The following is a 72,089-nucleotide window of genomic DNA, read 5'->3' as shown; positions in this document are numbered from 1 at the left end:
GGCCCGCTCCATGGGAGGGAATACATCCCTGATACTGAAAACTTGTAACAGGGGTAGTCATGAGCCCTAGGGGTGTAACATCTGCTGATGTCAGGATAAATGTATATACTATGCTTATCAAATTGCGCAGTAAGCACTTCTCTTAATATTCATACCCTTATATTAATGGTACTCTCACTTTTGGTAGAGAATCTTCTCTTTTCAGATGGCAGTGACCTTGGGACGACTCAGAAGGTATTATGGTGCTGGAAAGAAGTGACTAGAGTACCAAGCAACATCTAGATTACACCTTCCAAGGCTCAGGGTCTAATGCAGAAGAGGTGGCAGAAAGAATGTAAGAGCCAAAGGAAGGGTAGGACTCCTTACAATGTGCTCCCTCCAGGCATAAAATGGCCTCGATATCCATGACCTCATAGTGCCTGACACTACCTACACAAGACCATCATAAGAGGAGGGAAAGATCATGACATCAAAATAAAAGAGACTTATTGAGATGGGGAGGGGATATGATGGAGAATGGGATTTCAAAGGGGAAAAGGGGAGAGGGAGGGTATTACCATGGGATATTTTTTATAATCATGGAAAATGTTTTTAAAAATTGAGAAAAAATAAAATTAAATTAAAATTTAAAAAATGCCATAAGGAAAAGCAAAAATAAATAACTAAATAAAGGGCTAGAGAGATGACTCAGTAATTAAGGCACTTGCCTGCAAAGTCAAAGGACCCAGGTTTGATCTCCTAGTACCCACATAAAGCCAGATGCACAAAGTAGCACGTGCATCTGGAGTTCATTTGCAGCAGCTGAAGACACTGGTATGTATGGTATTCCATTCTTTCTCTATCTCAAATGAATAATATACAATAAATAAATAAAGCCTGTTGTGGTGGTGCATACCTTTAATCCCAGCACTTGAGAGGCAGAGGTAAAAGGATTGCCATGAATTCAAGGCCACCCTGAGACTACATAGTGAATTCCAGGTCAGCCTGAGCTAGAGTGAGATACTACCTCAAAACAAACAAACAAACAAAATAATAATTAATTAATTAATTAATAATAATAAAATAAATAGATAAATAGAAATCATTAGGCATGGTAGGATACACCTTTAATCCCAGCACTTAGGAGACAAAGGTAGGGGGATCACTGTGAGTTTGTGGTCACTATGAGACTACATAGTGAATCCCAGGTCAACTTGGACCACAGTAAACCCTACTTTAACAAGAAAAAACAAAACAAAACAAAACAAAAACAAAGCCAGGCATGGTGGCATATGCCTTTAATCCCTGTACTCGAGAGGCAGAGGTAGGAGGATCACGGTAAATTTGAGGCCGCCCTGAGACTACATAGTGAATTCCAAGTCAGCCTGGGCTAGAGCAAGACCCTACCTCCAAAAAAAAAAAACCCTATGTTGAAAAACCAAAAAAAATAATCTAATCAAATCAATGGGTGTGGTGGAGGATGCCTTTAATCCCAGCACTTGGGAGACTGGTAGGAGGATCCCCTTGAGTTCAAGGCCACCCTGAGATTACATAGTGAATCCCAGGTCAGGCTGGGCTAGAGTGAAACCCTATCTCAAAAAACCAAAAATATAATCAAATAAAATTAAAAAAAAAAGAAAAGAAAGGGCTGGAGCTGGAGCTGGGCATGGTGGTACACACCTTTAATCCCAGCCCTTGGGAGGCAGAGGTAGGTGGATCACAAGAGTTCAAAGCTACCCTGATACTACTTGGTGAATTCCAGGTCGGCCTATACTAGAATGAAACCCTACCTTGACAAACTAAAAAAAGATTTATTAAAAAAATGTGCTGGAGAGATGGCTCAGTGCTAAGGCATTTACCTGAACAGCCTAACAACCATAGTTCAATTTCCAGTACCCATATAAAGCCAGATGAACAGTGGCACATGTATCTAGAGTTTGTTTGCATTAGCTGGAGGTTGTGGCATCCCCATTTTCTCAATCTCTTTGTCTTGATTGCTCTCTCCTTGAAAATAAATAAATTAAGTTTAGAATTTGTTTAGTTGTTTATTAATTTTCAAGGTAGGGTCTCACTCTAGCCCAGGCTGACCTGGAATTCACTATGTAGTCTCAGGGTGGCCTCCAACTCACAATGATCCTCCTACCTCTGCCTTCCAAGCACTGGGATTAAAGGCATGCGCCACCACACCTGACAGAATTTCTATTTTAAAGACTATTGACCCTAGGATTGATTTCTCACCACCCACATAAAACCATCAGATGCAAAGTGGTGCTTGTATGGCAGACATATACCTATATGTACCCAAACATACACTACACAGAAATAACATAGCCAGTTGTGGTATCTTACTCCTTTAATCCCAATACTCAAGAGGCTGAGGTAGGAGGATTGCAGAATTCGAGGCCAGCCTGAGCTATAAAGTGAGTTCTAGGTCAGCTTGAGTTATAGTGAATCTGCCACAAAAATAAATAAGTAGATAAATTTATTTTGTTCGTTTTTATTTATTTATTTATTTATTTATTTGATCATGACAGAGAGAGAGAGAGAAAGACACACACACACACAGAGAATGGGCACACCAGGCCAGCCACTGCAAATGAACTTCAGACACGTGCACCCCCTTGTGCTTCTAGTTAACGTGGGTCCTGGGGAATTGAGCCTTGAACCAAGGACCTTAGGCTTCACAGGCAAGTGCTTAACCACTAAGCCATCTCTCCAGCACTAAATAAATATTTTAAAAGAAAAATGCATCGGTTATTGGTGAGGCAGAGACAAGAGAAGAGAGGCTGAATATAGTGGCAATAATCCTCAGGAGACATGCACAAAATGGAGGCCAGTGGAGGATCTGAACAAATTGGAGGCCAATCTGGTTCCTATATTGAGTTCCAAGCTGCAAAGGGTGACATAAAGAGACCCCCATCTCAAAAAGTAAAACCCCAAACAAACAAAAAATAAAAAAGCTGGAGGAGTGCTGGAGAGATGGCTTAGCAGTTAAGGCACCTGCCTGCAAAGCCAAAGGACTCAGGTTCTATTTCCTAGGACCCACATAAGCCAGATGCACAAGGTGCCTCATGCATCTGGAGTTCATTTATAGCCGTAGTATGTCCTGGAGCAACCATTTTGTCTCCCTCTTTCTCTCTCTACCTTCCTCTCTGTTTCTATCTTAAGTAAATAAATTATTTTTTAAAAAAGAAGAAGAAGCTGGAAGAACAGACAACACTGGGAATAGAAGGGCAGTGCTAGAAAGGTATTGGACAACAGAACTTGGACTAGGAAGCCTGCAGGTAGGGCATAGAGAATTGGGATGAATTATGAAGACACCAAGAAGTAGAACCAAAAGATTTAACAATTGATTTGATGTTGGCTAGAGCTAGAAGTGACAGCATTAACGATGACTTAGTGATATTAACCTAGATGCCTCTAAGGCTTGGTCTTACAATACCAAATGAATAATGTAAAAATAGGAGACTCAAACTATCTATTAGATATAAACTCACAGTTCCAGCTGCCTCCAGAAAGCTCTTTCCAACTCTTTCCTCTGAATGTTTTGTTGTCCTCTAGTTAAATCTAATTCAATCCTCTTTTCTGGCTGCTTGTACAAGGAGGAGCTAATCTGGGTTTTTCAGCTGTTAACTCATTGTTAACTCTGTAATGAAGGCTTCAATTTTTCCTCTTTGTATGTTCAGGTAAAACATTCCTCAATATACTAACTTGTCCACTAAAACAATAGCTTTAAGGTATATTTGTTTGACTTAAGATTAATAGAAATGTGTTGACATTAAGAGAATGATCTTTAAATCTATCATTGAAGAGTCAAGTAGCCAGGCATGGGAGCACATGACTTTAATTCTGTAAGGGTCCAAGAATCACTGAAGAAAGTCCCCAGACTCAAATAATGTGTAAAAACAAACAGCGTTTCTTGTGCAGACTCAGCCAGCATACGGGGTCAACCACTCATATGAAATGGCGACCCCGCGAGGAGCACACAGGCTCTTTTTAAGCACAACTAGGGTAATTCCAGGCGGATTAGGTAATCTTTTAAAATGATTGGCTAGGCAAGGAGCAGTTATAGTTGTACATCTCTGATTGGTTGGGCAGAAGGTGTGAGGAGTTGTGAAAGGTGTGAAAGGGACATGTCTGGGTAGGTTTGGATATGTCTCCAGGAACCAATTCAGCTCCCGGAGCCCACCACCTTGGGCATGCCCTTTGTTCATGGTTTTTCCCAGAAGTCTTGTCTGCCTCTCCAGGAAACTGAAACTTAGGCCAAGCTGTAAACTGGAGTAACTTTGATCCTCTCATTCCCCCTTGAGATAGGTTCCATCTCATATCCTTGAGAGGGATCTAGGGGTTAATATTGGGACTTTAATATCATAAGCTGAACAGTAGATATGCATTTTTTGACAAACCTTATGAGAGTATAAGGATATAGGGCCCACAGATGAGGGCGAGTAGCAACAGCATCAGGGGCCCTGTCACCGCTGAAAGGAGGGGAGTGAGCCAAGGGGACCAAGTTTCAATAGGGGCTGAGTGGGATGTGGAATTAACAATCGTCCTTGTAGCAGTGTTCGTAACCACCCATGTGAGGTTATATGGCTCATGAGGGTTAGGTCCAGTAAAGGCCAAACCCATAGCCGAGATCCAGATCAGGATTGATAGTCTTAGCTTTAGTGGGTACAGTGGGTGGGGCTGAGTCTTCCATCCTCTGGAGTTGTCAGGAGGCCTCTCCCATAGGTGTTGCAACTGTTGAGTGGTCTTTCATCCCCATGGGTTTGACGTGGGAGTGGTGTATCCAGGTTCTAACTCGTCAACCTTCATGGCTGTGGGTGTGATCAAGATTACTGTGTGAGGGCCTTTTCAAAGAGTCTTGTGATTGTGTCTCTTAATCTAGACTTCATAACCCACGAGTTCAATTGTCTCTGGAGATATTTGAGGCTGTTGGTCACTGGAAGCACCCAGAGACAGTTCACTCCAAGGCCCACCAGCAGAGGGATGAAGATGTTTTTCAGTAGATGCAGGCAGTTTGTGCAAGTGGAGTTTGTAGATTTTTTTCTTATAGAGATACACCTGTGAAGCAATCAAGACTGGGGAACAATAAGTGGGAGAGGAAATATTTATGCATAGGGTGATTACTCCTTTTGTACCAAAGGAGAGCAGGTGTCTTGACACAACTGTTCCTGCTTATGGAAATATTAAGCAGGCATTCAGCTCTGGTCGGCTTAGAGCTGGATAGGCAGAGAGACATATCTTGACCTGCATCAAAGAAGATGAGGCCTGTCCTTTGCAGAGCCAGGGACTCAGAGCACACATGGAAAAACAGTTCTTTGGAACTGGGAAGAGATAAGAAAATTTTTCTTGTCCTTTTTACCTTCAGGGGTTCAGTCACCCTAATTCTATCCCCCTTTATTTCTCCCTCTCATGAGAAGACACTCTAACTGCTTTTAGGGGACAAGGGATGAAGACATCAGATCACTTACTGTTTACTGCTGAATGGGACACAAAGTGGTGATTTGTTGCACTTAGAGAGTCTCTCCCAGAGAGGGGAACTATTCTAATGGACCCCAGAGTGCAGGAAGATAGTTTTGGAAGAAAACATTTGAGAGAAAGAATAAAAGTAAGGAGTCAATGAGAAGTGAGCACACAGCAAACTTGTCCTTTTTGAGGTTGAAGGAATCCAGGTAGACAGGCTTGGATTGTCTCAGGACCATCTGAGGATGAGCTGGCTGAGATTTTCTTCCAGAAGTATCACAATAGTATTCAACATGGCTTATAAAATAGATGAGATATTAGCAGAGTTATCAGAAACATATACACAACATTTAGCCTTGATAATAGAGAGCCATTAAAGGCTATACAAATAAATATATATTTGGTCTCAGAACTTATTTATAGATTTTGGATTTGAAAATATCTCTTTTGACATCTATAGTTTTTTAATATATTTTTTAATTTTTTGTTTATTTTTATTTATTTATTTGAGAGCAACAGACAGAGAAAGAGACAGAGAGAGGGAGAGAGAGAGAGAGAGAGAGAGAGGAAGAGGGAGAGGGAGAGAGAGAGAGAGAGAATGGGTGCGCCAAGGCTTCAAGCCACTGCAAACGAACTCCAGGTGCGTGTGCCCCCTGTGCATCTGGCTAACATGGGTCCTGGGAAAACGAGCCTTGAACTGGGGTCCTTAGGCTTCACAGGCAAGCGTTTTAACTGCTAAGCCATCTCTCCAGCCCATCTATAGTTTTTTTTTTTTTTAATTATAGAATTAGATTATGGGGAAAAGATGTCTTAATGTTTTTTGTTTCCCCTCTTGGAAAGCTCTTGTTGTATTACTTAATAGACCATTTATATATTTAAGTTTTTTCTTTTTTTTTGAGGTAGGGTCTCACTCTAGTCCAGACTGAACTGGAATTAACTACATAGTCTCAGGGTGGTCTTGAACTCTCAGTGATCCTCCTACCTCTGGCTCCCCAGTGCTGGGATTAAAGGTGTGCACCTCCACACCCGGCTATTTAAGGTATTTTTTATCTTTGCTTATACATTTCCCTCTGAGTGTTTAAGACCATATAGATAGCCAAAATTTAATTAAGGATTAATTTTTGAGGTCACTAATGGCTCTCCAAAGAGTCTTTAGGGACCCAGGAGTAGCCCTGTAGCTTACTGGTGTTTTCTGTCTGTTAGGATGAGTTAGGGCCATGCTGACCAAGTAGTTTTTCCTTCTTTGGGAAGTCAGAACTAATTGCTCCTCAATTGTGACTCTTCAGTGTCCGACTGTACACCAGTTTTGTGATTTTGAAGTTGTGGTGTAATGATAAGGATGCTGAAGTTGAGAACCCTTTTCTCTTCGCAGTTGCAATGTGAATATATTTGTTACTACCTTCTCATCTACACAGCAATTTTAATAACTCAAGACAATAATAAAAAATGGAAACTGCTAAAAAAAAAAAGTTGTGTTGTCCTGTGGCAGCATAAGCAATATATCTGAGTCATAGGAAGTAGGCACATCTCACATTTTATTTATTTTTATTTTTTATTTTTTTGGTTTTTCAAGGTAGGGTCTCACTCTAGCCCAGGCTGACCTGGAATTCACTATGGAGTCTCAGGGTGGCCTTGAACTCATGGCGATCCTCCTACCTCTGCCTCCCGAATGCTGGGATTAAAGGCATGCGCCATCATGACCGGCTCCCATCTCATCTTTTAAATATCTAACATTTATAAATATAGGCAGAACCTGTTATCAGTCTTGAAAACAGTGCCTCTTGATTTACAAACTAATTAATTTAACCTAGAAATTGTCAGAAAAGGACAAGTAAAACAGTATAAAGTCTGAGCACCTGTGTTTGAAAACATCTTTGATTAGTTCAGATACCTGTGTGGGTACCAATTACCCAGAAAAACAGAACCATAGAGCTTGAATATTATTTTTCTCAGATGAAGACCATTGTTTGAGCATGAGGTTGTACCCTAATGTAGGGAATATGTTTTAAGAGTTAATTTTGTTATAAGCCCTGGACTTAAAATGTCATTAATGAGGCAGTTAGTTAACATACAATAGAGCAGAATCTGGTCCTTTTATGAACCAAAACAGTTAGCTAAATTTTAACATAACCCTTGATAAATCTTTTCTGAAAGACACCATTTGACAACCAATGATTTTTGGCTTAATCTTGATAGTTACTGATTTTATGTACATTTTTATTAACATAAAACAATTTTATGTTTGCCCATGACTTAAATTTGATAAAGCTTATGCAAGTTATCCCAACATAGTTTAGCCTGAAAATTAGTTTTTTGTTCCTTAAGAGTTTTTAAACAGTTGAAAAATCTCTAACTTTAGGCATGGTGTTTAGGTTTAGCCTGAAAATTCTTTCCTACACATGCACATATTTATCTACATACTTTAACATTCTGATCTAAGTACCACTCAAGAAGCTTGCTTTTTTTTTTTTTTTTTTTTTTTTTGGTTTTTCGAGGTAGGGTCTCACTCTAGCCCATGCTGACCTGGAATTCACTATGGAGTCTCAGGGTGGTCTCAAGTCAAGGCAGTCCTCCTAACTCTGCCTCCCGAGTGCTGGGATTAAAGGCTTGTGCCACCATGCCTGGCTTCAAAAAGCATTTTTAATGAGCATTCTATATTCCAACATTGAAAAATTCCTTTCCAGTTCCTTCAATTAACTCGTATCACCCCATTATTAAACATATTTCTTAAAAGTCTATTAAGAAAAACTACATGAATTGATTAATCCTATTACTCACTAACAGGCAAGTAGTCTAAAGACAATTTTATGTCATTAATACCAATAACAGACTTGGAAATTATTTTATTAGGACTAACTAAGGCAAATTTTGTTGTTATCTTGAGTCAGGCTGGCCTAGAAGTCAGGTCAGTTGCCTCCTCCTTTTAAGTAACAGGATATTACAATGTTTTTTTATTTTAAAATACCTGACAAATTGTAAGTTGCCACTTCAGAGAGAATTCTGTTGTTTTCAATAATCCTCTATGTAAATTGAAGTTCACCTAGAACATAAATTCAGTAGTTATATTTATGATATCATGTAACAAAGTATGACATTCTTTACGTAAAATTTCAGTTCACCATAGGCTTTAGTTAAACGTGACCTTTTTTTGTTTTTCTTCCTTGCCACTTTTTGGTGTGCCATCGTGGCTGGGCAGGGCTCGCACACACCTTTGACCAGCCCTGCCCAGCTCCCAGGCACTCACTGGGGTCAGGTCTGGCCACATGGAGGTAATGGCTGAGACTGGCCGAGATGACTGCCTGAGTCCAAGCCCGGCTACCTGAAGGGAGGGGTGTCCCCAGGACCACAGGAGCCTCTGGGAAATTAGGGGCCCTGCATGGAGGCAGGCCAAAAGGAGGGGGGTGTCCTAGGACCCCCCGGGCCGCTGGAGAAGGAGGCAGAGACATGGTGCCCGCACAGGCCAAGGTGCCGTGCTCTGGGCACGTGTGAGCCCACTGCCCGACTCTGACTCAGCCACTTTGGAGTGCTCACAAAGCCGGCTTGCAGTTTTGCCACTTAAAGGGGGTGGGGAGAATTTCCTTCCTGAACTCATTTCCTAGCCAGGTAATCTATGCGGGTCCACGTATCTGAGCCACATGGGTGCCCAGAATTCATCCAGAGGATGGCCTCGAGGACTTGTTCCCAAAAAGGAGGTAGCCTCTCTCTGGGAGAGCTCAATTTCCCTAACCTCAGGAGAGCTCTTATTCCATGAATCTGAGATTTCTTTTGGCAGGAAGCAATGTTACCCATGACAGAGAAAGATTAGAAATGCCAAGACCAGAGGGCAACATTGCTGGGGGCTGGTTAGCACATGGGGGATTAAAGATCCTGGGGTGAGCCTGTCCACAAGTTTAAGAGGCAGGTGACCTGCCCTACAGGCTTTTAAGAGGTTGATGTGTTACCTGTTTTTGTGTCAGTGAGAAATAGGTAGAGGGTTTTTACCAACACCCAATGGACTGTCAGGGTCCAGGCAGAGGATGGCTGGCCTTCAGTCAATACCGAAGAGTAGCCTTGGTCAAGAGACTTCAGTTGCTAGTTCATTGTGTCTGGTCCCACGTGATGGCACAAACCAAAAATAAAGGAGGACAAAGAGAAACCTGCCAGCCCTCAAAAACGTGGAGGCAAAGCTCCATGGGCCAATGTCTCCCAGTCCCTTTGGGAGAGCACTCACCCACCCTGTTCATCTCATAGGGTCCCTGTTCAGGCGCCAGCTGTGGGTTCCTGGGTCCTTGCTCTGGGGCTGGCTGCCACCCCCCAAAGATGCCCAGGCAGCCAGGGTGGGTGAGCGCCCAAAAGCAAGACTTTTGGAAGAAGTTTCTGTGTGAACAGCTCTCTCCTTACCTGCAGGGTCGTTAGGGTCCTAGTTGGGGCGAATCAAGGGAAAAGCCGCATTGATGTTGACCTGGGCTTCCATGGGCTGGCCGTTTTGCCCTGGAACTGATTTTTGGGCTGTGCCTAGCACCTGGTTTCTTTCCTCAGTTGTGAAGAACACATGTACAAGCTTTAACTTGGTAAATGGTGGGAAGGTGGAAGGTGCTTCCCTCTGGCCATCCCACACCGAAAGTTGGCCATTTATTCCTGCAAAAGATGGTTAGTTTTCCTGGCCATACTGTTAAACCCAGATTGTCTGCCAGGCATCAGAAGTCCTTGAAGTGTGACTGGTCTAGGTCCATTGGGGTGCAACTCACCGGTTGTCTCATGGTGTCTCACAAGAAAGAAAAAAGAAAGAAAGAAAGAAAAAGGACGAACAAGACACAAACATACAAACACAAAAACAAATTTCCTGGGAAGTGAAAAAGACACTCAAATGCTACAGAAAGTGGCCTACCCCAGAACAGTCTCCGCCAGAAGGGCGTGACCCATCAGTATTTATCAAAACCAGAGTCAGACTGAAGCTCTCAGGCTCCACCAGAAGGGGTAGACTACAGAGTGAAGTTCAGGTCAGCCTCAGCTAGAGTGAGACCCTACCTTGGTGGGGGAAGAGTCAAGAATGATATCTTACACCTGTAATCTTAGCAATTTGAGAGACTGAGGCAGAAAGATTGTCTGGAGTTTGAGGACAACATGGGCTACACAGTGAGTATGATTAGGTCAGGACAAAATGGAGTCACCGAGGACAGCAGGAGGGCAACAGAGACACAAGGAAGTGGGTCATCCACATTCCTCAAGGAACCACCCCAGCAATTTTCCCTTCCTTGCCTAACAATGCCCCAGGTCTAGGTTTCCTGCCTCCTTATCTCCCACCTGGTCACTTCTGGTCTCACACCCTGTGGCTAATGTAAAGAACAAAAGAGTTCCTTCCCTTCCTCACCTTCCCCAACTGAAGAACTCTATATAGCCCACTATCTGTAATCTCAAAGTTGACTGTGCTCTGCTCTTGAGAGTCAGTCCTGGCAGCTTGTTTTTATCCAATGAAAACTTCCATCTTTGCCTCAGAATGGTCACTATGGTCTTGGTCACTCCTGAACCTTATATCTGGTGCTCATGACTTGGAGGAGGCTCCAGGTTGCCCTCTTGGGTGGCCAGACCTCCTTTCCCCTGACCAGACCACCAAGCTGCTATTCGACCCTCAGACCATCTCTATCTAATACAGGCTCTCACACCCACCACTGTTCAGCCTCATTGTTCTTCCCATCTCCATCTCCTCCCTCTTTCTTGGTAAGTGTCTCTCTCAGGTTGGTCTGCGTTTGGGGTTCACCCCTCCTTGTGGAAGCCATGCCAGCACACCAGGCTGGAGAAAGATGCCCTCTTGAAACCTCGGGTCTATTGCTCTCTGGTTTACCATACCCTAAGGGGTGCCTTTTTGTTTGGTTGCACCATCTCGGGACACACACCCCTCTCCCTCTCCTCTCCCTCCTGAGCTCTCATCTTCCACAGCCAACCTCTTTTGCCATCAGGAGCAGAGTCACCCTCCTCACCCACTAACAGACTAAAAAGCCAACAGTTGCAACCTGTATGGCCTCTGCCCACGTGGGAGGTGCAGGCCTCATTCACCCTAACATGCCAGGGGTTCATATTGGTGTTCTGTGTAAACCCAGCTTAAGCCCTGGTTTATTTTTCTCTCACCTTTGTTTTGTTCTTTTCCTGTCTCTTTAAGAACTTAAAGCCTCTAGGACATCATCTTATCTTTCTCTGCAACTCTGCTTAACCACATCTATAAGCTGGACAATTGGTCCAAATGGCCTGAGAATGATGCTTTTGATTTCCAAATTCTCACTTATTTAAAAAACTTTTGCCAATGTGCAGGCAAATGATCCAAAATGCTCTATTTTTCACTCTGCATGCATGGTCTTCTCTCTGCTCTACCTGCTCTTCTCACCAGGTCCTACATACTTTACTCATACATTTATACTTTTACCTTACAATCCATGTAAGCACTCTATAACAATCTTTTTCATCAAACATTTAACATCCAATATATAAAGAGGAGGTTATCTGCTCAGTTCCAGCAGGATTTCTCAGTGGACTTGCAGCCTAAGTATGTGGAGTCTTCAGCAATTAGGTCTTACTAACTATTCCTGGGAAACCAAGGGCCTCGGCAATGGCCTATAATGTTTTGGAGGCATCAGAGACCTCCCGGGCCAACAATTCACTGGAAGGAATCCCATCCCTAGCACTGAAAATTTTCTAGCAACCATCTATGGCTCCTGAGTGTTCCATTGTCCAAAAAAGTAGGATTCCATATGATTTATTTGCATCCTCTTAGATTTTGATTAGCCCTCCCTCCACCTTTCCTTTACTCAATCTCTTCCCCTGACCTCACTTTGGGCCTTTTCACCCCTATTAATCTATTCTTCTACTTATATATACAAAACCATCCTGTTAAGTACCCCCCTCCCTTCCTTTCTCTTCCCTTTATATCTCTTTTCTAGTTTACTGGCCTTTGCTACTGAGTTTTCTTCCTACTCACATGGAAGTCTGATCATCTGTAGCTAGGATCCACATATGAGAGAGAACATGCGTGCTTGGCTTTCTGGGCCTGAGTTACCTCACTTAGTATAATCCTTTCCAGATCCATCCATTTTCCTGCAAATTTCATAACTTCAATTTTCTCTACTGCTGAGTAGAACTCCATTGTATAAATGTGCCATATCTTCATTATCCATTCATCAGTTGAGGGACATTTAGGCTGGTTCCACTTCCCAGCTATTGTGAATTGAGTGGCAATAAACATGGTTGAGCAAGTATTTCTAAGGTAATGAGATGAATCCTTAGGATATATGCCTAGGAGTGCTATAGCTGGGTCATATGGTAGATCAATCTTTAGCTGTTTTAGGAACCTCCACACTGATTTCCACAATGGCTGGACCAGATTGCATTCCCACAAACAGTGTAGAAGGTTTCTTCTTTTTCCACATCCTCACCAGCATTTATGGTCATTTGTTTTCATGATGTTAGCCAATCTGACAGGAGTGAGATGGAATCTCAATGTAGTTTTAATCTGCATTTCCCTGATGACTAGGGATGTAGAACATTTTTTTTATATGCTTGTATTCTATCCCTATTTCTTCTTTTTAGAACTCTCTATTTAGGTACATAGCCCCTTTTTTTTTTTTTTTTTTTTTTTTTTTTTGGTTTTTCGAGGTAGGGTCTCACTGTAGCCCAGGCTGACCTGGAGTTCACTATGGAGTCTCAGGGTGGCCTCGAACTCATGGCAATCCTCCTACCTCTGCCTCCCGAGTGCTGGGATTAAAGGCGTGCGCCACCACGCCCGGCTCATAGCCCATTTTTTAATTGGCTTGTTTGATTTCTTATTATTTAATTTTTTGAGTTCTTTGTATATCCTAGATATGAATCCTCTATCAGTTGTATAGCTGGTAAAGATTTTTCCCATTCTGTAGGTTGCCTCTTTGTTTTATTCACAGTGTCCTTTGCCATACAAAATCTTTGTAATTTCATGAGGTCCTAGGGGTTAATCTGTGGTTTTATTGCCTGAGCAGTTGGGTTTATATTCAGAAACTCTGCCAAGACCAATATGTTGAAAGGTTTACCCTACTTTTTCCTCTAACAGTTTCAGTGTTTCAGGTCTTCTGTTAAGGTCTTTAATCCATTTGGACTTAATTCTTGTGTATGGAGAGAGAGAGAGAGAAAAATCTATTTTCATCCTTCTACAGATACATATCCAGTGTTCTCAGCACCATTTGCTGAAGAGGCTATCTTTTCTCCAATGAGTATTTTTGGCATTTTTATCGAATATCAGGTAGCTATAGCTACCTGGACTTACATCTGGGTCCTCTACTCTGTTCCATTGATCTACATGTCTGCTTTTGTGGCGACTTGACATTTTGCTATCATCATGCTGGGGCCAGGATTCTGAGATTCCCTGTGCTTGCAGCCCCCTGGCTCTGCAAGGTAGGGTAGTTAAGAAAGAGCCTTTTTTTAAAATAGTGGCAGCCTTCATGGTTTTAATCACCCAGTAAGAAAAATATAACTACAATATAAATAATGATTTGGACTAATAGGCTCCCCTGTCTGAAGCTGACTTACAATATTAGGCTCTAATATTAACCCAGGTCTTCTGCCTTTGCCTATCCCTGATTAACTTCACCTACCCTGACCCCAGTTCCTCCCACTTGCCTTAGCTAGAATCAGAGCTATTCCTCTGAACCCCTCCTTCCTTAACACTTTCCCTATCTCATCCAGGGATAAGTACACTGCAACCCCAATGGACACTCTCAAACTTAAACTGTATTGTGTTCCTACTCTTCCCCTGATCTCAAAATGCCCATCTGCCTTCTCTTGCCCCAAACCCTCTATCTCTCACCTCTGAATGCTCATCCTCCCTTTACACCTGGCATTTTGTCAAGAGTAAGAAGCTCCTTTATTCTCCCTTCTGTCTTCTCATGGGATGCACAGAGCCCATCTCCCTCAACTTCTCTATAACAGGTGTCTGCCAGTGACTGCCCTGAAGCAGCTCAATACAAGGATGGTATGAGAGAAGTCTCTGCTTTGCTCAGGACCAAGTGGTAACAATATGCTACACTGGTGCTATTTTTTTTTTTTTCGAGGTAGGGTCTCACTCTGGCTCAGGCTGACCTGGAATTCACTATGTAGTCTCAGGGTGGCCTCGAACACTCGGCGATCCTCCTACCTCTGCCTCCCGAGTGCTGGGATTAAAGGCGTGCGCCACCACGCCCGGCTGTACACTGGTGCTATTGATCTCACCACTCTGCCACCTCCAGCCACCATGAAACTGCCTCCTCATCACCTGCCCTGAAGAGACACCCATCAGCCATATTATCCAGTCCCCCCATATGAAAAAAATAACCTTTGTCTCTTATCATTAACAAAAGGCTAGAATGTTAGGTCAAGACAAAATGTAGTCACTGAGGACAGCAGGAGGGCAACAGAGACACAAGGAAGTGGGTCATCCACATTCCTCAAGGAACCTCCCAGCCATCATCCTTTCCTTGCCTAACAATGCCCCAGGTCTAGGCTTCCTGCCCCTTATCTCTCAGGACACCAGGTTACTGTTCTAGAGTCACATTCTGGCTATTTTAGATCTCCCCTAAAGAAATCCTTTATTACTTCCCCTTTCCTCACCTTGCCCCAAAAGAAGAGCTCTATAAACCTCATTATCTGTAATCCCAAATTGACTGCACCACTCTTGAGAGCCAGTCCTGGAAGCTCATGTCCTCCTGCCCCCCAAATAAAAGCTTCCATCTTTGCCTCAGAGTGGTCTCCATGGTCTTGCTCACTCCTGAACCTTACAAGTCTATGGCCATCTTGGGGTACATATCAAAATACTGTCTCAAAAACAAAAATTTTCCAATGAAGGGCCAAGACAGTGGGAAAGGAGTCTCGAGATCTCTTTGAAGACAACACTATGGAAACCATTGTCCTGGTTAAATCCACACTTATCAGAACCTTCTCAAGTAAAGGATGGATTCATATCATTTAATACTTTTTTTGAGGTAGGGTCTCACTCTAACCGAGGCTAACCTGGAATTCACTATTTAGTCTCAGGGTGGCCACAAAGTCATGGTGACCTTCCTACCTTTGCCTTCTGAGTGCTGGGATTAAAGGTGTGTACCACCATGCCTGGCTCATTTTATGCTTTTTCACTAGGCTTAATGTATTATATGTTTCTCTCCCCTCTCTATCTTTCTCTTTCTCAGATAGGGTCTCGCTGTATAGACCAGGCTGACCTTTTTTTAAGTTTTAAAAAAATGTTTATTGTTATTTTTTATTAACAACTTCCATGATTATAAAAATTACCCTGTGGTAATACCCTCCCTCCCCCCACTTTCCCCTTTGAAATTCCATTTTCTATCATATCCCCTCCCCATCTCAATCAGTCTCTCTTTTATTTTGATGTCATGATCTTTTCCACCTCTTATGATGGTCTTGTGTAGGTAGTATCAGGCACTGTGAGGCCATGGATATCCAGGCCATTTTGTGTCTGGAGGGAGCATGTATGGAGTCCTGCCTTTCCTTTGGCTCTTACATTCTTTCCATCACCTCTTCCACATTAGACCCTGAGCCTCGGAAGGTGTGATACAGATATTGTGGTACTGAGCACTATGGTCATTTCTTTCCATCACCATGATACCTTCTGAGTTGTCCCAAGGTCACTGCCATCTGAAAAAAGATTCTCAACCAAAAGTGAGAGTAGCATTAATATAAGGGTGTGAACATTAAAGAAGTGCTTACTGGGCAGTTTGATAAGCATAGTATATACATTTGGCCAGACAACAGCAGATGTTACACCCCCTAGGGCTCATGACTACCCCTGTTTTAAGTTTTCAGTATCAGGGATGTATTCACTCCCATGGAGTGGGCTTCCAGTCCAATTAGAGGGCAGTTGGTTTCCCCCATAACAGACGTGCCACTGTTGCACCTGTTGGCTCAATTTTTTTTGTAGTTGTTGGTTTTTTGAGGTAGGGTCTCTAGCTCAGGCTGAGTTGGAATTCACTATGTAGTCTCAGGGTGTTCTTGATCTCATGGAAATCCTGCTACCTCTGCCTCCTGAGTGCTGGGCTTAAAGGCATGCACCACCACACTCAGCTGCAACAGTACTTTTGTCTCTGATGCCTGAGTGCTATAATTACTGGTGTATGCAAATACATCCCACTGAGGCTTAATGTATTGTAAATGTACAAGCCAAGCCTTGTTCCATGTTAAAGGAATAGAAGTCATCAAATAGGATTTGGTGATTGAGATCCTGTTGGTACACACCTTTGATCCTAGGACTCCTTGAGAGGCTAGGACAGGTGGTTAGTGAGTTTGAGAACAGCCTGACATACTTATTAGTTCACACTTTTCTTAGATTGAAAATTAATTATTATTTATATTGAAGGAATACCATATATTTAATGTTTCTAGCTTATATTAGTTTAGATGCTGTTGCAGTCAGGTTCGCATTGCTGGTAGAAATCACCCAACCAAGACCAGCTTCTGGGAACAAGAGGTTTATTTTGGCTTACAGGCTTGAGGGGAAGCTCCGCGATGGCAGGGGAAAACAATGGCATAAGCAGAGGGTGGACATCACCCCCTGGCCAACATAAAGTAGACCATAGCAACAGGAGAGTGTGTCAAACACTGGCATGGGGAAACTGGCTATAACACCCATAAGCCTGCCCCCAACAATACACTTCCTCCAGGAGGCATTAATTCCCAAATCTCCATCATCTGGGAACCTAGCATTCAGGACACCTAATTTATGGGGGACACCTGAATCAAACCACCACAAATGAAATGTAATCAATGTATCTATAAGAAATGTAAACTTAAAAAAAAAAAAAGAAAAAAAAAAAGAAAAAGAAATGTAAACTTGCTGGGCATGTGGCACACGCCTTTAATCCTAGCACTCGGGAGGCGGAGGTAGGAGGATCACTGTGAGTTTGAGGCCACCCTGAGGGGAAAAAAAAAAAAGAAATATAAACGTACTTAGGAATTTCAATGAAGTCTGAAACTGCAGCGGGGAAGATTCCTCTGATAGTAGCTAACAAGAATTCTGCAACTCTGAACCTGACCTCTTTGGATAATATATAACTACCTTATGTCAGGAGACAGCTGCCTGTACTTAATCTTATTTGACAGAATCCTCCACTCGTGGTTGTAAATCTCTCCCCTCTCTAAGCATGGGAGGATTCAGATAAAGGACTGTAAAAGATATATAAATCCAGCACAATCTGAGTTCAGGGCTTCTGTCAGGTTTTTAGCATTAACCAAAAGAGGTCCACGCATGAATAAAGGCTCTCTCCCTCTCTCTGAAGTGGATTTTGCCTGATTATTCCCATTGACTCATTAATTCCTATAATAAAACTGCAGATGTTTGATATTTACTTGATGGTTATTGAGTTTGTGTTGGTCCAGTCTCTCCTTGTTATGATTTATAACAGTTGCAAATGTTTACTCTGTGCCTTTATATGTTGAAAGTATATAATTTATTTTGATTTTACAGGGCTCACAGCTAAAAAACAATTTTAAATCTCAGATGAGATTTAGGACTTCAGAACAACCTTAAGTTTGTAAAGACTGGGACCTTAAAGTTGGACTACATACAATTTACAGTGTGAGATGTTCATGAGTTTATTGGGGGCAAGGAGTGGAATGTGGTTTTTTTTTTTTTGTTTGTTTGTTTTTCCAAGGTAGGGTCTCACTCTAGCCCATGCTGACCTGGAATTCACTATGGAGTCTCTCAGGGTGGCCTCAAACTCATGGCAATCCTCCTACCTTTGCCTCCCGAGTGCTGGGATTAAAGGCGTGCACCACCACGCCAGGCTGGAATGTGGTTTTTTAAATGGCTGTTCCCCAACAGATTCAGGAGTTTTATTTAAGCTTGTAACTTGATGTCACTGTGGGTGGGTCCTAGAGTCCAGCCCTAACAGGTGCATCTAAATTCCAATCTAAAAGTGTACAAAGTTCTTACTGGGTTCCTAGAGTGTGCTTGCGTGTGCTGGTGATGGTTGCTTTTCTCTCTGTGTGTGGACCTGTGAAAGGGAGCCATCTTCTTCTGCTATTATAGAATTCCCCCTACATCTATAAACTTCAAATAAATTCCATTCCTCATATAAACTGTGCCCAGCAACCTGAAGCTGTCTATGACAGAAAACAGGACCAGTTCCACAAAGTGGTGCATGCATCTGCAGTTTTTTGGCCATAGCAAGAGGGCCTGGCATGCCATTTTTTTTTTTAAATTTAATTTCTTATTTTAAGGGCTGGAGAAATGGCTTAGTGCTTAAGATACTTGCCAGCAAAGCCAATGGACCCAGGTTCAATTCCCCAGGACCTACATAAGCCAGATAGATGTACAAGGGGGCACACACATCTAGAGTTCGTTTGCAGCAACTGGAGGCCCTGGCATGGTCATTCCCTCTCTCTCTCCCTACTTTTCTCTCAAATAAAGAAAAATGAAATATTAAAAAATTAAATTTCTTATTTTATATAAATTATAACAGGCTATACTTTTTTATCCCCTTGCACCAGTTCCTGTTTCCTTGGGGGCTCTCCTCAGTGGCATTATGGTATTCACTGAGGGGCATGAAGTGGGTGTGTGTGTGGGGGATTGTGCCTCAGGATATTCCTACCCATTCTGTAGCTCTTATTTCCATCCCCTCTTCCACAATTTTCCCTGAGCCTTGGCAGACCTGTCTGATTTACTGTTGTGTTCTCTTTGGATTTCTGCTTTGTTATTTTTTTTTTTCTTTCAGTTTTTTGGTTTTTCGGTTTTTCTACATAGGGCCTCACTCTAGGGACTGACCTGGAATTCTCTATGGAGCCTCAACTTGGAAGGCTGAGGAGGATTGCCATGAATTCAAAGCCATCCTGAGACTACATGCTGAATTCCAGACTAGCCTGGGCTAGAGTGAAACCCTACCCTGAAAAATAACCCCCCCCAAAAAAGAAAAAAAAGATTGGGTTAAAGGGTGGCCTTGAACTCCACTGTGATCCTCCTATCCTATCTCTGCCTGCCCAGAGCAAGGATTAAAGGTGTGCAGCAATACATCCAGCTTGAAATGTTTTATTTATTCATTTGCACACAGAGGGAAAGAGAAAGAGAATGAATACACCAGGGCCTCTAACCACTCCAAATTAACTCCAGTTGCATAAATTACTTAGTGCATCTGGCTTAATGATGGTACCGAGAATTAAATTCAGGTCATTAGGCTTTACAGACAAGTGTTTTAACCAATGAGCCATATCTACAGTCCTATTGGAGAGATTTTTTTTTTTTTTTTGTATACAAGTCCACTCTTTTCCAGAGAACAATGGGAGTTTCTTTGTAAAGTCTGAGTTTCCAGACCATGGGATTCTGGTTTGGTTTCCAGTACCAGATATGAGATCCCTCCCACTGAGCAGACTTCATGTATAATCAGAGAACAGATGGTTACCACAGAGGCTTCCTACCACTATTATACCACATCCATGTTTTTTTTTTTCTTTCTCTCTCATTCTTTCCCTGAACTTATAAATAAATATTATTATTATCTTGTTTTATTTTTTTTCAAGGTAGGACCTCACTCCATCCGGCTGATCTGGAATAATTCACTATATAATTCTAGCCTGGTCTCAAACTCACAGTGATCCTCCTACCTTTGCCTCCCAAGTACTAGGATTAAAGATGTGTGCTATCACGCCTGGCTCTTCAGTGTCTTTTTTTTTTTTTCTTTCCTTTCTTTTTTTGGTTTTTGTTTTGCTTGGCTTTTAATTTCTTTTTTCCCTTTCTAAATTTTTTTCTGCTGCATGTGGTGACTCATACCTTTAATCCTAGCACTTATGATACACACACACACACACACACACACACACACACACACACATATCTTTTGGACGGGTCTTTCAGGGTAGGGTCTCACCCTAGCCCAGGCTGACATGGAATTCAGTATGTAGTATCAGAATAGCCTTGAATTAATAGCAATCTTCTTTTGTCTGCCTCCCTGTAATATATTGTTTGTTTGTTTTTTTTCGGGTCTCACTGTAGTATGGGCTGACCTGGAATTCACTCTGTTTTCTCAAGGTGGCCTTGAACTCATGGCAATCCTCCTACCTCTGCTTCCCAAGTGCTGGGATTAAAGGTGTGTGCCACTATGCCCGGCTTGGTTTTTTTAATATATATAATATATATATATATATAATATATATGTATTTTCTTCATTGTTTCCTTTATCTGCTTTGCTCTTAATCTTTCATCCTAGCAACGACCTAAATCTGTGTTCCTGGAGGCTAAGCCTTATTTATCACATTCACCATCTGTTCTTTTGTCTCTGAAGTAAGATTTCATCCTCTCATAATTCCAACTAATCTTTTTATTTTTATTTGTTTCAATGTAGGGTCTCACTCTAGCTCAAGCTGACCTAGAATTCATTACGTAGTCTTAGGGTGGCCTCAAATTCAAGGCGATCCTCCTTCCTCTGCCTCCCAGTGTGGGATTAAAGGTGTGCGCCACCATTCCCTGCCCCCAACTTTTTTTTTATATATATATCTTTTTGTGAGTGAGAGCAGGAGAGAAAGAATTAACAATGCCACTGCACTCGAACTCCAGAGGCGGTGCCATCTTGTGCACGTGTGCTACCTTGTGTGCTTGTGTTACCTTGCGCATCTGCCTTACATGGAACCCGAAACGTCGAATATGGGTCCTTAGGCTTCTCAGGCAAGTGCCATAACTGCTAAGTCATCTCTCCATCTCCCAACTAATCTTTTAAAAATATCTTATTTACTAATTTTGACAACTTCTACAACTATAAACAATATCCCATGGTAATTCACCCCCCCCACTTTCCCCTTTGAAATTCCACTCTCTATCATATCCCCTCCCCATCTCAATCAGTCTCTCTTTTATTTCGATGTCATGATCTTTTCCTCCTGTTATGATGGTCTTGTGTACGTAGTGTCAGGCACTGTGAGGTCATGGATGTCCAGGCCATTTTGTGTCTGGAGGAGCACGTTGTAAAGAGTACTACCCTCGGGCTGGTGAGGTGGCTTAGTGGTTAAGCATTTGCCTGTGAAGCTTAAGGACCCTGGTTCGTGGCTCAGTTCCCCAGGACCCACGTTAGCCACTTGCACAAGGGGGCGCATGCATCTGGAGTTCATTTGCAGTGGCTGGTGACCCTGGTGTGACCATTCTCTCTCTCTCTCTCTGCCTCTTTCTCTCTGTCTGTTGCTCTCAAATAAATAAATAAAAATAAAAAAAAATTTAAAAAAAGAGTCCTACCCTTCCTTTGGCTCTTACATTCTTTCCACCACCTCTTCTGCAATGGACCCTGAGGCTTGGAAGGTGTGATTGTGATATTTCAGTGCTGAGCACTCCTCTGTCATTTCTTCTCAGCACCATGGTGCCTTCTGAGGCATTCCAAGGTCTCTGAGAAGCTTCTCTAACCAAAAGTGAGAGTAGCATTAATATATGGGTATGAACATTAAGAGAAGTGCTTACTGGGCAGTTTGATGAGCATAGTATATACATTTAGCCAGACAGCAGCAGACATTACACCCCTAGGGCTCATGACTACCCCTGTTGTAGGTTTTCAGTATCAGGGATGTATTCCCTCCTATGGAACGGGCCTCCAGTCAAACTAGAGGGCAGTTGATTCCTCCCATAACTGAAATGCTACTATTGCACCCGTTGGCTCATTTGGCCTGGCTGGCCAAATATAAGGCTTACAATGCCCACTGTGGAGGATCTTTACTGGTGATTTCTCTCTCTCCCCCATTGAGCTGTATGCAGTGTGGCTTTTTCCAGCTTTCTGTCAGCTGGTCTACATGGAGGAGCTTTTCAGTTCAGCTCCAGCAGGATTTCTCAGTGGCCTTGTAGCCCAAATATGTGGAGTCTTCAGCAATAGGGTCTTACCATCTATACCTGGTGGGAAACCAAGTAATGTTTTGAGGGCATCAAAGACTACATAGTGAATTCCAGGTCAGCCTGGGATAGAGTGAGACCCTACCTTGAAAAAAAGAAAAACAAAAACAAAAACAGCCAAGAGTAGTAGTGCACGCCTTTAATCCTAGCACTTGGGAAGCAGAGTAGGAGGATTGCTATGAGTTTGAGGCCACCCTGAGACTGACTACATAGTGAATTCCAGGTCAGCCTGTACTAGAGCAAGACCCTACCTTGAGAAAAAATAAAATAAAACTAGAAAATAGGGTTGGAGAGATGGCTTTACCGTTAAGGCCCTTGCCTGTGAAGCCTAAGGACCCAAGCTCAATTCTCCAGGTCCTTCATAAGGCAGATGCACATCGTGGCACATGCAAATGGAGTTTGTTTGCAGTGGCTAGAGGCCCTGGTGTGCTCATTCTCACTCTCTCTCTCTGTTCTTCTCTCTGTCTCTAATAAATAAAAATAAAGAAATAAATCAAAGCTGGGTGTGGTGGTGCATGCCTTTAAGTTCGAGGCCACCCTGAGAGTACATAGCAAATTCCAGGTAAGTCTGTCTGGACTAGAGTGAAACTCTACCTCGGAAAAAAAAAAAATATATATATATATATATATATATATATATATAAATTTACATATATAAATATATATATAAATAAACAGTGCCAGGGAGTGGGAAGGAAGAATGGGTGCACCAGGACCACCTGTCACTACAATCAACTGCCTCTAACTGCTGAGCTATTTCTCTTGTGATGCTCCCCATCCCTCCTTTTTTTTTGGTCTTTTGAGGTAGGGTCTTGTTGTAGCCCAGGCTGACTTGAAATTCACTATATGGTTTCAGGGTGGCCTGGCCCGGTGACCTTGAACTACTGATCCTCCTGCCTCCACCTCCACCTCCTAGTATTGGGCTTGTGGTACCTGGTACCCCACCTTGCTTAAGCTGAGGATTGAACCCAGGGCTTCATGCATGTGGATACTACCAACTGAGTCACACTTCCCCAAGGCTGACTTTTAAACAAATATTTATTTAATCTTATTTTTTATTTTGAGGTAGGGTCTCACTCTAGCCCAGGCTGACCTGGAATTTACTATACAGTCTCAGGTTGGCCTTGAAGACATGATGATCCTCTTACCTCTGCCTCCCGAGTGCCAAGGTGTACGCCACCATGCCCAGCTCAACAAATACCTAAATGTTATAATAAATACTATTTTTTGGGCTGGGGAGATGGCTCAACAGTTAAAAGCACTTCCTTGCAAACCTGTTGGCACATGTAACACCAGATGTACAAAGTGTCGCATGTGTCTGGATGGCTTGCCAGCAAATAAATAAAACTTTTAGCTGGGCATGTTAGTGCACTCCTTTAATCCCATGGTAGGCAGAGGTAGGTGGATTGCTTTGAGTTTGAGGCTACACTGAGACTACATAGTGAATTCCAGGTCAGCCTGTACTAGAACAAGACCCTACCTCAAATAAGCAAAAAACATAATAAAATCAAGTAAGTAAATAAAACTTTTAAAAATAGTATGTTGAAGCTGGGCATGGTGGTGCACGCCTTCAATCCCAGCACTCGGGAGGCAGAGGTAGGAGGATTATCGTGAGTTCGAGGCCACCCTGAGACTCCATACTTGCCACTGCCAAAGGCGTATGTACTACTTTGTGGATCTGGTCCTGGCTACTGAGGAGTCAAACCCAGGCCAGCAGGGTTTGATTTACCCTGTTGAGCGATTTCCCCAGCCTGAGACTGATTTTTTTTTTTTTTCATTTTGTTATTTGCAAGGAGAGAGAGAAAGAGAGAGAACGAATGAATGAATGAATAGGCTGTGCCAGGGCCTCTTGCTGCTGCAAATGAACTTGGCACATGAGCTGCTTTGTGCATCTGGCTTTACTTGTGTACTAGTGACTTGAACCCAGGCCTTCAACCTTTGCAAGTAAGTGCCTTCACTGCTGAGCCATCTCTCCAATCTGTGAGACTGATTTTTTTTTTTAGGAATGGTTTCATTTTAGTTCAGGCTGACCTGAAATTCACTATGTAGTTTCAGGGTGGCCTAGAAATCATGACAATTCTCCTGCCTATCACACCCAGCACAAGACTGATTTTATTTTATTTTATATTTAAATTTTGTTTATTTCTATAAATTTACTTGAGAGCAACAGACAGAGAGAGAGAAAGATTGGGTGTGCTAGGGTCTCCAGCCACTGAAAACGAACTCCAGATGCATGCCCCCTTGTGCATCTGGCTAACGTGGGTCCTGGAGAATGGAGCCTGGAACTGGGGTCCTTAGCCGCTAAACCATCTCTCCAGGCCCACAAGACTGATTTTTAATATTATATTGCACTGGGCTTTTAATTCCAGCACTTAGGATGCAGAGGTAGGAAGACCACCATGAGTTGGGAGGCCACCCTGAGACTACACAGTGAATTTCAGGTCAGCCTGGGGTAGAGTAAAACTGTAATTTGAAAAACCAAAATAATAATAATGATAATAATGTTGCAGGCCAGGCATGGTGGCTATGGTGTTTCATTCAGGTGTTCCCCCATAAACTTGTGTTCTGAATGCCAGGTCCCCAGCTGATGGCAGTTTCGGAGTTGGATATTCCTGGAGGCAATGTATTGTTGGAGGTGGGCTTCCCCTTGCCAGTATTTGGTACATTCCTGTTGCTGTTGGCTATCTGATGTTGGCCAGGAGGTGATGTCAACCTTCTGCTCATGCCATCGTTTTCTCCTGCCATCATGAAGTTTAGCCTTTCACCTCCTTTGAGGCAGGGTTTGTCTTGGATTTTTTTTCTCTGCTATTGTAGTTCTTTGCTGTGCTCCAAGAAAACTGGGAAATTCTGTGTCTGCCTCTCATCTCACTGTAAAAGAGTACTCAGTTTACAGAAGCTCTTCCGATTTTTCATGTGGGAGTTTGAGGATAGAATCCTGGTTATGCACTTTAGTCACTGATTCATCTTGCCTAACTTTTTTTTTTTTTGACAAACTGTAGAAGGGTGTTCGTATTTTTTTTATTTTTCAAGGTAAGGTCTCACTGTAGCCCAGGCTGACCTGGAATTCATTCTGTAGTCTCATGGTGGCCTTGAACTCATGGCAGTCCTCCCACCTCTGCCTCCTGAGTGCTGGGATTAAAGGCGTGTGCCGCCACACCCGGCTTTTTAAAGGCTGAAAATCATGATAAAAATAAGAACACTGCTAGCCGGGTGTGGCGGCACACGCCTTTAATCCCTTTAATTCACTAGAGTGAATTCTGGAGGCAGAGGTAGGAAGTTCACTGTGAGCTCAGGCCACCCTGGGACTACAGTGAGTTCCAGGTCAGCTCCGGCTAGAGTGAGACCCTACCTCAAAAAACCAAAAACACACAAATGTTTAAACTTGAGACTTGTTTATTGGTCAAAATCCTTAGTAGTTCTACTGACTTAACAGGATCCTGATAAACATTTTAGGTCTCAAGTTTCTGAGGAAGATATTAATGCCTATACTTGTGAATAAGTTATGACTCGGCCCAAATTCCAGCCCCCCCTTTAAAAAAAAAATACTGCAAACAAGCTCCAGACACATGTGCCACCACGTGCTTAAGTGGGACCTGGGAAATCGAACCAGGGTCCTTATGCTTCGTAAGCATGTGCCTTAACTGCTAGGCCATCTCTCCAGCCCCTTTAAAAAAATCTATTTACTTACCAACCCCCTTTTATTTTTTTCACAATTTATTTAATTTTTAAAATTTTTATTAGCATTTTCCATGATTATAAAAAAAAATCCCATGGTAATTCCCTCCCTCCCCACCCCCCACACTTTCCCCTTTGAAATTCCATTCTCCATCATCTTACCTCCCCATCACAATCATTGTGAGAGAACATGTGGCGCTTGGCTTTCTGGGCCTGGGTTACTTTACTTAGTATCATCCTTTCCAGGTCCATCTATTTTTCCGCAAATTTCATAACTTCATTTTTCTATACTGATGAGTAGAACTCCATTGTATAAATGTGCCACATCTTTATTATCCACTCATCAGTTGAGGGACATTTAGGCTGGTTCCATTTCCCAGCTATTATAAATTGAGCAGCAATAAACATCCAACCCCCTTTTAAAAATATTATTCTTTTTTTTGGCGTATTATCAGGCCTTTGGTAGACATTTGTTTTTTCTGAGTATTGCTGCACCGGTTTCACTGCATGCAAGGTTCCTATAATAGTTACACAGAGCCGGATTGGAAGCCTAAGACCTGCCAGGGTTAAATGGTAGCCCATTTCAGGTTAGGAGGCCTAAATCACAAAAGTTGGAGGGATAGGCTAATTTGATTGCATTTTATTAGTGAGATGACTGGGTGAGAGGATGGGCACTGTAGTATTCCTGGCCAGCATTTTATTTTCCCACTGCAGACGAGTAAGAAAATCAGGTGGTTTGGACAGGATTTGTGCTGTGTGAAGGGCCTGATACGGTGAAGACGTCCTCCTGCTTGTTGGGAGTGTGGAAACTAGAAAGGTATGGACAAATTTCAGGGCTTGATAATTTTCTCCACGTTGCACAGTTTAGTAATCCTTGCTCCCCGCTTCTCCTTCCCCCCGCGAAAGGCGACTCGTTATCCACCCGGCGAGGATTCATTTGCCACTTTCTTTTTCCTAGGCCCGAGGCTAAGGGAGGCCCTTTGCACCCGGCACTCGACTCCACCCCAAGGCTTCCCAGTCCCCGCGCCACAGAGATTCCGAGAACTAGTAGGATCCGCTTCATCTACGAGCTGTAAAATTCAATAGGACGAGGCTGCTGCCAATCAAATCTCTCCGGATACCCGGATGTGAAGTGGTGCGTTATACAAAGGCGAATTCCCCCAGTGCTTCGTCTTGTGAGCTGGCCAATGACTATTCCTTAGGTACTAAATGACAGGGAAGCTAACCAATTACGAACTAGTTTCTGTCACGCATGCGGAAAGCCTCCTAATTAACCCAACCCACTTCTGATTGCGATTGGACAGAATTGTGAAGAGCGGTAGAGTTGTCTAGTTAGGAGCCGGAGCGAGAGAAGCCATATCCAATAAAAACGTTCTCGCGAGTAGGCGGGGATTAGGCCTTCGTCTCCGCGGCCGAGGAGATCGGGGGCCATTTTGTGAAGAGACGAAGTCAGGACGGTTGTGTGCGCGTCTCTGGCCTGCCCAGTATCTTCACGTAGGACTCCCGAGTAGGAGATTCAGGGTCCAATCTCATCTCCTTCACTCTGGTAAGTGGAGGGTACGGTTGCGGGGTGGGCTCTGAGTCCCTCGGGCACCTCGAGGCGGGTGGGAGAGAAAACGAGCTGGCCTTGTTGGAATAACCAGGCCCCATTTTTTTCGTGCGTTGAAGAATTGGGTCTGAAGCGGGAGACTTAACAGGCCTCAGCTTTTGTGTGAATTTGTCCTCGTATACCCTAGGCCGCAGCAAGGAGGGAAATGCTTTTTTTCCTCTTTCGTGTTTAACGGCTGCTTTTTCATTTTCTGCGACCGTCTAGATTGCATGAGGGGATCGTGAAAGCGAAGAACGTGGTGCTCGTTAAGGACGCCATGATTACCGCTAACCCGGAATTAGAAATTTGGCGGGGATAGGGGACGTTTACCACAGGCTTACGGGAAGCTTATACATTCTGGAGCCAGTCACATGGCCGAAGTATCTTAACAAAGGACATAAAGTCTTGGTTATTTTGTAATTTTCCCTAGAAGCAAATTGTAGATCCTGGAGTAGTGGTCTATTTTCTTTTCCTTCTTTCTAAAACGTAGCATTCTAATAACCAGCAATAATTACAGCTTACTTTTTGTCTGCAGGTTACAAATCACTTGAAATATTTGTTAGTCAACTTTACTTGAGGTAGGTATTATCTTTATTAGACAGAAGCTTGAGGCATAAAAATGTTGGTTGCCAGAATGACCAACCACTACGTAGTAAATATTTTTACCTTGTTATTGGAGTTCTAGGTACTAAAAGTACTTTTTCGACGTTAGGGTCTCGCTCTAGCCCAGGCTGACCTGGAATTCCCTATGTAGTCTGAGTGGCTTCAACTCAAGGCGATGCTTCTACCCCTGCCTCCTTAGTGATGGCATTTAAAGCGTGCGCCCCATTCCCGGCTTGCTAAAAAGAGAACCAAAGTTACTGTGACTTCAGGTAATTATAAGTTCCCAACATGGGCATAGGGAAAATATGTAATTAGAAGATGAAATTTTGGGGTCTCGCTTTAGTCCACAAGATGAATTTTATTAACGTAACATCATCCTAAGACGCCAGCCCTGGTATCTTCACGATATTCTGGCTTTAATCTCATGCATATAAATTTTGGCAAAAATACAGTTTCAAGCTTGGAGTGATGTTGCATGCTTTTAAGACTAGCACTCCGCGTACTGAGGAAGGATTACCACAAATTATCTAGGTTAACCTTAGTTATTTGTCCCCTGTACTACATCTCATTAAAAAAGACAATCACATCTTATTGGTGAAGTATTGTGTTACTTTCCTTATATGGGTGCTGAGACAGTTTTTTGCTAAACTAAAAATTGGGGCCGGAGATGTAACTTAAGTTATAGGGCTTAGCATGCAAGAAGCCCTGGGTTGAATCATGACTATAAACGGTATAAGAAATTACTTAGACTGGGGCAGGATATGTAGGTTACTTGGCAGAGTCCTTTCTTAGCATATAGTAATTAATCCTTGGGTTCAATCCTTGGATGAAGGTAGGAGGATCACAAGTTTAAGGTCATCTGCTACATACTGAGTTTGTAGCTCAGCCTGAGGTCACTCATGAAAAGTAGTGGCAGTTTACTTTTTTACCCATGCATAATGTTGGTTAATCTCTTTTTGGGGGGGATTTCTGAAGTAAGGGAATCGAACCTGGGTCCTTGGGCTTTGCAGGCTAGCGCCTTAACTACTGAGCCATCTCCCCATACCCAAGGTACTGTATTTTTTTTTTTTTTTTTGAGGTAGGGACTCACTGTAGCTCAGGCTGTCCTGGAATTCACTATGTAGATTAAGGTGGCCTGCAACTCACAGCGATCTTGATCTTCCTACCTCTGTCTGCCGAGTGCTGGGATTAAAGGCGTGGCGCTTCAAGCTGCCCCCCCCCTTTTTTTTTGAGGTAGGGTCTCACTCTAGCTCAGGCTTATCGGAATTCACTATGCAGTTTTAGGGTAGTCTGGAATTTATGGCAGTCCTACCTCTGCCTTCCAATAGCTGGGATTAAAGGTGTATGCCACCACACCCAGCTAGGTTGGTTAATCTTAGCCACAAAAACTAATGCTAGTGAACCCAGGGTAGATCAAGACCACAAAATTTATCCTTGTGGAAATGTGATAGATTGTAAATAATAGAGCCAGGTTTGTTGATATATGCTAGTAGTAGCAGCATTTTGGAAGAGGATCAAGAATTCAAAGCCCAGCCTGAGGTACATTCAGACGCAGTTGTTTTATTTTTATTTTTTCATTTTTCAAAATAGGGTCTCATTCTGGCCCCGGCTGACCTAGAATTCAAATACGTAAATTTGAGGTTGGCCTCCAACTCATGGTGATCCTCCTACCTCTGCCTCTTGAGTGCTTGGAGAGGTAGAAGGATCACAGTGAGTTCAAGGCCACCCTGGGACCACATAGGGAATTCCAGGTCAGCCTGAGCTGGGTGAGACCCTACCTAGAAAACCCCAAAAAGACGCAAAAAACATCCTTTTTTCCCTCCTCTTCGTCTAGGCCACCTTTATAGGCACAAGCTTTGCTCAGTTTGTTTTTTTTTAGGGTAGGGTCCATCTAGTAGTACAAAGTGGATGTTTTCAGGTCTAATGCTTGCAAGGCAACCATTTTGCTGAGCCATCTACTCAGTCCCTAGCTACTATATTTTGTTCAGCTACTTAATTTTAAAAGTGGATGGGTTTATAAAACTTGATAATGGAAGCATGTTGAACCCTCTGAAATAGGAAAAGGTAAGTAATCAGGAAAGTCATACAAAAATAAATAGATGTCAGAAATTAATATGTAATAACACTGGTAAGAGTTAAAGTTAGAAAGACTTGATGACAAAAAGGGTTAGAAATGACTTTCCTGGTACTCACCATGGTCATGTTAAAATTCTCAGTGAATACTGCTAGGTACTGTATTGCTGCACAACATAAGACAGTTTTACATGAGTTCTCAGGTAGATGAGCATTGATAACATTCTGGGATTTTTTTTCCCCTAAATATTTACTTGCAAGTAGAGAGAATGAGAAATTATGCCTGGGTCTCTAGCCACTGGAAGTGAACACCACTATGTACATCTGGCTTTATGTGGGCACTGGGGAATCTACACCTGGGCATTGCAGGCAAATGCCTTAACCATTGAGCCATATTTCCAGTTCCATTTCTGTTTTTTTTTTCAAGGTAGGATGTCACTCCAGTCCAGGTAAAACTGAAACTCACTCCATATTACCTTCCAGCTTGTCCTCCACCTCACAGAGATCCTCTTACCTCTCCTGAGTGCTGGGATTAAAGGCATGTCACCACAGCCAGACAGCTTTTTTCTTTTTTTGAGGTAGGGTCTCCTTCTGACCTAGGCTGACCTGCAATTCACTATGTAGTCTCATGGTGGCCTTGAACTCATGGTGATCCTTCTACCTCTGCCTCCCGAGTGCTGGGATTAGAGGCGTGCACTACCATGCCTGGCTTCAGTCCATTTTTTAAAGATGTTTTTAGATTAAAAGAAGGAAAGGAGAGCTGGAGAAATGGCTTAATGGTTAAGCACTTGCCTGTGAAGCCTAAGGATCCTGGTTCAAGGCTCGACTCCCCAGGACCTATGTTAGCTAGATTCCCAAGGGGGGGGGTGCATGTCTGGAGTTAATGTTTGGTGGCTGGAGGCCCTGATGTGCCCATTTCTCTATCAATACCTGCATCTCCTCTCTCTGTCACTCTCACATAATTTTTAAAAAATTTTTTAAAAAAGGAAAGAGTATGAAGAGATCCCGGCCATGAGAAGCCCCTGGGATTTTTTATTTTAATTTCTGCTGTTTGAAGTAGGTCTTCAGTTCAAGCTGCCCTCATTCCCAAGGAACCTTCTGCCTCAGCCTTCCTAATGCTGGGATTACTACCTTGTCTGGCTTAACCTTTTTTTTTTATTTTTATTTTTTTATCTGTGGTAGGATTTCACTCTGGCTCAGGCTGGCCTTTGAGTCTCAGGGTGGCCTCAAACTCATGGCAAGCCTCCTACCTCTGTCTACCAAGTGTTGAGATTAAAGACGTGCGCTACCACTCCTGGTTTCTAACATTTGTTTTGACTAAAGAGGAAGCCTTGCTAGTTTTGGACCTTTTCATTTCCCCAGGTCAAACCATTTTGAGAAGTGCTTGATAATGATTACTGTTCTGTAGAGAATTTAAACGCAGCTTGTTTGTAATACCTCTTAGAAGGGTTGCCCTGTAATCTTATTTTGATGAGGTGGCTGTTAGCAACAAGCAAGGAAGAAATTCCCTAATAGCTAGTTCTAGTCTTTGGATGTATGCACATATTTACGTATGTGTATGTATATATATGTGTATGAAGATTAATTGTATTAAATGTTAAAGAGTCTGGACCTAATAGTAACATTATAATCCTATCATCATTGGGCAAATTAGCTAAACTTCAAACTTAGTTTTATTGTTACTTAAAAAAACTTGGGAGAGCTGGGCCTGGTGGTACATGCCTTTAATCCCAGCCCTGCAGTGCAGGAGGCTACCTTGAGACTGCATAGTGAATTCCAGGTCAGCCTGGACTAGAGTGAAACCTTACCTCCAAAAAAAGAACAAACTTGGGACTATATTTGTATTTGCTAGAAAGGCAGAGAGAAGTTGGGCATGTTGGCACAAGCCTTTAATCCCAGTAGAAGGCAGAGTGCTGTGAGTTCAAGGACTCCCTGAGACTACATAGGGGATTTCAGGTCAGCCTGGGCTAGAGTGAGCCCCTTCCACGGAAAAAAAAAAGGGCCTGCCAGGCCTTTTCCACTCCTGGCCCTAGACTTGTTTTAATAGAAGAGTACCTAGTGTCAACAATTTCATTCAGCCAATTGTGAAAAGACAAGAGTGTAGAGAAAGTACTGGAATTTTCTAAATTATAATAGTAAAAATATTAGTGAATCCTTAGCATGTCAGTCATATTTTTATTAGTAAATTCATTGATGAGCATTTGTTTATAGTTACTATACAAATTCACTGCCATTAGAAATGGAAGATAATGCCTTTACCTAGAGTTTGGCCAGTGAAAATCAGAATTTGCAGCAAAAATGCTAAAAAAGCTAGAGCAGCAAGATTTCTGGTACAAAATTGTCTACAGTGTTTCTCAGATATTAGTTGATCAGCAAAAAGACTTTTTTTTTTTTGTTTTTAGAGGTAGGGTTTTCCTCTCGCCCAGGGTGACATGGAATTCACTATGTAGTCTAAGGGTGGCCTTGAACTCATGGCCATCCTACAACCTATGCCTCCTGAGTATTGAGTGTATGCCACCATGCCCAGCAGCAAGAAGACTTTTTTTCCCCCTGAGATAGGGTCTTATTGTAGCACAAGCAGACCTAGAATTCACTCTGTATTATTAATGTGGCCTCCAACTCAGGGAAATCCTACCTCTGGTTCCTGAGTGCTGGTGTCACCACAAGAAAACTTCACAACCAGGTTTTTTGTTTTTGTTTTGTTTTTTCAAGACAGTGTCTCAGTCTAGACAGGGCTGAACTGGAACTCACGCTGCAGTCACAGGCTTTCCTTGAACTCACAGTAATCCTGCCTCTGCCTTCCAAATCACAGCCAGTTTCTAATTAAGTCTTGTGGTACAGAATTTGCATTACTAGTAAGTAGCGGGTGATGCTCCACTTGCTACTGGTTGGTATAGCCCTTTTTTTTCTTACAAAAAGGTAGGGTTTCACTATAGCCCATGCTAACCTGCAATTTACTATGTATTCTTTGGGTGGGGGGAAGGCTCGAGCTCACAATGATCCTCCTACCTCTGCCTCTCCAGTGCTGGGATTAAAGGCATGTACCACCATGCCCAGCTCTTTTCAGATTTTCAAGGTAGGGTCTCATTCTAGCCCAGGCTGACCTTGAACACTGTCTCCTAAGTCACAGTGGGGAGGGAGGCCTTTTTGAGGTAGGGTCTCACTAGCCCAAGCTGACCTGGAATTTACTGTGTAGTGTCAGGGTGGCCTCAAACAAACACACACACAAAAACCAGCCACCCCATCTCATCTTAATGGCAAGAAAGATGACAATATCTAATTAGAATGTATATAAAGCATGCAAACATGATAAAGGGAGCTTATTATACATTTAAGTTTGTGGCAATCCTTCTGAGTGCTAGTATTAAAGGTGTGTGCTACCACACCCAACTAGAAAAAGATTTCTCATGGCAAAAATGTAATAACAAAGTAGATCTTCAGAAAATGCATAAAAACTTCTTTCTCACTGAGTTTAATTTAACCTATAATGAATTTTTTTTTCAAAGGGTTGGAATTAAGTGTGTGCCACATCTGGCACATTTTTAAAAAAAGAGGAAGATGAGAATGGGTGTGCTAGGGACTCTAGCCACTGCAAATGAACTCCAGACATGTGTGCCACTTTGTGCATCTGGCTTTTTAAGTGGGTACTGTGAAATCAAACCTGGGATCTTTGGCTTTGTTGGCAAGCACCTTAATCGCTAAGTCATCTCTCCAGACCTCTAGCTCTTTTATTGAGTCAGGCTTTCTTCCAGTTTGGGCTGACCTGTAACTCTTTAGCCCAGGCTGGCTATAGTGCTGAGATTATGGGTGTGAGCTATCACTCCTGCTTGGCATAGCTTAATTTGGAGGATAACCTTTTAGAAGAAGAAGGGATGGCAATCTCATGGAACTTTCACAAAATAATGAGGCATACTCACTGAAATACATTTGAGTTAACTTTAAAAAAAATTTTTTTAAACTTAGCAAGAGGAGGGAGAAATGGGCAGGCCTGAGTAAACACCAGGCAGGTGTACCATTTTGTTTACCTCACATTACTACATGGGTACTACTGGGTAATTCAACCTGGGCCATCTTTCCAGTCCCCCCCCCCCTTTTTTTTTTGAGGTAAGGTCTATTCCAGGCTGACCTGGGATTCACTATGTAGTTTCAGGGTAGCCTCAAATTCATGGCTATGCTCCTACCTATGCCTCCTGAGTGCTGTATTACTTGGTTTTTTTTTTGAGGTAGGGTCTAGCTAATGCTGACATGGAATTCACTATGTAGTCTCAGGGTGGCCTTTAACTCAGCAATCCTCCAACCTCTGCCTCCTGAGGGCTGGGATTAAAGGTGCATGCCACCATGCCTGGCGTATTTATTTTTGAATACATTTATTTATTTGAGAGGGTACATGAACCAGGGCCTCCAGGCAGTGTGGATGAACTCCAGAACTCCCTTGTGCATCACACACCTGAACCTCTAAGCCACCTACCTCTCCAGCCCCCCTACTTAAAAGAAAAACATGTTTAAATCTAGATATAGAGCTGGAGATCTGCCAAAGACCAGTTCATTTGCAGTGGCTGAAGACTTTGGCGTGCCCATTCTCTCAATCTGCCCTCCCTCCAGTAAGTAAAAAAGTCCTAGATACAGAGTTATTCTGATGGTAGTCTTTCATAAACATTTTGCTCAAGGAATATTTTTGAATTATTTCTGTTTGGGACTGGGGATATGGCTTAGCTGTTACAGCATTTGCCTGCGAAGCCAAAGGACCTCAGTTCTATTCCCCAGGCCCACGTAAGCCAGATACAATACACAAGGTGGCACATGTGTCTGGACTTCGTTTGCAGTGGCTGGTGGTCCTAGCGCGCCCATTCTCTCTCTGCCGCCTCTTCTGTCTCTGAAGTACTTAAAAAAAATTTCTACCAAAGTCTTGTTTACTGAAATTGTAAAGTAAAAATTAGACCTCATGGCTGAATACTAAAACATGAATGCAACGAATTCATGCTTGACTGTTCAGTGAGCTAGTCTATTTTCAGTTCTTGTTTTAGCTGATGAAATAATATGAACCTTTATTTAAAAGTAATACATGATTCTTTTTGGCTTTTTGAGGTAGTTTCTTGCTACTAGCTCAGACTGACATGGAATTCACTGTGTAGTCTCAGGGTGGCCTTAAACTCAAAGTGATTCTCCTCCTACCTCTGCCGCCTGAGTGCTGTGATTAAACGCGTGTGCCACCATGCCAGGCTCATGTACGATTCTTAATGTTTTGGGGTTACTTCAAAAACATTAGATGATAAATGAAGGATAGATACACAAATTTCATATTGACATAGTTTTTTCATCACCTGGTTTTTGAAAAGTATGTGAGAGAGAATGGGTGTGCCAGAGCCTCCTTCAACTGAATGTGCCACCTGTACATCTGGCCCTACAGGGCCTAAGGATTTGAACTAAGCCACTTGGTTTTGCAAGCAGGTACCTGTAAATGCTGAGCCATCTCTCCAGCCTGTTTATGACATAAATTAAGTATTCAAGGACCATAGTTTTTTTTTTTTAACCACCATGCTTATGTATTTTTAAATATTTTTGTTTTTTTCAATGTAGGGTCCCTTAAGCCCAGGCTGAACTGCAATTCACTATGTAGTCTCAGGGTGGCTTGGAGCTAACTCTGCCTCCCCAAGTGCTGGATTAAAGGCATGTGCCATCATGCCCCACTTATGGTTTGTTTTGTTTTATTGTGACTGAAAATGAACAAAAGGTCTCCTTATTTAAAAGTATTTTCACCTAACTGAAAAACCATAATTCTGGGATTGTTTACTCAGTAGTTTTTTTTTTAATACTTTATTTTTATTATGTATTTGACAGAGAAAGGGAGACAGAAAGAAGGGGCACACCAGGACCTCCAGCCACTGCAGACTCCAGATGCCTGCACCCCCTTGTGCATCTGGTTAATGTGGGTCCTGGGGAAAGAAACCTGAGTCCTTTGGCTTTGCAGGCAAATGCCTTAACCGCTAAGCCCATCCCTCCAGCCCAGTAGTTTTGAGAATAGATGAGTCATCTTTACTGTAATACAGTCACGTTAGGTCATTTTTTAGTCTATATTACTCAGGAAAACGACATGGCCTTGAGGTTTAAAACCCTTACCCTCATAATCTCAGTGCTGACCTGTCCATTTGTTGGCTTCATTTATCTTTATTTCCCATGCCCACACTACAAAGATGAGCATTTAGATGTATACTCTTTGGAACTTCTTGGGGAAAGGGACCTGAATTTAGTTAACCTTAGCCACATACTGATGTTGAAGAATTGTAAAAACAATCACTGGTAGAAGTGATGATTCTATAAAGTCCCAATCCCAGTGAAATGTTATGCTTTACCAAAATGTGTTGGATGCAACAGACAGATATTTCTGTCTTGGGGGTTTAGGGCACAACATTTCTGAGGAACTATGACTCAATCTGTCCCTTCTCCTTTCACAGGGCAGCAAGGCGAACCCCATCCTTACTCACTGGAGCTCAGCTTTGATTTTTAACTTCCCTTCCCCACCCTTCCAGAACACACACATTCCCATTCCAAAACTGATTTTATAGACATTTTAAACATGGTGATGCAACTTGGTGTGCACTACAGCAAATGTACAGGTGTTTTTTTAAATTGTTTCCAAAAAAGAAACGGGACCTGGATTTAAGATGTAATTTTTAAATTTCTATTTTTTTCTGCAGCAGTTAGGTTAGAGGAGCCTCATAAACTGACCTCTCTACTTCCTCGTGTATTTTTAAGATTAATTGATGTGGAAAGGGCTTTGCTTGTCTGCTATTTATTGAGATCATTACCCTTGCGGTTTTTGTTGAAACTGCTTTTGGAAAAGGAAAAAAAAAAAGAAATGAACATTACTGACTTAACATTTTTGCACCTCCAGTTTTTCTAATCTGGCCTATTTTTATTTTTGTTTTTTTACAGTGAGATTTTTTTGATCTTCAGCTACAGTAAGTTATTATAATTTTTTTTTAACATTTTTCCTGACTTTCCGCTGATTTCCTTTTTATTGTTGTTACTAGTTATTATTATACTTATGGTGGTGATGATGATGATGATAAATGATGATTTTTAACCCGATTAAAAGAGTTTTTCTGAATGTTAAGAATTTCTTCGGCCTCCTGATTTGACTTTGGAGTTTTGTATCTTGGGAGAGAAAGTGAAGGCGTTGGCATTTTTAAGTAGATTGATCAATCATATAAACCTTTTCTCTCCCAACCCCACCCTTGCCCTCAACCCCTTCCCCAAACTGGAAATAATTTTACTGGCTGTTAAGTCTATGACCTTATTTTTCCTGATCTTTAACTTAACTGTTTTAGAGCATCTCTGGACTTCTGTATTTTTAATTTTTTTATTTTTGTTTTTTATTTTTAATCTTTCATTTGTTAAATTTTTAAACTGTGCTGCAATAAAATGTGTGTGGTACTACTTAACACCTAGAATGGTGATGGCGTTTCCCCAGAAAGCCATCTTCCTCTTGTTTACCTTGAATCCCATCCTGCTTTTCCTGTACACTACCCCTCACAAACCACAAGCCTCAGCAACATGGATGCCCAGCCTGGAGCAGCATCAGCCAGGATGACCTGGAGCCAGGGGGGCCTTCGGAAGAGATGCACACCCTTCCTGGGTGATGGTAAGAGGTGTGAGGTCCACTTGGTTTCATTGCAAAGACTAGGAAATAGACTCACTTAAATTTAGTTGATGTACAATAGACCTCTGGAAGTGGCTCTCTGAATTAAACTTTTGGTATGAGTATCATGAAGTGCTTCCTATAAGGGAACCATAGTTACTTGTAAATGACTGTAATGAGCTTTTCATTAACTTGGGCTGACCTGACAGGTTCTGATTAAGCAGCTGAAGTTTACCTGTGGTCTGGAATGGTTTCTTTAAACATATAGCAACCAGACAGGGAGGTAGTAGGCAATCCCTTCTCTTAGATGATTATGAAGTTATTTAGAGCATTCTTAGGGGGCTGTGGATGAAGCTCAGTTGACAGTGCTTGCCTAAGGTGCATGAGGCCATGCGTTCAATTTCCAGTATCCTATAAATTAGATGTGGCACAGGCATGTAATCAGCTCTTGAGAGTTAGAAGCAGGAGGCTCAGAAATTTAGTTCATTCAAGATACATAATTTGAGGCAACATAGGGACACATAAGACCCACTCTACCGTCTCAAGAAAAGGCTGTATTGTGGGGGAAATTTTATTGATTGAAGTGAGGAACCTAGTTGGATACACAGGAAAGTTATAAAAATTCTAAGCCTGGTGGATGCTCTTATAATGCCAGAGCTGGGTAGACGAGGACAAGTTCCACTGGACAGCCCAGTCTAATTTTACGGGTTCCAAGTCAAGGAGAGTGTTTAACAAGACACTCAAGGTTTTCTTAGCCTCCAGGCACAAACCCACATACACTCAAGACTCTGGACATTTGGATTGTATATAACATTTATGACACATGTCTAGTCACAGCACATAGGAAGTTGAAGGTAGTGTTAATGGGTACAAAACCTGCCTGAGATGCCTGTGAGGAAGATGATAGTATTATGTTGTCACTGAAAGATTTGTAAGAGGAAGGTGTAGGTAGGGTTTTTTTTTTTTTTGAGGTACTTTCCAGGCTGATGTCTCTGTGGCCTTGGAACTGGAGAAGTCCTCCTTCAGCACCCAAGTACTGGGATTAAAGGCATGTGCCACAGTGCTGGGCAAGAAGTTCATTTTTTAAAATTTTTGTTTATTTGACAGAGGGGAGAAGAGGTTGAGAATGCGTGCTCAGGGCCTCTAGCCAATGCAAACCTACTACAGATGCTTGAGCCCCCTTGTGCCGTCTAGCTTACATGGGTACGGGGGAGTTGAATCAACTTGGGTCTTTTGGCTTTGCAGGCAAATGCCTTAATGGCCGAGCCATTTTCCAGCTCCAAGAAGCTCTTAAAAATTATTTTTTATTATTTGAGAGAAAGAATAGGCGCTCGAGGGTCCTCCAGACATGGCAAATGAACTCCAGACACATGTGCCACCTTGTCTTGTGCAGCTGGCTTATGTGGGTATTAGGGAATGAAACCTACATCCTTAAAACCACTAAACAATCTCTCTAACCCTAAAAGTTTTTTTTTTTTTTTTTGTATTTATTTGTGATAGAACAGGTCCACCAAGGCCTTGAGCCACAGCAAATGAACTATAGATGCATGTGCCACCTTGTGAATGTGGCTTACATGGGTACTGGGAAACAACCTGGGTCCTTGGGCTTTGAAGGCAAACACTTCAACTGCTTAAGTCATAAGTTAATCTGTTTTTTTTTTCTTTTAAGTTTTTCATTTTCTTTTTTTTCCAAATTATTTTATATTTATTGAAATGAATATTAAAAGTGGAAAGTTTTTCATTTTCATGTAGGGCCTCACTGTAGCACTCTGGCTGACCTGGAATTCAGTATGTAGTCTCATGGTGGCCTTGAACTCAAGGCAGTCCTATCTTTGGCCTCCTGAATTTTTGAATTAGCATACCTGGCCAGAAGCTAGTTTTTTAAAGGGGTATTCAATGCTGTAGAGTAGGTCACTTGTAAATCTTCTCATACTTGGACCAAAAAAAGTAAAATGTAGATCAAATGCTCATCAAAGGTAGCTTCAAGGAAAGCAGTGGTAGAACATTAAAGCAGAAGGTCCTAAGTTGTCTGGAAGAAGAGAAGAACCTTTTAAATAAGTCAAGTATTGATCCCGCTTCTGCGAAAGCTATTTCTCTTTTCCTTATTCTTGAATCCCATTATTTAAAGTCATGTTTTTCTGTTTTGGAGAATACAAAAAGATACAATGATCATGTGTCTGCATCAATCTGGCAAGACAGATAAATGACAGTGTATCCCATTATTAGAGATTGCTTCATTGTGGGGGTGCTTTCTAGGTAGGGTAGCACAGGTTTACCTGAACTTCACCCTAAAACAGCCTAAAACTCCTGTACATACTCCTACCTCTCTTGTGTCAAGTTTATCAGGCCTTGAAATGAATAGAGTCATAGGTTAAGGTAAAGTGATGATTAATAATGTGTAGAATTGCTTAAAATGATACTGTAAATAGATAAAAACAGAAGCTATTAGGAAATAGAGAAAATAATATGGCAGAATTGGAGGTTAAATGGTAAATTTGTGAATATTTAGTGGAAGATGTAATGTAGTAGACAAGTGACGTGTTTGGCTTGGCTCATGGTTTCTAGCTTCTGGAATGGGGAAAACATGGGGTCTGTAAACACTGGCAACAGCACGGCTTAAATTCAAGGTGATATCCTACCTCAGTCTCCAGAATGTTGGTATTAAACAGTATGCCACCACACCAGATTTGCTTGGATAATCTCTACCCCCAGGTAGGGTTTCAGTCTAGCCCAGGCTGACCTAGAACTCACAGATACCCTCCTACTTCAGGTTCTCCCTCATGCTGGAATTAAAGGTATGCGCCACCACACACTGCAGAATTTTTATTTTTTGTTTTTTTCGGGTAGGGTCTCACTCTAGCCCAGGCTGATCTGGAATTCACTATGTAGTCTCAGGGTGGCTGAGAACTCACAGCAATCCTCCTGCCACCTGAGAGCTGGGATTAAAAGTGTCAGCCACCACATCTGGCTCAATTTTTTTTGGCTTTTTTCTTAATATTTATTAATAATTTCCATGAATATCCCATGGTAGTACCCTCCCACCCCCTGCTTTCCCCTTTGAAATTCCATTCTCCATTATATCCCCTCCCCATCTCAATCATTCTCCTTACATATATAAATACCAGCCTATTAAGTACCCTCCTCCATTCCTTTCTCTTCCCTTTATATCTCCTTTTTAATTTACTGCCCTCTGCTACTGAGTTTTTTACTTCTCATTCAGAACAGGCTCAATTTTTATTTGATAGAATGGGAAGGCCAGGACCAAGTCACTGCAAACAAACTCGATGTATGCAGAATTGAATCTGTAGGAGGCAAATGCCTTAAACGCCATGCCATCACTTTAGCCCAGAAACATGAAAAAATTACGTTACATCAAATAATCAGGGCATAAGAAATGAAACGAAAAAGGCTGGGTTTGGAGCACAAATTTTTTTATTTTCTGTTTGCCAGAGAAAGAGGGAGAGAATGAATGGGTATGCCAGGTCTTCCGGGCACTGCAAACGAAGTCCAGGTGTGTGCACCCCGTTGTGCATTTGGCTAACATGGGTCCTGGGGAATGGAACCTGGGTCCTTTGGCTTTGCAGGCAAACAATTTAACTGCTAAGCCATCCCTCTAGCCTGCACAAATTATTTTTGAGATGAATTAATAGCATCAATTGAAGAGTAATGATGACATTCCACTAGGTTGTGTGAAACAGTTCTAAAAATTTAAGCCAGACATGGTGGCACACGCCTTAATCCAGCACTTGGGAGGTGAGGTGGGAGGATCACTGAGTTCGAGGTCACCATGAGACTTCATAGTGAATACCAGGTAAGCCTGGGTAGAGTGAAACCATACCTTGAAAAAAACAAGACAAGTATTGTGTTCCAGACAAGGGATTCAATAACCCCATGTTAGTCTTTCAGGTGCTGACAAGCTTTAGGTGAGAGTAGAGGAAGAAATAGGACACATGTGGTCTTTGGAATTTGCTTTGTTGCTGAGGGTGAACTTTAACTCCTTAACCTACAACTGAGGTACAGAAGTATGCCCATGCCCAGCTCAGTTCTGGTTGTACATGGTGATCCCAACAACCTTCTGCTTCAGGGGAGAAAGTGTAGGCCTCAGGAGAGGATTCTTTCTGAGTGTGCAGTTTTGTGATTGTATACATTTGCTCTCATGAAGGGTGTATTCTGCAAGGCTCTGTGGTTCCTGAAGTCCCAAGTTAAAAAAAAAATTGGAGAACCTGTTCTGGAACAAACAGGACATTCTAAAAAGATGACAAAAATTGTTACTTGTTTTGATTAGGTCTATACGAAGTACTTTTTTTTGTGTGGTGCATATGGTTGCACTCAAGGCCTGGTGCATACTAGGAAGGGGCTGTACCGTTAAGCCTTGCCCCAGCCCCTCACTGGATGTTAAACTAGTGGTTCCATGTCCTCAGCCCTCTTTTTTCACTTTGGTTTGGCGGGCAAGTAGTCTCTCCATGCCCACAAACATATTTAATGTCTACATGGAGATTTCTAGAGGTAAACAGGAAACAGGACATACAAAATGAAGTAAATGTTATGTGTTAATCTTGCGTTGTTTTTATAACTATGACTGCCACATGGTAACAATTTTCTGAGGTAGGGTGTCATGTAGTCTAACCTTGAATTTTGTACTCCCAAACTGGCCCAGACTCACTGTGATCCTTTTGCTTCTACTGCTCTAGGGCTGAGGTTAAAGGTGTACATTACCACTCCCTACTTAGTAAAGCAGTTTCTTAGTGTCTGTTAAATTACTTGGTTAAAAAATTGTGCTGAATGTTTGTGTTCCCTTGATTCCGAGATGGGCTTAGAGGAAGCTTATGTCGACTTTGAATTGTTGCTCTTCCTGCTTCATCAGTCTTTCAAGTGTTGGGATAAATTAAGTTGAATCTAACCACTCTTTTTTTTTTTTTTTTTGGTTTTCGATGTAGTGTCTATCTCTAGCCCAGGCTGAACTGGAATTCACTATGGAGTTTCCTCCTACCTCTGTCTCCAGAGTGCTGGTATTAAAGGCATGCACCACCAAGCCCAACTATAAATATTTTTTTTCTAAAAGAAAGTATTTAAATGAAGGCCAGCTGTACAACATCCTTAAATTCCAGAGTAATAATTATGTTATCTCTTTCTTACAATTTTTATTATTGTTTTTTTATTTTCTTTTTCAAGGTAGGGTCTGTCTAGCCCAGGCTGACCTGGAATTCACTATGGAGTCTCAGGGTGGCCTCGGCAATCCTCCTACCTCTGCCTCCCAAGTGCTGGGATTAAAGGCGTGTGCTACCACGCCTGGCTACAATTTTTATTTTTTATTTATTTGAAAGAAAGGTAGAGAGAGTGAATGAAAATGGGTTTTTCCCCCTACCTCTAGGCACACATTGTATATGTATGCTCTGCCTGGTTCCTAGGGAATTAAACCAGGTGTTTTTCTTTTCTTTCCTCTCGAGGGAGGGTCTCACTCTAGCTCAGGCTGACCAGGAATTCACTATGTAGTCTCAGGGTCACCTTAAACTTAGAGTGATCTTCATACCTCTGCATCATGAGTGCTGGGTTTAAGGGAAGGGGCCACCATGCCCGGCTTTGAACCAGGTTTTAATGATGTAAGTAGAGTTAACTCTCAAGAATAAAGATAGAATTCCATAAACATATTGAAAGGAAGAAAAACTGTTATTCCATAATACCTGTCCATATAAGTATGATATTTCTTATTCTGGAAGTTCTTTGGGGAGGATTAACAAGTCCTAAAGTGTTGTGTAATATGCCCCACAACATGAAATTGATAGTTACTGTGTATTTGACAGTGTTTGCACAAAGTGCATATAATATCCATTTATTTACATTTATTACTGACAGCTTGCATAACTATAGTCAATAGACCATGATAATTCCTATCCCCTTCCCTCTCCCCAGTACAACTCCTCAACTCCTCTCCATCATTCCCTCTCTCCTACTGTTTTTTTGATCACTTGATTGATGTTATGACCATCTCTATTTTTTCAATTTTTTTTTGTTCATTTTTATTTATTTATTTGAAAGTGACAGAGAGAGGGAGAGAGAGAGAGAGAGACAGATAGAGGAAATGGGCACACCAGGGCTTGCAGCCACTGCAAATGAACTCCAGACGCGTGCACCCCCTTGTGCATCTGGCTAATGTGGGTCCTGGGGAAAAGAGCCTTGAACCAGAGTTCTTAGGCTCCACAGGCAAGCGCTTAACCACTAAGCCATCTCTCCAGCCCCATCTCTATTATTAAAAGTGTGTGTATATGGGTGCATCAGTTTCTCCCTAGTTCAAATGAGTGCCAGATACCTGCACCACATTTTTTGTCTGTCATTACTTGGATGCTAGAGAATTGGACCCCAGGCCAGCAGGTTTGCAAACAACCACCTTTTGTCACTCCCCATACATATTCTTATCTATGCTGTCCTTGAATTCCTCCCTTCTCCCAGGTATTACTGTATGTGTTACGCTCACACTTATGCAATTTGATTTTTTTGCTCTGTGTAAGGGAACAGATTATTCATTAATCTGAAAGAGGCAAAGTATGTGTATGGGAGTTTGCTGGATTCTAGCCATTACAAACTCCAGATGTTTGTCACATAGGGTACTGGGGATTTGAACTTGGGTTTGCAAGCATTGGATAGAAGCACCATAACTGCTGGGCAGTATCTCTAGGAAGCAAGCACCATTTAATAACTTCCTAGGCTTCTCCCCAATCCAGGGTTTCACTCTAGTAGTGCACAATCCAACAGTTTTATCACCATTATCATTTTCTTTTTCAAAAATTTTTATTGGGCTGGAGAAATGGCTTAGTGGTTAAGCGCTTGCCTGTGTAGCCCAAGGACCCCGGTTTGAGGCTCGATTCCCCAGGATCCACCTTAGCCAGATGCACAAGGGGGCACATGCGTCTGGAGTTCATTTGCAGTGGCTGGAAGCGCTCATTCTCTCTCCTCTCCCATCCCCCACCTTCTCCCTGTCTGTCACTTGCAAATAAATAAAAGTAAACAATTTTTTATTAACTTCCATTATTATAAAATTTATCCCATGATAATACCCTCCCTCCCCCACTTTCCCTTTTGAAACTCCATTGTCCATCATAATCCCCTACGCAGCTCAATCAGTCTCTTCTTATTTTGATGTCATGATCTTTTCCTCCTATTATGGTGGTCTTGTGTTTGTAGTGTCAGGCACTGTTAGGTCATGGATATCCAGGTCATTTTGTGTTTGGGGGGAGCACGTAAGGAGTCCTATCCTTCCTTTGACCCTTACGTTCTTTCCACCACCTCTTCAGCAATGGACCTTGAGCCATGGAAGGTGTGATTGAGATATTTCAGTGCTGAATACTCCTCTGTCCCTTCTCAGCACCATAGTGTCTCCTGAGTCATCCCAAGGTCACTGCCATCTGAAAAGCGAGAGTACCATTAATATAAGGGTATGAACATTAAGAGAAGTGCTTACTGGGCAGTTTGATAAGCAAGCATAGCATATACATGTAGCCAGGCAGCAGCAGAAGTTACACTCCTATGGCTCATGCGTACCCCGATTTTAAGTTTTCATTATCAGGTAAATAAATACTGTCTTCCATGGAGCAGGCCTCACTCCAATTAGAGGGCAGTTGGTTTCCACAACGACAGATGTGCATCTATTGCACCCGTTGGCTCATATTGCAGTGTTTTCTCTTTCTCCCATTGAACTGCATGCAGAATGGCTTCTTCTAGCATTCTGTCAGCTGATCTACATAGAGGAGGTTCTCAGCTCAGTTCGAACAGGATTTCTCGGTGGCCTTGCAGCCCAAAAATGTGGTCGTCAGCAATAGGGTCTTAATATCTATTCTTGGTGGGAAGCCAAAGGCCTCGGCAATGGCCAATAGTGTTTTGGGGACATCAGGAACCCCTGGCCAACAACTCACTGGCACTGGAAGTTTTCTAGCAACAATCTGAGTGTTCATCGCCCAAAAAAGTAGATTTCATATGATTTATTTATATTCTTAGATTTTGATAAGCCCCCCCTTCCACCTTAACTTTACTTAAATGTCTTCCCCTGGCCTCTATTGGGCCTTTTCAACCCCATTAATCTATTCTTCCACATATATACAATTCCATCTTAAGTACCCTCCTCCCTTTCTCTTCCCCTTTATATCTCTTCTTTAGCTTAATCCCTTTGCTACTGGGTTTTCTTCTTACTAACACAGAAGTCCAGTCATCTGTAGGTAGGATTAACATATGAGAGAGAACATGTGACATTTGGCTTTCTGGGCCTGGTTTACCTCACTTAGTTTAATCCTTTCCAGATCAATCTATTTTCCTGCAAATTTTAACTTCATATTTCTTTACCGCTGAGTGGAACTTCATTGTATACATGTGCCATCTAATATAAATTAAATTTATAAAAGTCATTGTATATTATCGTTAATTATGTATAATTATTATTTTGTTTAATTTTTCATGGTAGGGTTCACAGTAGCCCAGGCTGACCTGTAACACATTGCATAATGTCAGGTTGTCCTCAAGTCAAGGTGATCCTCCTACCTCTGCCTCCTGAGTGCTGGGATTAAAGGTATGTGCTACCTATCTGGCTAAATTTTTGTAGTATTGTGAAAAACTACTAACTTACAAGTATAGAGAAACAGAAGAGACAGAATAGAGAAGCTTAGGGCCTCTAGCTGCTACCAGTGTACACCAGATGGAAGAGCCACATTGTTGTTCCTCTTGTTTTATGTGGGTACTGGGGAATTAAAACCAGTTTGATAGGGCTTGCAGCCAAGCCCCTTAAATGCTGAAAATTTCTCTAGGTTCAAAACTCATACTTTAAATATTTCAGGATTGGTTGTTTATTTTGGGAAAGAATGGAAACAGTTGATTTTTATTTTTATTTATTTGAGACACAGGGAGAGAGAATGAGAATGGGAACTGCCTGTGCCTATGGCCACTGCAAATGAACTCCAGATGCATGCATCACCTTGTGTATCTGTCTTACGTGGGACCTGGAGAATCTATCCAGGGTTCTTAGGCTTCACAGGCACTGCCTTAACCGCTAAGTGATCCATCCTGCATGGCTTGAAATTTTTTTTTTTTTGGTTTTTCAAGGTAGGGTCTCACTCTGGCTCAGGCTGACACGAAATTCACTCTGTCGTCTCAGGGTGGCCTTGAACTCTCAGCGATCCTCCTACCTCTGCCTCCGGAGTGCTGGGATTAAAGGCGTGCGCCACCACGCCCGGCTTTGAAAATTTTTTTAAAGGGTTTTTTTTTTGTTTGTTTTTGGAAGTAGGGGTTCTTCCATGCTGACCTGGAATTCGCTATGTAGTCTCAGGGGGACCTTGAACTCATGGTAATCCTCCTAACTCTGCAAAAACTTATTTGAGAGAGAGGCAGATAGTGCAAGAGATTGGGTATGCTAGGGCCTTCAGCCACTGCAAATGAACTCCAGACACATGTGCCACGTGCTTTTGGCTTATGTGGGTTCTGGGTAATCAAACTTGGGTCCTTTATTATGTTTTTATTTGTAAGGAGAAAGAATGGGCATGCACAGGGCCTCTTGCAGAGGGCCAAGGCAAACTGCAGGTGCCTTTAACACATTGTTATGTGAGTACTGGGGTATTGAGCCATCTCTCTAGTTTGAGCTTTTCTTTAAGTTTTTTCTAGCTAGGTAGGGTTTTGCTGTATTCCAGGCTGACCTGAAATTTCACTATGTAGTCTCAGTGTGGCCTCCTACCTCTGCCTCCTGAATGCTGGGATTAAAGGCTTGTTGCCATCATGCCCAGCTTTCCCCTCTTTATGTTTGATTTCTTAACATGAAAATTCCCACCCACACCTTTTTTTCTGAGGCAGATTCCCACTCTTTTCCAAGGTTACCTGGAACTCACTTTGTAGTCTCATGCTGGTCTCAACTTCAGGCCATTCCACTTTTGTGCTCTTGGGTGCTGGGATTAATTAAGGTCATGTGCCATGGTGCACTGCCTAATTCCCTCTTTGAGGTAGGCTGACCTGGAACTTAACTCCAGTCCCAGGCTGCCCTTGGATTCAGTGATCCTCCTGCCTTTACCCCTAGTTCATGTCTTTTAGTAAGTAAACCTTGTGAATGGAGAAAATATACTGTCAATACTTGTCTGTGGACAGTTCGTTTTTTTCCTCTTTGAAGAAACAAGAGGTAAGACTGTTGAAAGCAGTAAAACTACATGAGAAGAATACAGAGATTGTAGCCATCCAGTTAACATGCAAGTAGTATGGGGGCTAGAGGGGTTGTATAACTGTTAAGGTGTTTGTTTGCAAAGCCAAAGGACCCAGGTTTGATTACCCACTATAGCCACAAAGGGGGTGATGCACCTGGGATTTATTTTCAGTGGCTGGAGGCCCTGTCATGCCCATTCATATTCTCTCTCAAATAAATAAGTAAAAAAATAAAAATTTAAAAAAGTGTTAAAAAAATTAGAAGTAGAATGGGAGGTACACCAAAGGAATAAGAGGAGGAACTACTTACGGGAAATAGGGTGTAAGTAGACAGAAACTCAGTTACACTATCCAAATGTTGAAATTAAGTCAGAAGCAGATAGCCAGCCAATGGGTGCTCCAGGTGCTCTAGCCCTTGCAAACAAATTCCATGTGCATGTGCTTACGTGGGATGTGGGGATTGAACCTGTGTCCTTTGTCAGTCGCATGCAAGTACTTTTAGCTGCTAAGTCATCTCTTCTTATTTGCTTTGTTTATTTATTATTTAATAGAAGCAGATAGATAATGGGTACGGGAAGATCTCTAGCTTCTCCATTCTGCAAATGCATGCGCCACCATGCACCTCTGGCTCATGTGGGTATTGGGAAATTGAATCTCAGGGACTTAGGCTTTGCAGGCAAGCACCTTAGCCACTAAGTCACTCTTGGCATTTTAGATATTCTAAAAAATGAAAATATTTATGTGATCAGTTCCAGAGCAGTTACTTAAGGTAATAGATTTGCATATAATTTCAATATAGGAGCATACTGAAGTTATTTCATTGTAGTGTTAGTGTGCCCTTTGTTGAGCCATGCTGACTCCATAGTTAATAACTATCCCTGAAAAGTAAATGTTAATATGTGACTTATGCAAGAGGGATCACATTAAAATACCTGGTAAAGAAATACACTGTTGGGTTTTTTGTTTGTTTTTAAAAGATAGGGTTTCACTGTAGCTCAGGCTGTAGTTTTAGGGTGACCTCCTCCTTACCTCTTGTTTCCCCAGTGCTGGGATTAAAGGTGTGCACTCTGCTAAGGTTTTCAGATGGAATCAAAATCTTGAAGAGCCATGATAGCAGTACTTACCTTAAAATATGGACATAAAATTTACCTTAGGTTTTGGGACTTGTTTGTGAAGATGAAGTTGGTGGACGGATGTCATTTTTTATGTTTTGGCCTTTCAAGACAGCATATGTAGTCCACATTAACCTGAAAGTATTGCCAAGGATGAGATTGATTTCTTTTTCTTTCCACAACCTCCAAAGTGTTTATTGATAAGCACATGCCAATACTTTACTTTTTCTTTGTGTTATTTATAGTATATTGGAATTCTTTTGCATGTACCAAGTCTACTTGATCTAATAGTGAGTCCATGTATATGGACTCTTTAGTGGTTGTTGGACCTGGCATGCCCATTTTCTCTGTCTCCTATCTTTGCTTGTGAAGAAAAATAGCCCATATATATATGTGTGTGTGTGTGTATAACATACATATATAAATAAATATATATATATATATATAAAATGTTGGTAGTTAGGGACACCAAAGAATGTAAATGTCAACAAGTCTTGGCAAGGTTAGAAAGCAACTCCAGTCTGAACCTATCTTGGGCTCAGAAATTTGCTGTGTACTGTCTTGCTCCCTTTTTTTCCCCCAGCTACTTTAAGTTGTCCATTAGTGATTGCACGGTATATTTATTCTAGCTTATATGGCACCGTTGGGACTCTTGCTCATTGCCTGGTAAAGTTTCTCTGGCATGCTAGGTCCTCTTACTGGTGCTAATACATGCTCTACTTTGTGTGTATTGAAAAATTAGACTCTGGTCTGCAGGGTTTACATGTAAGAACTTTACTGCTTTACCACCTCAAAAGATCAATTTTCTAGTCTTCCTTTGCTGTTAAAATCTAGAGATATTTGGCCATTACTTATTTTTATAACTGTTATCCAATTGATTCTATGGGGATTATAGTAGATGATGCTTCATGCCAGTCCAGACTGACCTGGAATTCACTCTTCTAGTCTCATGTTGGCCTCGAACCCATGGTTGTCCTCCTACTGCTGCGATCCAGGTCCTTGCATTAAAGACGTGGACCACCATACTCAGCCCAAAATCTGACATTTTTTATTGCTACAATATGCATTCTATTTCTTTAAATTAATGCATTTGTAAGCAGTGAAAATGAATGGGCGAATAGGGCATCTGGTTAATGCAAACTAACTGAACACATGCCACTTTGGGTTTCAATGGGGGTTGGGGAATCCAACCCAGGGCTTTTTGCAGTCAAAAACCTTAACTAGTGAGCCATCTCCTTAACCCTTGTAATGCAGTTTGTATCTGCTTCCTCGGTTTTTGTTCGATGGTGAAGTTACTTGTGCTATGGGACAAATGCAAAGGCAAGAAAGTATACTTACACTGAGCTGTATACTAAGACTGCTGTTTTGTTTTTTGCTTTTTCTTTTTTGGTTTTTCGAGGTAGGGTCTCAGTCTAGCCCAAGCTGACCTGGAAGTCACTCTGTATTCTCAAGGTGGCCTTGAATTCACGACGACGATCCTCCTACCTCTGCCTCTGGAGTGCTGGGATTAAAGAAAGGCATGTGCCACCATGCCCAGCTCCAAGAATGTTCTGTCCTTTTTTCCGATACAGAATGATAGAAAGTCAAGCCCTCTTTGCAACAAAGAACTCCAGATGCTTCTGCCCCTTTGTGGGTCTGGTGTCACAATGTTTAAGCAAATGACTTTAACCCCTGAACCTTCTCTTCAACCTCCTATGTGTTTTTTTGAGATAGGGATCCACTCTAGCTCAGGCTAGATGGCTTTTTCTTTTGCAGACAAGATATAAAGTATAAAAAGCCTTAAGGAACACCTTTTTAAAAAATGGCTAAAAGCCAGGCATGGCGGCAAATGGGAGGCAGAGGTGGATTGCCATGCGTTTAGGTCACCCTGAAACTACAAAGTGAATTCCAGGTCAGCTTGGGCTATAGTGAGGCAACACTGCAAAGAATGGGAAAAAATTAAAACTTAATGCTAAGAGACAATACAGTATATAGATGAATGAATTCACCTTTTTTAAATTTATTTTGGTTATTTGAGGTAGGGTCTCACTCTAGTCCAAGCTGACCTGGAATTCACTATGGAATGGCCTCAAAACTCATGGCGTTCCTCCTACCTCTGCCTCCCAAGAGCTGGGATAAAAGGTGTGCACCACCATGCCTGGCTTTTAAAATATTTTTATTATTGGGACTGGGGCAGATAAGAGAACAGTGGGCCCAAGCCTCCAGCCACTGCAAATGAATTCCAGATGTATGCCGCCCCCCCACCCCCCCCCCCGCTACATCTTATGTGGGTACTGGGCAGTCAAACCTGTGTCTTGAGGCTGCTCCAGCAAGCACCTTAACTGCCAAGCTATCTGTCAGGATGTTATTACTGTGATAAAATAGTTCTGACTGGGTTAGGATAAGTTGAGATTGGGGTTAGAACACATGGAATTTCAGGGGTAGTTTGGAGTGTTTTTTTCTTTTTTATTTACTTTTGAGGTAATGGCTCACTATGGAGTCTCAGGGTGGCCTCAAACTCATGGGAATCCTCCTACCTCTGCCTCCAGAGTGTTTGGGATTAAAGGCATGTGTCACCTCGCCCGGCTTTTTTCTTTTTTTCAATAAGGCCTGAAGTGCTCTAACTAGCTTTTAACTTAATTCCCTTGATCTCTGGCAAATCTCTCCAGTATTAATCTGCTTAGAAAAGTACTACCTGATGTCAGGCTTTTATAATTGATTTTTGTCTTGAGTCAGTGACACCAAATGAATTACCATTGGCTTGCCCTTGCCTGCCTTTTTTATTTCTTTTGTGGTTTGGTTCTTAGTGTTCTTCCCATGGAGATTAAGGGAGATTATAAAAACAATGTTATGGTAGGATCATCCTGTGTTTGAGGCCACCAGAGACTACATGGTGAATTCCAGATTAGCCTGGACTAGAGTGAAACACTACCTCAAAAAAAATTTTTTTTTTGCAACTTGATAATTTTCCTTTTTATCTGTAGTCATTGACATATCCCATAAGGATATGTCTGTTAATTAGAAGTGTAGGGTGCAAGTAATTAAGAAGCAGACAGATCACGGGTTGGAGGGATGACTTAGTAGTTAAGGCCTTTGCCTGCAAAGCCAATGGGCCCAGGTTTGACCCCAGAACCTATGTTAGTCAGATGCACAAGGGGGTGCACAAGTAGAGTGTTGGATTGCAGTGACTGGTGGTTCGGGTGTACCCATTCTCTCTTCCCTTTCTCAGTCAAATAAATCAATATTTTTAAAAAGTAGATCACCTATCCTACATTGTGTTCAAAAATAAATTGCTTCAAGGATTAGATGTCAGAAAGCTCAAATGTCAGAAAGTTGTGGCAAGATTATCTTAAACTTGAGCAGAACTAAGGTGACCACAATGGACAATGAATAAAAGTTACTAGTTTTAAACTTTAAGAAACACAGTTAAAGTTTGTAGGATATCAGCATGTATTTCTAGCTAGAAGTTTTGCTAGTGTTTCTGTAGAAGGGAATAAAAGTTAAGTTTGTCTCTTTAAAATTTGGGGATGCAGAGATGGCTTAGCGGTTAGGCTCAGCGGTCTTAAGGACCCAGGTTTGATTCCCCAGGACCTACATAAGCCAGATGCATGACGGGACGCTTACATTGGCTGGAGGCCCTGGCATGCCCATTCCCTCCCTCTCTTTGCCTATCTCTCTTAAACAAATTAAATACATACATTTTTTGAAGCTGGGCATGGTGGCCCTATCTCTTTAATTCAAGCAGAGGTAGGAGGCTACCCTAAGACTACAGAGAGAATTCCAGGTCAGCCTGGACTAGAGCAACACCCTACCTTAAAAAAAAAACAAAAACCCTTTTTTAAAGTAACATTCATATAAAAAACCTGACAGCCTGTAGAGGTGGTTTAGCATTTAAGACACTTGCTTGCAGAGACCAAGGATCCCAGTTGGACTCTCCAGGACTCACCTAATTAAGCCAGATGCACATGGGGTTGCATGCATCTGGAGTTTGGTTACAGTGGCTGGAGGTCCTGGCATGCCCATTTTCTCTGTCTGTCTGTCTGTCTGTCTCTCTAATAATTTTTTTTTAAAAAAGGGAAGGGATGGGTGGGGGAAGTAGCTCCATCTGTAAAGCACTTGCCAAGCAAAAATAGTTTGCTCCCCAGAACTCAGTCAAAATGTTGTATGTGCTGTCAGTAAAGTGTTTTACTCACAAGAAAAGACCATAGGTAGGTTTTAAAAATAGCTGCCCCATGGAGATGTGAGACAGTGTAATTTCATTGATTAAATTTCCTAGCCAGTGAGAGACCCTTTTTCAAGAACTGTAGATGGTGTTTAGAGGAATGAAACCTGAGGCTATCTTCTTACATGCTCATGTGCACACATGGGCATAGTTTGGAGTCACATTGCCTTATACCTGTGATTTCAGCATTTAGAAGATTGAGAGGCAGCAGTGTTCTGTGACTGTTAGGTCAGCTTGGGTTAGAATAGCTTCTAGGTCAGGTTGACAAGGAAAAAAAAACTAAAAAGGAAAGATAAAATCCATTCTGAGGAAATTCGATTTTTTCACTTTTAATGTGTTCTATGTTCTGGCTAGCTTTATCATCATCACCATCTGCTTTTAAATGCTTTAAAAGTGAATAAAGGCTTGGAAGCCTATAAAATATGGTATTGATATGTCTATATAGCATGTTAAAGTTGAAGTACTTGGAAATGGGTATGACTAGAGGGGCTATATTGATTTAATTTTAAGGAAATGGATCACAGTTTGCTTAAAATCTTGTAAAAGGATCATTTGGGATTGTTGACCAAGGGGATGGAGTTTCTAATTTTTTTTCCATGTGAAGGGCATTTCAGCAATTATAATCTAGTGCTTTTGGTATGGGCTTGAGAAGGTAAGATTCATTAAAGATATATTCATGAGCATTCATCTAAATATAGTAATGTACTTTCTGCTGTGAGTTTCCTTTAAGCTGGCAGTGTAGGTAGTCACAGTGTGAAATTTAAAGTGATAGCATTATCAAGGAGTATTTTTAGTAGCATCTATTCACCTGAATGCTTCTTTTTCCTTCCAGTTTTTCAGCTTTGTGAAGAACCTTAACTTCAAAGAAAATGGCTAGCAATGTTACCAACAAGACAGATCCTCGCTCTATGAATTCCCGTGTATTCATTGGGAATCTCAACACTCTTGTGGTCAAGAAGTCTGATGTGGAGGCCATCTTCTCAAAATATGGCAAAATTGTTGGCTGCTCTGTTCATAAGGGCTTTGCCTTTGTCCAGTATGTTAATGAGAGAAATGCCCGAGCTGCTGTGGCAGGAGAGGATGGGAGAATGATTGCTGGCCAGGTTTTAGGTAAGGTTTGGCTACTCTTCTATTAATTGGGGCTGAACTTTTTTTACATTTTAGGTCAGCATACAAGGAATATATTGGATTTCTTCATGATACATATATCCAGTGCATTTTGCTTCCAGTCATACCCCTCTACAGCCACACCCTCCCTTTGCAAATGGTTCCTTTTTTTTTTTTTTTTTTACTTCATTACCTGCTATGCTTCCATGTTACTTCTTTTAATTCTCCCCCTTTAAAGCCAGCCTGAAGTGTTATGGAATAAAACAAACCTGATCCTCGGGAACAAATAGTCAACGATCAGTAAGCTAAGTAAAGGATGTTTTTGTCAAGCCATTCAGTGAGATAAGTGCATTTTCTTGCAAAGCCTACAATCCAAGGTTTAATTCTTCACCTATATGAAGCCAGTCAAGAATTTGTCTGCAAGCTTGGCGTGGTGGCGCATGCCTTTAATCCCAGGCAGAGGTAGGAGGATTGCCATGAGTTCAAGGCCACCCTGAGACTACAGAGTTGATTCCAGGTGATCCTGGACCAGAGTGAGACCCTACCTCGAAAAACCAAAAAAAAAAAAAAAATTATTTGCAGTGACAGACTCCTAGCATACCCATACATACTAGTATTACATTGGGTATGAGGTTATTTACTGAAACAGGGGCAACTTAATAGTGGCCATGCCACTGAAGAAAAGTGTCTTTTGTTCCCCCTATAACCACTAACTGCCAAAAAGATGGTAGGGGGAGTCATGAGCTCCCTACCAGCCTATGATGAAATGATGATGGTGCCATCTTGTATGAGTAATCATAGTTGATGATTATAGAAGCCATGTTCTTTATTTTTTGGTGCTTGAGTGTTAGGGGGATGGCATACACGTCTGATTTTAGCAGCAAGCATTTGTCACTTATTTTCAGCCCGTTGAGGAGATGTTAGACCCCATAGTAATAACTACCAACTGGCCAAATATTTTTTCTTTTTAAATTGAGAAAGTGGTGTGGAGTGGGGAGAATGGTCGCCCTTGTGCATCTGGCTTACGTGGGTCCTGAGGAATCAAACCTGGGTCTTTTGGCTTTGTAGGCATGTGCCTTAGCCACTAAGCCATTTCTCCAGCCCCCCAAAATGTTTTCTTTGATGGTGGGGTTGAGGTAGCCCAGGATTACGTGGAATTCACTATGGCGTCTCAGAGTGGCCTCAATCTCACGGCGATCCTCCTACCTCTGCCTCCCGAGTGCTGGGATCCAAGCCTGGCCCAAAAATGTTTTCTTGATGCAAACCTTTTCTATAAAGGTCTCTCCAACCTAGGGCTGGAGAGACGGCTTAGTGGTTAAGGCATTTGCCTGCAAAGCCAAAAGACCCCAGTTCAGTTTCTCAAGATCTGCATGCCAGATGCATAAAGTGGCACATGACTCTGGAGTTCATTTGCAGTTGCTGGAGGACCTGGTATGCCCTTTTTCTCTTCATGCCTCTTTTTCTGCTTCTCTATATCAAGTAAGTAAAAATAAAAAATATGTATATATTAAAATAACAGTACTGTAATCTATGCCTGCTCTTTTTTAAATTGTTTTCCCCCATGATAGAGTCTTGCTCTATTCCATACTCACCTGGCATTCATTATGTATGGGGTTAAAGGTGTGTACCACCGCACCTGACAGAGAGGGAGAAAGAGACAGTGGGTGTGCACTAGAGAAACTAGCTGCTGCAAACCAAATAAAAGCATGTGTGACACTTTGTGCTTCTGGATTAACTTGGGTATTGGGGAATTTCTGTCAGGTTGTTAGGCTTTCCAAGCAAATGCCATAACTCCTTAGCCATCTCTTACTTAAAAAAAAATATTTGAGTGTGTGAGCATAGCAGAGCTTTTTTTGGTGCTACAAACTATAATGCTATGTGTAAATAAGTTTTACATGGTAAAGTGGGGAATTGAACTCAGTTTTGCAGGCTTTGCACCTGCTGAGCCATCTCTCCAGGACTGAACCAAGTTTTAGAGTGCAGGCACAATTGGTTTTTCTCAATCAGGCTTTTTGGTTAGAATAAGAAAGAACATGAATATTTGTTACATAGTGGTGTCATACTGAGTAAGTGAAAATCTATCATTGTGTCTTAAAAAGTTTTTTGAAATGGGTCTGTAGTTATTGCCTGCTTCTTAATTAGCCAAAATATTTAATAATAAGTAGCTAGATGTAACACAGTTGACTTCTTAAAATTTGATTGGGACATTGAAAGAGCATGAGAGTGAGTGCACACACCAAGGCCTCCCACTGTAAATGAACTCCAGATGCTTGCATCAACATTATGCATCTCACTTACGTGTCTATCTTGTGGCCTTTGGCTTAGCAGGCAAGTGACTTAATGTCTAAGCCATCTCCAGCCCAAATTTGGCCTTTTTTTGTATTTAATTGATTTTTTTTGACAGGAAGATTGAGCACTGATTGGGCAGGTCAGGGCCTCTAGCCAATGCAAATAAACTTCAAACACATGCTAATTTGTGCATCTGGCAGATGTGGGTAATAAGGAATTGAACCTTGGTTTTTTGGCTTAACTGGCAAGCACCTTAGCCACTAAGTTATTTATTTGTGGGTGTAACACTGAAATCACAATTTACTTGTGAATTGTTAGTTTTATATGACATGAAAAAGATATTACAAGCCGGGCGTGGTGGCGCATGCCTTTAATCCCAGCACCCGGGAGGCAGAGGTAGGAGGATTGCTGTGAGTTTGAGGCCACCCTGAGACTCCATAGTGAATTCCAGGTCAGCCTGGGCTAGCTAGAGTGAGACCCTACCTCGAAAAACCAAAAACAAACAAACAAAAAAAAAAACAAACAAAAAGATAATATTACATACATAACCTGTTGTGTAGTTTTAGGCTTTGTTTGCTAAACTGAGGATGAAGTACAGATTCTTGGGATGAATTTTCTGTAATAGTGTTTAACTGAGACTTAATCATTAAATTTATTTTTCTTTTACTTTGCCATCAGATATTAATCTGGCTGCAGAGCCAAAAGTGAACCGAGGAAAAGCAGGTGTGAAACGATCTGCAGCGGAGATGTACGGGTCAGTACCAGAACACCCTTCTCCGTCCCCTCTACTCAGGTCCGGAACTTTATTATTTATAACTGCATTGTGTCCATCAGTGGGCATATATTTGTTTTCTGGATGTGGGGAGGGTTTATTGTAATGTGTTTTGTATGCAGAAGTAATACTGTGTTAATATGTAGCCCTCCCCTTTTCCTATAGAATTGTTAATTTTTGTGGTTAAAGAGTAGTTTTTGGTTTAGTTTATTTTAAAATCCTTAATCAAGAATTGCTTAGATTCTGAGCTTGGGAAAAGTAAGAAAAGGAAAGGGGAGTGGCATAACTTGTGTTTTTTCTCAGTGTTCTGATTTTTAGCTCATTGAAATTTAGAGCATTTTCTCCTATATTACATATTTGACCACTGCATGTCCAGTGTTCTTTTGTGATTAGAAAATAATTTATTTGAATGGGGATTATCCATGCTAGTCTTTTTGATCTATTTGTTGTAATTTGTTTGGCCTGTTTTCCCCTGTCTGCTGTTGCAAGTTAACAACAGCAGCTCCAAATAAAAATCCTCTTTGGTGTTTATTTTTCAGCTCCTCCTTTGACTTGGATTATGACTTTCAGCGTGATTATTATGACAGGTGAGTTTTCTTTTGTGAATTCTAAAAATGATGTGTGCATGTTTGCATGTGTATGGGTGTGCCAGATCAAGCTAGTGCTTGTCAAGTTGGGGTGTGTGTGTGTGTGTGTGTGTGTGTGTGTGTGTGTATGCATCTGAGGACTTCAGCCTGTGTTATCAGGTAGTAGCAGTTAGTACCTGTTACCAGTGAGCCATCTCTCAGCTTCTCTCCATGGAAGGGAAAGAAGCAGATAGAGAATGGTCATGCCAGAGCCTGTAGCCCAAGCAAATGAACCCCAGATGCATGTGCCACCTTATGCATCTGGCTTAAGTGGGTTCTGGGGAATCAAATCTGGACCCATTTGCTTTGTGGGCAGTGAGTTTTTTATATTCATTTGAGAGAGAGAAATCACTATGTAGTCTCAGGGTACCCTCAAACTCACAGCAGTCATACCTCTGCCTTCGGAGTGCTGGGATAAGAGGCATGAACCCTTAACAAATATAGTTTGAGTGAAAGAATGGGCACATCAGAGCCTCCTGCTACAATACAAACTTCAGACAGTAGCCCCACCTAGTGTGCATGTTTGACCTTGTGTCACTTTGTGTGTGTGTGTGTGTGTGTGTGTGTGTGTGTGTGTGTGTGTGTGTAGGATGTCTAGTGCCTTAACTGTTAAGCCATCTCTCCAGCTCACCTTATTTTTTTAATCTATGTACAAGTGGGAGACAATAAATACTAATATGAGTATACCACTACTCCTGCCACTACAAGGGAACTCCTTTCACAGTGCACCATGTATTTGGCATTCCTTCTACCACTGTTTCCTGAGTGCTAGGATTAAAGGCATACAGCACCATACTCAGCTTGTATTGTTGTGAATAGATACCCATGTTTAGATTTATGCAACCTTTGCAGACTTGAGTGTCTTTATACAGGATATACCAGGATCTGATCGCAATTTTTAAGCAAGGTTATCAAGGAATATTCAGGAAACAATTTTTAGTTTGCTTAGACAGGTATAGGTATCTTTCTGCAAAAATTGGATATGGTAGCTGGTCATGGTGGTGCATGCCTTTAATCCCAGCACTTCTGAGGCAGAGAGTCATGAATTTGAGACAAGCACCTTAACTGCTATGCTGACTCTCCAGCCCCACTTTATTTTTGTTGTTTGAAGTAGGATCTTGCTCTACCCTACGCTGAACCAGAACTCAGTTATTCAAAATGCTTTCATTCAGACTGGTCTCTAAATTAGATATCCTTCTACTTATGGCCCCATTACTCTTTTTGAAGAAATGTATAGGAAGCATAAAGAGCAACTCATACAGTTTTATTCATTTATTGTTATTTTTAAATATCTTTATTATCTTTGGTTTTTCAATGTTGAGTCTCATTCTGGACCCAGTAGATTTGGAATTAATTTTGTACCCTCAGGCAGATTAACCTCGAATTTTTCCTACCTCTGCCTCCTGAGTTATGAGATGAAAGGTGTGTGCCACCACACTTGGGCTCATTTGTGTTTTAAATAACAGGCTCAAAATACAGATCTCGCTAGACAAGAGTCATTTTCCATTTGTTAGAGAAAGACAGATTGAGTGGGTATGCCAAGGCTTCCAGCCGCTGTATACAAACTCCAGACACATGTGCCACCTTGTGCATAAGCCCTACATGGGTTTTGGGGAATTGAACCCAGGTCCTTTGATTTGCAGGCAAGCACCGTATGTGCTTAACCATTTCCCCAGCCCTGTTATTTCTTAGTTCTGTGGAACCTTTCGAGTCATCCCAGCAGTCACCACCATCTGAAAAGAAAACCTCTGACCAAAATAGAGAAGCATTAATAGGGTATGAACATTCAGAAAAATGCTTACCTCCTTCAGTTTGTTGAGTAAGGTTTATCAAGACAACTGCAGGCATTACTCCCTTAGGGCTCATGACCTTTCCTGCCTTAGTTTGGACTAGGTTTTCAGTATTAGGCATGTATTCTCTTCTGTGGAATGGTCCTCGGTCCAAATAGAGAGCAGTTGATTGCCCTCTTAACAGGCATGCTGCGTATTTAACCTAAGTGGCCAATCATTTAAGTAGCCTTGATTATTTTGGGTATAAGAACATGTGATTGGCACTAATCCTCATTTGCAAAGGTAGAACACTGCAATGCTACTCATTTGTTAAAGTGTACTGAATACATCTTTGGATCCTTTACATAATAACAGTAAGGGCTGGAGAGATGGCTTAGTGGTGAAGCGCTTGCCTGTGAAGCCTAAGGATCCCGGTTCAAGGCTCAATTCCACAGCACCCACGTTAGCCAGATGCACAAGGGGAAACGTCTGGAGTTTGCAGTGGCTGGAGTCCCTGGTGTGCCCATTCTCATTCTCTCTCTCTCCCTCTTTCTCTGTCGCTCTCAACTAAGTAAATAAAAATGAACAAAAAAATTAAAAAAAGAGTAACAGTAAGCTTTCTAATGATGCTCAAGAGGAGCTTCCAACTGAGAATCTCCTTGCCTTATATATAAATGATTATTGTTTTTTTGTTATTTTGGGTTTAAAATTTTAAGGTAGGGTCTAACTATCCCATGCTGAGCTGGAATTGCTAAGTAGTCTCAGGGTATTCTTGAACTCATGGTGCTTTTCCTGCCCCTGCCTCAAGGGCACTAGGTTTAAAGTGAAGGATAGGAAAATTTGCAGAGTTTATGAAAGTAGAACTGGTCATACTGTGGGTGTGGGGTTGAAAGAAGAGTTGGGGGAAAGGTGGATTTGGGTGGATTCTACCTGGACTACAGGCTTGTTTTGTCATTGTTTCTGCAATTGTGGGGTTTTGAGCATTCACCTTACCCAGTGAGCTAGTTTTACACTGGAATGAAATTAACTTGGTAAACAACTAATGGCTAAAACAGTAGATAACCCAGCAGTTTTCATTTTAAAATTAATTACGATTTTCTTTTTTCCAATAGGATGTACAGTTATCCAGCACGTGTTCCACCTCCTCCTATTGCTCGTGCTGTGGTACCCTCTAAACGCCAGCGGGTATCTGGAAACACTTCACGAAGGGGCAAAAGTGGCTTTAATTCTAAGAGTGGACAGCGAGGATCATCTTCTAAGTCTGGAAAGTGTATGTGTCTTTGAGTCTGTGAGAAGTACTAGTAGTATAATGATAATATATACGAATTAGGTTTGTTTTAAGCTCTCTATCAAAGGCATTTCTTTAGTTTTAGTTTCTTAATTTTTAGTATCCCCGCACACACCCCTAACCCTTAGGTTGGTAACATATGATAGCTGGTAGATGTTAGGATATTTGATTCTAATCTGCAATTTCTTTTATTTTAAAGTAAAAGGAGATGACCTTCAAGCCATTAAGAAGGAACTTACCCAGATAAAACAAAAAGTGGATTCTCTACTGGAAAGCTTGGAAAAAATAGAAAAGGAACAGAGCAAACAAGCAGGTAATAATTGTCTTTTTGCTTCTATGTATAATTGGATTATCTTTTTAAAGTAGTTGAATGTATATGTAATTTTTGGGTGTTTGGGAAGGGGTTTATTGGGGAAAATTTAGATGAATTATATTCATGGATGATTAATGGGGCTGTCTATCCTGTGGGCATTACTTGCCCCTCGGCAGACCTGTCCTTATCAACCCCAGTAGAGGTAAAGAATGAAAAGACTGAAGAGGAGCAAACTAGCACCTCTGTGAAGAAAGATGAGACTAATGTGAAGATGGAGTCTGAGGCAGGTGCAGACGACTCTGCTGAGGAGGGAGATCTTCTGGATGATGATGATAATGAAGATCGGGGAGAAGACCAGGTAAAAAGATGGATAGGAATGAAAGAAGTTGGGGGGAAGGCTGAGTCATACAGAGTGCTTCTAACTGCTCCATCCTGTTTGTGTCTTATTTTTCACAGCTGGAATTGATCAAAGATGATGAAAAAGAGGCTGAGGAAGGAGAGGATGACAGAGACAGCGCCAATGGCGAGGATGACTCTTAAGCACCTAGCAGGCTTTAGAAATCTTACCGATTGTTTCTTTACCTAGGCGTTTGTCCAAGATCAAAATTACACCAGATTCACTCCCCTAGAATCTTCAGCACATTTTCACTGTTGTTCTCCCTTACCTTGTCCTACCCACGTTCATTAATTCATACTATACTGCCCAATGCCAAGTTCCATTTTTCACTTCCTTTTACGCTCGAAGTAGTTGTGTTAAGTCTTACCCTGTAATTTTTGCTTTTGATACCTCTTTATGACTTAACAATAAAAAATGTATGGTTTTTATCAACTGTCTCCAAAATAATCTCTTGTTATGCAGGGAGTACAGTTCTTCCATTCATACATGGTTTCAATAGTTGCTTCCCTGACTGCAAAAGCATTCTCATTTACTTATAGCATCAGAGCATCTTTGAGTTAGCAGTACATGTGTGACCTTCCCCATGTACTCTGGGGTTGAGTATTCAACACATATGTAACAATGTATTTTTGTGAATGAGAGTTGGCATGTCAAAGGCATCCTTTAGAAAAATAGTGTGATAGTCTTAATACTTGTTTTCTAAAGTTGATACTGTGGGTTATTTTGTGAACATCTTGATGTTTGGGACCTTTTTTTTCTCAAAATAAACAGTCCTTATTAAACCAGGAATTTGGAGGAAAAAATACCTGTTTTAAATTATTTTTTTGTCTTCAAATTATTTGTTTTACACTGGGTGGGGGCACTAAACCTTAGGTTGTATTAAGTGGTAATTGTGCATACCAGTATATATGCTAAAATCATTTGATTGTGGGTGCTGCATTAACAAGTTTAGTAACTTTGACATGGAGTGGAAATTTTTAAAATCACTATTAGGACCCTAGATAACTCATAGTGGATTCTGAATCTGTGCCTGAGTTACTGATTAATAGGGAAGTACTTTGTCTTTCCTCATCTTTGGTAGCATGTGCCTTCAGGTAACTGAACCTAATGAAGGTTGTGCATTTTTTTATGACATTTTATCCATGTGTCCTAGTCTTAGCCTTTAACCCTAAGTTTAATTGCAGTGAATTGAGGCATTATGTCAATCACCAAAACTTGTAAAGATGCAGGTGTAGCTGCCATGTTTGCCTACTTCTGAAAGGGTACAGTTTACTTACTGGGTTTTCTTCTGTATAGCACCATTAAAAACACTTGATAATTTTATTGCAAAGATCCTTGTCATCCCCCTAAAAGGTCTTCACATAGTATTTGAAACAAAGCCTCATTGAAAGAACTGGTGGAACTGGAAGCCTATATGTGTAACATAAAAGGGGTATCTTTCTATATGTGAAAAATAATCACTGTTTTCTAATCTAATGTAAATCTGTTAGCAGACTTGAAAGTTAGTCCATGATTAGACAATCTCCTCAATTCATGGGAAGATATTAGAAGCCCAAGATTCCAACAGCTTGGTTTAACATACTGTCAGCATCTGATTTTTAAATATTGGATAAATTAGTTCTGAATTTAGAACAATTCCTTCCATTTTCTTTATTGACTTCTTTGTTACCAAAGGTGACTCTGCTGCACTTTTTGGCACTATATCTCATTGTATTCTATTATCAGTTGCCTTACTTTCCCCAGGAAACAGGCGTTGATAGAACCTGATAAATATTTAAAAGTACATAATCAATATTCAAAATAGCTTGTATATACTGATGAAAATACTAATATTTTAACTCAACTAGGTAATAAAAGAACATTTCCCACGGTCTACAAAACAATATTGTCATGTACAATAACTGACATTCAGGCACCAAGCCAAGGCATAACAAAATACATTTCATTGAAATAGGATAAGCCAGTCATGGTGGTGCATGCTTTTAATCCCCACTGATGGGAGGCGGTTAGGAGGGTGGCTGTGAGTTTGAGGTCAGCCTAGACAGGTGTGAAATACTCTACCTTGAAAAATGGTATATCTTTAAGTCTGATAAAATGCATTGTTTATAGTCCCCTTATTTGTCTTCATGACATAGGTACATGTGGTAGGCTGGTTTATAGGTGCTGTGGCATTATTAAATTTTGCACCCTTGAAAATACAATTATGTAGCGGAGCAGTAAGTCTGATAAAGTCATAAGAGCTAGGCAACAACTTTGTAAATAGTGAATATGCCATAAAGGGGCTGGACATCATTCACTGAAAGTAAATGCAATATGATGTGGTTGCATTTGTTCTGGTATAATATTTCAAGTCAGTTTTTTAATTGGAGTAATGGATTCTTAAATAGTCTGGACCCTTTAAAAAAAACTTATTTGAGAGAGAATGGCCTCCAACTTTAACTGCTAAACCATCTCTCCAGCCCAGTCTGGAGGCTTTTAATCCTGCAGTTTGCTTCCAGACATAGAAGAGGAATGGCTAAAAATCATATTCATATTTTTTTTAGTTTTAATGTGGATATTGGGGAATTAAATCCAGGCCACCAGGCTTTGTAAGTACTTTAACTGCTGAACCATCTCTTCTGCCTCAGTCTTAAGTCAGTCTCACGTAGTTAAAACTGGCCTGGAAGTTGCAATGTAACTTGAAGTTGAGCATCCCATCTGCTGAGATTATATTGGTTCACCACCACTGATTGCTGAGGGTGATTACATATGCTATCCCTCTTCTGCCTGCAGTGCTGAGTTTTCTTCCCAGGATGTTATGCATGCAAACCTTTTCTACTGAGTGACATCGTGGGCGCCTAAAGAAATTCTCTAAACATTGCTCATATGGCATGGGCTTGTGATTAGGAGACACATTTGAACTTAATGTAGGCAACTTTTAGAAGATGTGCAATTTTTAAAAATAGGTTGATTTAGATCTAGTATGAGTTCACCAGCATCTCAGCCACTGTGCAAATGCCAGATGCCTGTACCTGGCTTTTGAGTACTGAGAAATTGTACCTGAGCCGTTGCTCCAGTATTGATGTCAAGTGCTCATATTTTTTGAGTTCTCTGTATAAAATAATGTGTTTTGTGGAATAGGGGGTACTTGCCTGTTAGATGAAATTGTCTTAAATATACTTAGTTTTGGGAATATGTGGCTGATCTGTAGTCACTGACTTACTTTGTTTTTTGAGGTAGGGTATCACTCAAGCTCAGGCTGACCTAGAATTCACTGTCTCTGCTGGCCTTCTAACTCCTAAGGATCCTCCTACCTCTGCTTTCCAAGTGCTGGGATTAAAGGCGTGTGACACCATGCCAGCTCAGTTTTTTTTTTTTTTTTAAAGTTCTGTTGTTTTTGAGGTTGGGTCTCTATCCCAGACGGACCTGGTTCACCATGTAGTTTCAGGATGGTCTTCATGTGGACCATCATTCCTATCTTTGGAAGTTAATTTATGAGCAAGGGAGTCTATGAGTGTTAACTTCCATTTTTTTTGAAGATGCGCTTCTTTTAAATAGATTCTTTTTCTAAAAAAAAAAAAAATTATTTGGGGGAGAGAGGCAGAGACTGGCCACACCAGGCAAGCAAAACTCCAGATGCATGCACTGCTTTGTGCATGCCTCCGCACCTCCTCCCCCTTATATTTACTTTTGGTTTTTCAAGGTAGAAACAGCCCAGGGTGACATGGAATTCACTCTGTAGACTCAGGGGTGGTTATCCCCCTTCCTCTGCCTCCCGAGTGTTGGGATTAAAGGCAAGCACCTCCACATCCCACAGCTAAATTTGAAAGTATAGTTAATCTTAGATTTGGGAAATGCTAGGTGGCCAACCATACTCAAGAACCTAGATTTGTTCCCCAGCGCTGACAAAGAAGTAAATTAAGATGTTAAAACTGGATTAGAAGTCCCAGTTATTAGGAGTAAAAGTAAAAGTTTTGTACTCTGGTCTGAAAGTCATGACACAGCTTTATAAATCTTGTTAGGTATAATAACTGAGGACAGTCATGTCACAAATGCCAAGAGCAAAGCTTTTTCAGATTGAACTCTGGTAGAGATAAGACCTCTTCTGTCCAGTCTTTGGGCCATACCACTCTATGGGATCTATTAGTATAGTTCATGCTTGACTAACATGTATTATGTAGTACAAAACAAATAATTTCGGGGAAATATAACCAACCTTAAGTTTTCAAAGCAAGCCAGATAGGGTGACACATGTCTTTAATACCAGCATGGAGGCCCATGAAGGAGGATGGCTGTGAGTTCAAGGTCACCCTGAGACTACATAGTCAATTCCAGGTCATACTGGGCTAGAGTGAGACCCTGCCTCCACCATGCCCAGCTTCCTTAATTTTTAAAACATTGTTTTGCAATTTGGACCTATGGCTGGAACTCATCAAATTGTAATTGCAACTTGGTACTAATTAGGAAACTGCTGCAATATACTTATTCTGTTCCATATGGTTTTCTAGTAAAGTATTAAAAGAGTATGCCCATCTTGCTTGTAAGAGGTTGAAAATCATAAGTTTAGGAAACAGCCCAGGAAATTTTGGTTATAGATAAACTAGAAATTGTTCAATCTTCATAGTCAAAGAAAAGCCGAAATTTTACTTTACTCAGCACTCTTCAACCTTTAATAGGAGGCTCAAGTTGTTCTGTATCCAAGAAAGTGACTTTCCAAACTACACATACTAGTATCTTGGCTCCTGTCTTGTTACAACTTACCATTTAATGTCACATTGTCTACACTACATTGAGTCATAGGCTATTATTTTCAGAAGTATATTTTGGGATGCTTGTTCAGAGGTAAAAGTTCGCTGGTTCTTGATGCCAGCACCAGCTTCTTTAAAAAAAAAAAAAATTACTGAAGAGAACAAGAAAGAGGCAGAAAGAGTATGGACATGCCCAGTCCTGTCATTGTGATTAAACTCCAGACTCGGGCCACCTGGTGCATACGGCTGTTGTGTGTGTACTCGGGAATCGAACCTGGGCTATCATGCTTTTCAAGGAAAGTTTTAACCACAGCCATCTCTCCAGCTTTCTAAAAATCTAATTATTTGGGGGGAGAGAAAGAGGCAGATAGAGACAGAAAGAATGGACATGTCAGGGCCGCCAGGCACTGCAAATGAACTCTGGATGTGTGCCACCTTGTGCATCTGGGTTCCATGGATTCTGGGGAAACCATGGTCCTTTGATTTTGTAGGCAAGCATCTTAACCTCTAAGCCACCTCTCTAGCCCTTTAATTTTTTATTTTATTTATTAGAAAGAGGGCATGCCAGATTCTCTAGCCACTGAAAATGAACTCCAGATGCATGTGCCACCATGTGCATCTGGCTTTCGTGATTCTGGGGAGTCCTTAGGTTTCATAGGCAAGTGCCTTAACTGCTACCCATCTCTCCAGGCCCCCCCCCTTTCTTTTTTCTCGAGGTAGTGTTTCGCTCTAGTCCAGGCTGACCTGGAGTGCACTATGGAGTCTCAGGGTGGCCTCGAACTCACGGCGATCCTCCTACCTCAGCCTCCTGAGTGCTGGGATTAAAAGCGTGCGCCACCATGCCCAGCTCCCTTTTTTTCTTTATCTCTCTTTTAAAATAAGTTCTCTGCAGTTTTGTTTTTTTTTTTAAAGATGTTCCTTTACCAATTGGGTTTGTGAATGTGAACGTTGCTTGGTAGTAGCTGCGTTGCAACAAGTTACAACAATGCTTCTTGATGAATCTTCCACTAAAGTTGTTAGACCCTAATGAGTCCACGTCAAAGTGTATTTGAAACTTTGGACTCGTTTTCCCTCTTTGTAGGTATTATGAAGCATCTTAAGCTTTGATGTATCCTAGGAGGACTTTTTAACCATCGTCTTTGAATCCTTATTTCTTTTTGTTTTTTCTCTTGAGGTAGTCCCACTCTAGTCCAGGTTGACCTGGAATTTACAGGCTGGCCTTGAACTCAGGGCAATCCTACCTCTGCCTTCTGAATGCTGGGACTAAATGTGTGCACCATAGTCTGTTAAATTCATCTTTATGTTGTCTCCTCTGAATGGTTTTGGACTGTTAAGACCTTCATTGATGCTTCCACAGAGATGTTCCTCCAGTTCTCTTGACCAATATTTGTTCTCCAGAATATCCTTGGCACAATTCAAACTCAAATGATCATATACTTTTTCCCTAGTGTGCTGAAGCAACACCAGGAACAATGAAGTACTTGTGTCTATGTAATAGAAATACATTATTTATTGCTCTGATATACAAGTGACAAAACTACCACTACCTTATTTCTGGCATGTTACAATAGTCCCATTTGCCCACATATACATCAAAGTAATCATCTCCCATAAAATAATCCTATAAATCTTTTAAAAATGTAGTCTTGGTAGTTTTTTATTAATCATTCTGATGCTGATTTTAGGATAATTGCAAAACTACTCCAAGGCCAAAGATGGGCTTATCTTGCACATCTGTCTAGTCCATACTAAATGTTTCCATACTTTCCTTATTCACTTTACAATTGGGTTGCTTTTTTTTTTCTCTTAACCCTTTATTATAAACAAGGAGCCCCTCTTAATATATGTCATTATACAGCTCTCCCACTTTTTTTTTTTATTTTCCTTCTTATGAAATCATCCTTGGTTTCAAGGAATGTCTTTGTAATTCTAATTTGTAGTCATATTACTTTATATGATTATTTGACTAATGTGAAGCCAAGAACAGGACCACATCTATTACTGTTCATTATTACTATATCCCCAGTTGGGCTGGAGAGAGATTGCTCAGAGGTTGAGGTGCTTGCTTGCAAAGCCTAAGGTACCCGGTTTGAATCCCCAGTACCTGCATAGGCTGGATACACAAGGTGGCACATTTGTCTAGAGTTGGTCTGCAGTGGCTAGAGGTCCTGGTGTGCCCATTCTCTTTCTCTGCTTTAAAATACATATATATCCACAGTGCCTAGCAGTGTCTGAAACATGTTAAATCAGTGGGAAAGGGAGAGTCATCATACCTTGAAAAGGTGCATATAGGTTTCATTGCCCATGTTTTCATGATAATTATTCCAACAAATGATGTCTACATGTTAAGGGTGGGAAGGGTGTTACCCAAGGAAGTTTATACATGCCCAGTGGGAAGTTGGAGGAGTAACCAACACTAGCGTTTATGTTTTGGAATTATACAAGTAGAACATTAGGTAACTAAAACACCTCTGACCAGGAAATTGGATATTACCCCAGAAGCATCCCTTGTGCCTCAATACAGTTATTCTATGACTTTATCACTCACCATAGACAACTTTTGCATATTTTAAAGCTATTTCTAAGTGAAATAATAATGTATTAAAGGTTAGCCTATTTTTGAGAGCAGAGAGAAAATCTTGGGTGCAATAGTTGGAGATAATGATTCCAAAAGGCAGGAAGGGGGAGTGAGACAGGTAGGAAAAATAAATACAAGAGTATATTACTAACAAATGATGAATCCCAGAGTTGTCTTACAGATGACACAATAGACTGGAATCCATTGGCTCCTGTTCCTACTTATTAAATATACCCCCAAAGAGGTCACCTTCCCTGCGTTTCTTAGATATCTTAGTAGGCTACGGCATTTTTAAAAACACAGGTTGTTTTCAGTTTGGTCTAATAGTGCTATGAAATTCGTGTACATATTTGAGAACATGTACACATGTTTTTGCATACAATCTGTTAGAATTGCTGTTTCATAGGATGTATGTATATTTAGTTTTCATACATAGTGCCAAACATCTCTAAAGTCATGTAGGTGTAAAATTTAAGTTGTCATATCCTTGCTAGCACTTGGTTTTGCCAGTCCTTTAAATTTTAGGCTTCTTAATGGGTGGGTAATTTCTCATACTGTGTACCTGCTGTTTGGTAAATTTTGTATTGAAACATAAATTTTCATGAGTGCACAAGTTGTAAGTGTAGCATTTTTTTTCCCTTCCACACTTCAGTCATAAAAAATCAGCCATAGACAAGAGTTTCTTGTGCTGGTGCATGCCTGCAATTCTCTCACTGAGGAAGCTGAGGTAAGATGATTTGGAGTTAGTTGGAGGATAGTCAGGGTCTAAAAAACAACAAAGAAACCAAGAACCCGGAACATTACCAGCACTCCATAAATTCCTTGTATACTCTTCCAGTTCCTTTACTACTATTCCAAGAATGTCTATTACCCTTATGCTACAGATTTGTTATATGCCTGTTGTTTTATTAAATTGAATAGTATGTATCTTATGTGCCTGGCTTCTTCATTCATTAGTTTATCTTTACAGTTCATCTGTTGCATGCTGTAGTTTGTTCATGCTCCTGTTGATAGTACTGCATTGTATAAATTAATCCTGCTAATAGGCCTGCGGGCTATTAAATAAAGCTATGAACATTCTAGAGGTGTCTGGTTGAACATACATTTTTTTGCTGCATGTAAACTAAAAGTGAAATCACAGAAATGATATGGTTTCACATCATTAATCTCCTTGCCATTTTCTCTTTTAGACATTTTGTTAGCTATGTATGATACCACATTCCAAAAATAAAAAAAAAAATGCTTTTCAAACCAACTTGTTTTTGTTTTGTTTTGTTTTTTGAGGTGTAGGGTCTCACTGTAGCCCAGGCTGACCTGGAATTCACTATGTAGTCTCAGGGTGGCCTTGAACTCTGGGTGATCCTTCTACCTCTGCCTCCCAATTGCTGGGACTAAAAATGTGTGTCACCATGCCTGTCAATGAACTTTTTATATCAAAATGTTAACGAAAAGTTGAAAAGAAAGTTTCTTCTATGTGCACAATCCAATTTCCTATGATATTAATATGTGAATACTACCATGGTAAATTATCAAAACAACAAAAAACGTTGGTACATTAAGATTTCATCACTGTTTTGTTTTTGTTTTTCAAGGTAGGGTGTCACTGTAACCCAGGCTGACCTGAAATTCACTCTATTCTCAGGGTGGCCTCGAACCCACGGTGATCCTCCTACCTCTGCTTCCCGAGTACTGGGATTAAAGGCGTGTGCCACCACACCTGGCTTGGCCTTTTTTATAGTGTGCATTCACAAGAGAGAAGGTGTGCCAGGGCCTCCAGCCACTACAACCACACTCTGGGCATGTATACAGTGTGACCTTGTGTGTCTGGCTTAGGAGGGACCTGGAAAATCGAATATTAAGTCCTTCGCCTTCAAAGTTAAGCACCTTAACCACTAAGCTATCTCTCCAGCCCAAGATTTCGTCACTATTTGCGTGCACTCATGAGTGAGGATGTATGGTTTTGTACTTATTCGCATGTGCAGGTTCTTTTTTCCACCAGCACACTCAATGTACTACAGAACTGTTCTGTTGTCATGATGAAGAAACTCCTACTACCCACTTGATGTAACACAACACCTATCATTATCCCCAATCTGGAAACTACCAATCTCCTTTCATTGTTGCGATTTGTACCACTTCTAGAAGTTCCATAAAATGGCATCTTACGCTATCCACTCCGTTTTTAAGAGTTTCTTCCAAGCCGGGCGTGGTGGTGCACGCCTTTAATCCCAGCACTCGGGAGGCAGAGGTAGGAGGATTGCCATGAGTTCAAGGCCACCCTGAGATGACATAGCTAATTCCAGGTCAGCCTGGACCAGAGTGAGACCCTACCTCGAAAAACCAAAAAAAAAAAAAAAGATGGTGCCTGAGAACCTGATTAGTAGCAGCCTTACCAATATTAGTTATCTGTTGTCTGAGAAATTTGATGAGGCAGTGACCTTGGGATGACTCAGAAGGCATGATGGTGCTGGAAAGAAGTGATGAGTGCTCAGCACTGCAATATCTCTATCACACCTTCCAAGGCTCAGGGTCTAATGCGGAAGAGGTGGCAGAAAGAATGTAAGAGCCAAAGGAAGGGTAGGATTCTTTACAATGTGCTCCCCCCGACACAAAATGGCCTGGATATCCATGTCCTCACAGTGCCTACCTACACTACACTACCTATACACGGCTGTCATAATAGGAGGAAAAAATAATGACATCAAAATAAGAGAGACTGATTGATGGGGTGGGGGGAGATATTATAGAGAATCGAGATTGAAAGGGGAAAGGGGGGTGGAGGGAGGGTATTACCATAGGTGATGTGTGTATATATATATATATATATATATTTTTTTTTTTTTTTTTTTTTTTTTTTTTTTTTGGTTTTTCAAGGTAGGGTCTCAC

At 41.4% G+C, this 72,089-nt stretch overlaps 1 protein-coding gene across 11 annotated transcripts; it reads left to right on the top strand.

The window, feature by feature from the left end:
• Positions 1-27,357: 27,357 nt before the first annotated feature.
• On the top strand, positions 27,358-66,832 carry Hnrnpc (heterogeneous nuclear ribonucleoprotein C). Of its 11 annotated transcripts, none has more exons than XM_045155772.1 (10): positions 27,366-27,503; positions 28,081-28,123; positions 37,155-37,180; positions 54,170-54,447; positions 57,412-57,487; positions 58,045-58,092; positions 61,013-61,170; positions 61,388-61,501; positions 61,702-61,859; positions 61,958-66,832. In XM_045155772.1, the coding sequence occupies exons 4-10, from the start codon at positions 54,207-54,209 to the stop codon at positions 62,039-62,041; spliced, it is 879 nt and encodes a 292-aa protein (XP_045011707.1). In that variant the 5' UTR covers positions 27,366-27,503; positions 28,081-28,123; positions 37,155-37,180; positions 54,170-54,206; the 3' UTR covers positions 62,042-66,832. The 11 variants fall into 11 exon arrangements, with proteins under 11 accessions (XP_004672423.2, XP_045011707.1, XP_045011704.1 ...); XM_045155769.1 differs by having other exon boundaries at positions 57,412-57,526; XM_045155768.1 differs by having other exon boundaries at positions 57,412-57,526; positions 61,699-61,859.
• The last annotated feature ends 5,257 nt before the right edge of the window (positions 66,833-72,089 follow it).

This window comes from Jaculus jaculus, chromosome 8, assembly GCF_020740685.1.
Source record: "Jaculus jaculus isolate mJacJac1 chromosome 8, mJacJac1.mat.Y.cur, whole genome shotgun sequence".
NCBI lineage: Eukaryota > Metazoa > Chordata > Mammalia > Rodentia > Dipodidae > Jaculus > Jaculus jaculus.
This window is presented reverse-complemented; position numbering and strand designations above follow the sequence as displayed.

Excerpts from the sequence above, each read along its gene's own strand:
- Hnrnpc (XM_045155765.1), top strand. The coding sequence starts at position 54,207 with ATGGCTAGCAATGTTACCAACAAGACAGATCCTCGCTCTATGAATTCC. Across the intron at positions 58,093-61,012 it reads CAGCGTGATTATTATGACAG|GATGTACAGTTATCCAGCAC; the intron begins GTGAGTTTTCTT and ends TTTTTCCAATAG. Across the intron at positions 61,502-61,677 it reads GGAACAGAGCAAACAAGCAG|ACCTGTCCTTATCAACCCCA; the intron begins GTAATAATTGTC and ends GCCCCTCGGCAG.